The sequence below is a fragment of the Cydia pomonella genome, chromosome 4 (genome assembly GCF_033807575.1).
Source record: "Cydia pomonella isolate Wapato2018A chromosome 4, ilCydPomo1, whole genome shotgun sequence".
Classification (NCBI taxonomy): domain Eukaryota; kingdom Metazoa; phylum Arthropoda; class Insecta; order Lepidoptera; family Tortricidae; genus Cydia; species Cydia pomonella.
In genome coordinates, this window is record NC_084706.1 from 27195480 (window position 1) to 27267568 (window position 72089).

At 37.4% G+C, this 72089-nt stretch overlaps 1 protein-coding gene and 2 long non-coding RNA genes across 3 annotated transcripts in view; 1 reads left to right on the forward strand and 2 right to left on the reverse strand.

Annotated features, from left to right (window-relative positions):
- LOC133517374 (uncharacterized) overlaps positions 1–6416 on the reverse strand; it is a 23553-nt gene extending 17137 nt beyond the window's left edge. The window contains exon 1 of the long non-coding RNA XR_009799366.1: positions 4860–6416. This is a non-coding gene — a long non-coding RNA (uncharacterized LOC133517374). The remainder of the gene's footprint in view (positions 1–4859) is intronic.
- A 24785-nt stretch (positions 6417–31201) lies between these two features.
- Positions 31202–37969, reverse strand: LOC133517417 (receptor-type tyrosine-protein phosphatase epsilon-like). The gene is made up of 3 exons (XM_061850732.1): positions 37005–37969; positions 35698–35773; positions 31202–32185 (listed from the first exon to the last, which is right to left on the reverse strand). The coding sequence occupies exons 1-3, from the start codon at positions 37967–37969 to the stop codon at positions 31202–31204; spliced, it is 2025 nt and encodes a 674-aa protein (XP_061706716.1).
- An 8385-nt stretch (positions 37970–46354) lies between these two features.
- Positions 46355–49838, forward strand: LOC133517375 (uncharacterized). The gene is made up of 2 exons (XR_009799367.1): positions 46355–47588; positions 49640–49838. It is a non-coding gene; the product is annotated as an uncharacterized LOC133517375 (long non-coding RNA).
- Positions 49839–72089: the final 22251 nt, after the last annotated feature.

Genomic DNA, 72089 nt, shown 5'->3' on the forward strand with positions numbered 1-72089 from the left:
CCGGACGTTGACTGCTCAATTCAATACTCATCTCAGCAGCGTTGGTGCAACCTAGACTAGTAAGAGAAGAAGCAAAACAATGACTATATTTCTTCAGTAAGTCTAACAATTTACCTCTATCATCGGCAGACACTCCTTCACCTATCCGGACCTGCTTGACATCAAACTCTGTCTCGACACCTGCATCTTTAGGGACCTGGGCAACTCGCTTAATCATATGAACGCGTTCTACACGACAAAATACAACACTTGGTAGAATCTGACAAAACTTGGCGCACGGCATCACCAATACATATATGTTACCTTTCACAGAACGATGAAGACCGCCGCTTATAATGTATTGTTCATTTGGTCTACCGGCGATAGTCTGCTTCACTAGGACATCGCCATCGAATGCTGTTTCCGTCCTGACCCTAACCGAAGCTGCACCATGAAGCTGAACAACGCTGAAAGTATGATACCGCAACAATGATGCCTCGTCCTCGACTGCATCAACGCAGGTGAATTCATTCGTAATATTGAAGAACTGCAGTTTGTTGGCATCTTTGTATACTGTTATATGAGCCTGCTCGGTGTAAGACTGCCCTACCAGAATGGGCCTCTCCAATAATTCGTCACTGACAGCTCTGAAGCTTACCGTTGCTCCTACCCCATCAACCGAGAGATCAAGTGACAGGCTACCCAGTGACATAGTTAGGCCATTACCGAAACCCTTCATGAGCGTTGGAGTTTTGTCGTGCGATACACCTAACTCATTAACCGTAGACTCCCTAATCAAGGTAAGCTGGCTACCAAAATCTATGAATGCCTCAATAGTCCTGCCCTGCACCACTACGTCCTTGAAGTACTTAGAACTGGGTTTAGAGGTAATATCTGAGTCTAAACGATTAATTTTCATGACCTTCGGTATAGTAGTGTTGGAGCTAGTCGATTTATCGCCAGGGACGCTGTTCTTAGTAAAACACTTATCCGCTGTATGTCCTATCCTGTTGCACTTTGTGCATTTAATGATGGGTCTAGTACAATAAAGGTAACTATGACCAGGTTCCTTGCAATTATAGCAACCAGATTGCTGCGCCAGCTTGTAACCAGGTTTAGATTGAGTTGTAGTATTCCCCCCAACAAAAGAATTACCCGTGGCTCTATTTCTGACGTGGTAACGGTCTGAACTAATTTGACTGGATTCTTTGTAACTCATCAGAAAAGGCAATAATTGATCCGGGCGAGTACAGCGCAACGCTAAAGCACCCGACCTAAGCGTTCGATCAGTAATTCCATGTATTATACAATCCGCGGCGCGTTTCCCTACTATGTCACACTGGTTAACCAGACTCAGTTTTTCGTAATAATATACTTCTATGGGTTCGCTAAACTTGCTTTTCCTTTTGAGCATGTCCTCCAAGATCTGGCCATAGTTTTGGTCACAAGGAAATGCGTCTAACAATTTTGTTTGCCACTCTTGCCAAGTAAAAAGAATCGTATTTAGGCTTTCGTACCATGTCTTGGCCAGACCTTGCAATTTCTGCATGGCGAAATGCGTGGTAGTCCTCTCATCCCAACCATACACAGCAGCGCATTCATTAACCTTCTTCAACCAAATATCAATGCGTTGATTTTTGGTGGAAGGGTCAAAGCCAGGTAGGATGTTTTTGTGGTCTATTTTCTGTAAAGGCAGTTGTGCGGGCTGTGCAGGTGGTTGAGATGTAAGACCACCCCTTAATTGTATAAGAATATCAACTAAATCTCTTTTAGAAAAAGAAGGGCTACGTGACCTTTCATATTGTCCAGCGTCGTCACGATGCTCTGCTTGACGGTTGGCCTGTGTCTCAGACCGATGATCAGCATGCTGTTCCACCTGCTGCTCGGCGTGGCTTGTGACCCGTTGCTCAGCGTGGGCCGAGGTGTGGTGCCGACCAGGTGGAGACCGGCTGCGGTGCATCCGGCTCGTCGATCTTCTGTCGCAGTTACGTCTTAAAGAACGACGCCGGCCTTCAGCTTCCCGAAGTCTTGCTCTTTCTATCTTCAGCTCCCTTTCCAACATGTGACATCGCGCGCTGCCAGATTCTCGACTAGGATTAAGCGTAGGGCTGGGACTCCGTTCCTTGTCACTAGGGGCCCTTCGCTTTCGTGTAGAACCCCGATCAGGAGGTTCCGGTGAAGACATGGCGTCTGAAACTCAAAACGAAGGCATTAGAATAAATTTGTAGTGAACACCACCACTAATAGCGTTCATGTCAACTGTTTATTTATTTATTTATTTTGTTACATACAACTATAGGAATATAGAATATAGCAATAAGAACTACATAATAAACCATAGGAATGTACTTAAAGGGGAAATGATGCATTGTGGTTTTCACTACCAGGCAACTAAAGGACTAAACAGAGACCGGTAAATACGGTACAGGGAAAAACAAGTAGCAATGTTCAAATTCGAGGTGTGAGGAACGTGTATAATAATAGTAGGTAATTTAACCTATACAAGCATAAAATATCACAAGTTTATTAACCTTGTATTGTATTTCCTATTAATTGAATAGTAATGATGAGTGGCAAAATTGTATAACATAAGGCACCAGATTAATTAAATACCCACGTTCCTCGCAGTGTCAAATTAAATAATAAAATTTGATTAACACGGATTGGGAAAACAGCCAAATTAATGTATTCTATACGTAGTGAAAGTAGTGGGATAAATCCGTTCCCTATAAAATACTTATAGTCAACGTCACGTTTTTATTCAAAACCGATTGCACCCACTCTTGAAAAAACAGAAATGTAGGTAAGCATATTTATTTCTATTAAATGCTATTTAACGGACAAGAAAACACGACCAGTACCGTGGATCTTCCAGAAATATGTTTCCTAGTTAACGCATGTTGTGATGTCTACCCGAAAACTAACAACAATTAGGATGGTAAATAATAAAACCACTTTTATAATAAATGTTCATGAAAACTATGGATTACGGCACAAAATGTTTTGCTAACTCGACTGACTCACAGGTAGGTAGTCGTATATAACTATTCTTAACACTGCTTTTAACGGCTGTACGTATTCAATAATACATTACGTTATTTTATGAAGGTAGACGTCTAAGCGATGAATTTAATATCTCGAAAAGCTACAGCACTATTTATATGGGTAGCACCAATCCGAGTTTGGACCCTAACTTCATTACTAGACCTAACGAACGTAACGAAATTTAATTAACTATGTTTAAAACGAAAATTGGTTCGAAATTACACCGTGCTATAATTAAAAATAAATTGTGGGTGTGTACTTACGTTTTGGTTGCGTTTTCCAACTTCTGAAATATAAACACAACTCACTCGAACTATTGGTAACTCGGGTTTGGTAGATGTGGAGGTTACTTGAAACTCAAACTTGAGACAAATACTTTTATTATCTAGTAAAACTAGGTAGGTGTTTTACACGACTGTCTTTCTTCACGACCGACACTAGCATGTCGCAACTGGCCCGGTTCCCAATCGTCGACCCTCGTCATCCCCTCCAATCGATAATCACCTCACAGATTTCAACCAATCACCGATCAATAATATCGCGCCATTTTACTATAGACCGATATTGTTATTATCCATATATACCATTATTATTATTTTTTTTAATTAAAAATAAAGCAATCAGATACACGAACCCTAACAGTAGTCACGATGCGACAAGGATGGTTTCAAGGCACAAAAGAAAAAAAAAAAATTATTTCAATTATCTTCTCCGAAAATACCTATTATCCAGTTTACATGCATGTAAGAATTATAATTATAATAATGTATTATGATTTGGTCATATATGTATTGTGTATGTGTATTTATTGTAAAGTACGTGTTAGATATAAGTACTAAATTGCTTTGCCCTATCCCGGTTCATGTACCTTAAGTAAGTACTATAATATATTTCTATTAGTATTCTTCTAATTTCGTATCTTCATTGTTGTAAGTTAATAGTTTCCCAAAGGTTGTCTGGAAGAGATCGCTTTTGAGCGATAAGACCGCCTGTTAATACTGTTAAGACGACCGGTCTGGCCTCGTGGGTAGCGACCCTGCCTATGAAGCCGATGGTCCCGGGTTCAAATCCTGGTAAGGGCATTTATTCGTGTGATGAGCATGGATATTTGTTCCTGAGTCATGGGTGTTTTCTATGTATTTAAGTATTTATAAATATTTAAATATTATATATATCGTTGTCTAAGTACCCTCAACACAAGCATTATTGAGCTTACTGTGGGACTTAGTCAATTTGTGTAATAATGTCCTATAATATTTATTTTTTATTATTTATTTATTATACTACCTAATGTAATGTGTGTTCTTTTTCCCTTCCCTTTTCATTATGTGGTGGACAATAAAGAATATATTATTAATATGCAAAAAAAACGAAAAAAAATTTGCACGTCAGATCACTCGGCAAAATTACTAGCTATTTTATACTCAAATTATAGGTACGGTATGCAGGATAACGATATACCATTGGCAATGAAAATTAGACACATTTTTGTGATTCGGTTTTGATTGGAGACTGCCTTTGCAAATACAGTTTAGTTAAATATTTCATTGTAAAAATTCAATGTAAAACTACACTTGCGTACTCTTAAACGGAGTTTATTGATGGTAATCCATGGTCTGACTCAAACATGTCATTGAAACCAATGTTTTAGATAAATGGGTATTAGGCGTGTCGATTCGTTGCAGTGGATTTGTGTGACATTAACGTGTTAATATTGGTGTTGTCAAGACAAATCCGTGAATGAGTCAATGTAGATTACATTTAGATTTCTTTATGATAATAAATACATTATAAATTTGCATCACGTCAAATAATTTTGTTTCTCGTGAGACTACTTAAGAGGAATTCCTAGTTGCGATTTTTCCATACAAACGCTCTCGACTGTTTCCTCCCTGGATTTTGAACCTAGAGCAATCATTTTTTCAAATTAGATCAGTATCATTAATATCTGTGCCGCTATGTTTTGCTTTTTTGGATTATTTTATTTTGAAGAAACTTACAGGGCCTCGAAAGCGCAATAACGGCTCAATTGAATTGGGTGAAAATAAAGGCGCAGTATACAAATATGACAACAAATATCCAAAAAATCAAAACATAGCGGCATAGATTATTTCTTCCTCTTGCAGTTTCCAAAAGTTCATAATGATTGGTTGCGTTTTGGAGGAGGAAACAGTAGAGAGCGAAACCTCGATTTTAGAGTTTTTTGCGTAGGAATTTTAGTCCGAGCTGCAGTTGTCCTTGTCGCATGCACGCACTCCCGCCCACCGCAGCGCGACAGAAAGATAGCTTCAAAAATTCGAAATTTGGCAAGTTGCTCAGCTAGGAATTGCTCTTAAACCACAAATCAAAATATTTAATAAAAGAATTTGATTTGTTGCCTAAGTTGTAGGAAAGACAATGTCAATTTAACGCATTTCTAGCTCGATTCAAAAACACAATGACTCTAATCTACGGCCACGCACGCTCCGGAGCTCCGGGGTTACTTCACACACTTCATTGTCCAGAACAATACCCGGGGCGAATAGAGGCGGGGGCGAAATGATTTACACCTTATTTTGGAGGACAATACGGAAACCGAATTTACGAAATACTGATTAAAATTGTGTGAAATAAAGGGAAGTGTAGGAGGTTCATAATGAACTGTGGGCGTTACAAATTATATTTGGGTTCATTGTGACCGTGGGAAGAACAAATTATATTTGTAATTTATAATTTCAACATCAGGCCGCACGGCCCATTAATATAATATTCTGGTTCTGACAAATACAGGATAAGAAAACAGGGATTTTTAATTGTTAAATGGTAGTACAGGATATCAGCTAACAGTTGATATTAAAATGATAGCCCTCGTTAAAACACTTCACAAGTCACGAGTCCAAACAAGACCTTATGTAATGAGCGTTAACTTAGTTCCAAAGAAACATTGAATAGAATAGAATAGAATCCCGCCCGAATTATCTTTTGGAACTAAAGCAACTTTAGTTCGATGCACATCACAGAAGATCGTGTTTGGACTCGCGCAACTTGGGAAATATTTTAACTAGGGCTATAATTTAGATGTCAACTTTTAGCTGATATCCTGTACTATCATTTAACAATAAAAAAAGTACAGGTCAACAACCTCGTTTTGGGAAAAAAAAGATAAAATGTAAAGAAAATGTACATTTTTTAAGACAATTTTTATCTTTGTTATCAATTCTCGAGTAATTGTGGAAAATTTTCTGTATAATTAATGCTTGAAATTAATGCCTTAATTCATAAGCTATGGAATGATTTATATTTTTTTAATATGCGATAGGTAAATGGACAGATAATGGTACATTAACCAAGTGCAGTCGTGTTTGCCAGCATGAAACTTTGAAGCGGTGCAGTTTTAAAATTGTTGAGACAAAACATAGGTGTGGGGGGTGATAGGTCGATAAAATTCATCGTACTATACGTGGTGAACGGCTCGACTATATGTGGACAAACACCTTGTATATTATTACCTATTAATTCAGCCTTTATACGTCCGACTTCTGAGCAAATAAGTCTCATCACTCTCATGCGCGGGAGGGCTTGGTTTACACTCCCTACGCTGGCCCAATGCGGGTTGGGGACTCCACGCACCTTAATATGAATACACCTTTGTCTTTCTTCAAAATTTAAAAATTCAATATTCTAAAATTTATTTTGTAAGCAGGCCTCTGGCTCTTTCACAAGTCAATACAACATTACATTAACATTTTTCATGTCACTATATGATGTCATTACATCATATAGTGACATGAAAAATACATAGCAATATTTATTAATACAACAGCCAATACCTACAACACACTACATTATACAATAATAATAATTAAATACAAGATAACAGATTTACATAGTTAATAAAATATTAAATTTGGAGACGTAAAACGTCTCTAATGTTAAAGTAAATTACTGATACCTTTAGAGATATATATATAGAAAACTGGGCAATTAATTGGCTATATGCAACCTCTACCCGATACTAATAAGATTTGGAGGTGTAAAGGATCTCCAAGCGCCAAAATGAATTTATAGAAAATAAATAAATATTTTACGGACATTCTTACACAAATTGATTAAGTCCCACGGTAAGCCAAGAAGGCTTGTGTTATGGGTACTCAGACAACGACATATATAACAAATATACAAATACTTAAATACATATAAAACATCCATGACTCAGGAACAAACATCTGTGAACATCACACAAATAAATGACCTTACCGGAATTCGAACCCAGGACCATCAGCTTCATAGGCAGGGTCACTACCCATTAGGCCAGACTGGTCACCGAATATCGAATTAGGGATTGTTTTTTCAAATCTCACTTTATTCTATTCTGTAAGTTAGGACATGACACTTAAGGCCCTAGGGTTATGAATATTTAGATTGTCTAGGAAGGACCTACTACCGTCCTAGATAAACAATTCCCTTTCACAGCATCACACTTAGATCCCGAGACGTGATGCCTTTGTTTACAAATGGAGTTATTCATAAACGCATTACAAGCGTGAATTCGCTATGAATCGTTTGTCTTTATCTGTTAACTGTTGTATTTGTAAAAAAGGGATAAAACATAATTTAACTAAGGAGTTCCTAAAGGGCATGTTTGCTCGCCCTTGGAGTTGATCTAAGACGCCTAGTTTTACTTGGTTTTACTAAGTTGGCATATAGTCGAGAAATTGGGACTGGTTCAGCCGTGACGGGGTGGCCTAGGGGTTCATGGCGTTAGCCCAGTAAGATAAAAGTCGCCGGTTCGTATCCGGCCTTCGCCACTGGAGGACTTCGTTACTTTTTTCTTTAATATATGAAATCTATTTCAGTTTATAATAATTTAATTAATTCAGGCTTGGAGAGATTTATGAATAAGGGGGTAAGACTATAAAGCCGGCCAATATGTTAGCTCCGAGGTAGTTGCTACAAGCAGCTTACACAGTCATATTGCAATAACACGCGTATATGCCAAATTAGATTTTTTCGAAAAAAATATTTCTAGCAAGCTGGAGATCGTTTTAATACCTTCATTTGGTCTTAAATGCGTGAAAATTTGAATAAATATTTGCTCTCTTTTCAAGTTTCTTTAGTGTAGCTCGAAAATGCCGGACGGAAAATGACATTCTGTACCCCTAGTGTAACTAATTCCGACAGCGAAACGTGACGTACGCGTTTGCGTTAAGTGTCATTTTGTAGGAGATTTTTGACTTTCCAAAACGTCCCGCTTGGCGCGCTGTTCTAAAACCCATACAAAATGAGACTCAACGCAAACGCGTACGTCACGTTTCAAAATCGAATTTATTTACACTAGGGGTACTGTTCAATTAAGGAGAATAGAATTCTGAAACGTACGAGTATAAAGCTTCAAATACGGTTTAGTAGTACAGTCGAAATCAAAAGTAAGAAACTTAAATTTATATGTTATTAAGAAAACCGCCTTTTCAACAGTGTCTGATCCACGAAACGTCGCCGGTATTGCCATTGTAATTGATGTTGGTTTCCTTCCTCGATTCATTAAAACAATATCATATTATCCATCCTCCTCTCTCCAATGCCAGATGAAAAAGAAGGAACTTTAAAACATGGCGACAGCTCGGAATTTAATTGCTCTCCTTAACGGAAATAATAAATTCCAGTGCTGGATTTAAATGCCATCAAGATAGCCAATTTCGGCTACTTTCATTCAGAATATCAATATGGCAATTACTCATATGTGTGTTGTATGATATTTAAAGATAGAAGAATTAGGAACAGTGTGATAAGGGAAAAGTGTGGACTGAACGATGTAGTAACAAATATTGAGAAAGGTATGTTGAGATGGTTTGGACACGAGAAAAGCATGAGTGAAAGAAGGCTAACAGAGTGTATAAGGGAGAAGTAGAAGAGGAAGCTAGAAGGGGTAGACCTCGGGGACTTTCTCTAATCAAATCAGGGAAATCTTGCAGAAAGGCCAGGTCAAGAGCACCCTAAACCGGCGAGCGTGTATGAGGAATGTTATGAATCTGAAGGAAGCGAAAGAGGTATGTCAGGGTCGTAGCAAGTGGAAATCCGTGGTCTCTGCCTACACCTCTGGGAAATAGGCGTGATTATATGTATGTATGTATTTATAAAAAAAAAAAAAATTATTTATTTATTTCAGAACTATCAGAATTCCATAAAAAAATGTTAGTACCATCGTTGTAGCTAGGGGTTAGTAAGTACATTAAAATCAAATTATATCCAAACATAATAAGAATAATAATAAAATTATATACGCTCCTAAAGTGTGATATTTATTTATTTATTTTGATATAAAAACAAACAGAAATGCGAGTTTTAATGACAAAGCTTGTGTTTCTGTATGTATGTATAAGCATATAATGTACAATTTTATTAACAAACAGCACTTTTGATATGCGAAAAAAGGAAATCGACGAATAAATTTAATGCATAATAGTTGAAAGAGGATTTTTTTTCGATTTTTTTGTACTCATATATTTTTACATAAAATGTAAACGCTATTCGTAAAACTGTAAATCAAAAAGAATTTAAACTTTTTTTTTTTGTAACTCCTATTTTTTGCAAGTGTTACTTGTCACTTTATGACATCTTTTAATAAGGATATTTGGACTAGGTCCCACAGTGGCAACATCGCCATCAAAAAGGCTTTTTGCACTAAGTAACAATAAAAAGATGTTTTTTGTAAGTAGCTTTAACTCTGAAAGTAGGCGAATTCAAAATATTATAGGACATTTTAGTATTTAAATACATATGATCAGGAATATACTGTTAAAATCTTTCGCAATGCTCACGGGCACCGTGTAGATAAATACATACTTATATGTATACATAGAAAACACCCATGACTCAGGAACAGACAGCTATGTTTATCTCAAAAATAAATCCCCTTACCGGGATTTGAACCCGGGACCATCAGCTTCATAGGCAGGGTCACTAACTCACTAGCCTAGACCGGTTGTCAAAGTTATATTAGTAAGTAATTATTCTAACCCTCCATTTGAAAATGTTCAAAGGACTGGACAATAACTCATTTTGTTTTGGAAGAAAAATTGCGATTTTGTGTTGAATTAAGGATACCCTTAATTTTCCCCTGTTACAAGTCACACTGTATAAGTGTATATTATTAAATATTAGGGGTTTTTTAGACCTTTGAGTATCACGTCGACCAAGCAGTGATATATCGTGTTAAACCTTTAAAGTTCTACTAATGCCCGTTGAATCCAGGAAATTCTCGTAATGTTCTGTACCTCATTGGGTTGCAATACGTACCGCCCTAAGTAAGTACTTCTTTTGACATTAGTGGTCCACATTTACAGAGTATAATTCTATAATCCATGTAACCAATAAAAACCACACAACATTAGTGAACCTCCGTACATTAGCTGAGACAATATGTCGTCTCCATATTTCATATTTTCTGTATATAGTGAATATCTGTCCTCATTTATGTCATATATCAGAGTGCTTCCTGACGCTTACAGAGTATGAGTGAACTGGAGATAATGAAGAAATTGAATATTTATTTGTAAAAAATGTTTGTGCATCATCATGCAGAATATTGCAAACTCGGGTCTTTAATTCCCTCCAGCCTGTCGGGAATAACCACCCTCGTATCCAAAATTTCACTTACCCCCCTCGTTGCACAATGTACTATAATTTGTTGTAATTTAAAAATAAGAAAAGTAATCGCCGAGGGAACTCGTCAAATTGCACTGCACTGAGCAGACTTATTTTGGATCTGAGTTTTCGATTCACCCACACCGTGTAAGCAATTAGAATAAGGGTGAGGCTGACAGCGAAATATCGTTGGCCCTCAACTAATGACCCTTTGTAAGTTCTTAATAGAAATAAAACCTTATCCAGTCATATATAAAGCTGAATTTAGATTGAAGAAATCTGAAGGACAAAATGGGCTTTTTTAGTGTTAGATCCGAGATTCCTATACTCGTTATTGACTGTTATTATGTTGATTTGATTTATTGGTGTTTGTCTAATGTGTAGGTAATAAAGGTTAGATTAGACATGGATTTTGGATAAAATATTGACACAGATACGAGTATAAGCATTTTTATGTTGGTAACCAGTGCCGCTAAGATGGTCGGCTTTGTCACCATGCCTGGATAAAATATTGACACAGATACGAGTATAAGCAATTTTATGTTGGTAACCAGTGCCGCTAAGATGGTCGGCTTTGTCACCATGCCTTAATTTGTCACCATGCCTGGATAAAATATTGACACAGATACGAGTATAAGCACTTTTATGTTGGTAACCAGTGCCGCTAAGATGGTCGGCTTTATCACCATGCCTTAATTTGTCACCATGCCTGGATAAAATATTGACACAGATACGAGTATAAGCATTTTATGTTGGTAACCAGTGCCGCTAAGATGGTCGGCTTTGTCACCATGCCTTAATTTGTCACCATGCCTGGATAAAATATTGACACAGATACGGGTATAAGCATTTTTATGTTGGTAACCAGTGCGGCTAAGATGGCCGGCTTTATATCATTTCTCACCATGCCTGTCACGTTCAAACAAGTATGTAAGTGCGCAAGTGACGTATGACATGATAAATGAAAAAAAATGCGACCATGATACCGCTGCAGATCAAGTTCTTCTACTTCTTCTTGCCACCCCTTCTTATGCTATACTTAGTTTGCTGTGTCACTTTAAATGCCTTCTTTAAAGCATTCTAATCACAAAATTACAAGCACTTAAATAAATTAGGATATATCTCCGTTGGTTGGGCCACCTTGAGAGAATGGACGAAGATCGGAACGTAAAAAGAGCGTACCTGGGTCGCCTAGCAGGAGGACGTCCTATCGGACGCCCTAGGTATCGCTGGAGCGACATGGTGGAGGCGGATCTGCGCGAGCTTCGAGTCGACAATTAGCAAGAGGTCGCACAGGACCGAGAAAATTGGTGCTGTCTTGTGTCGGAGGCCAAGTCTCATTTTGGGTCGCTGAGCCAACGGAGTAAGTAAGTGTGTATATCTACTAATATAAGTCGTAGAATATGTTAGGAAAGTAGAAAAAAAAGTTGGACCCGGGTACGTCCTTAAACTGCGTCCAATAGAGAGGTATGGGCATTGTGAATGTCATCTCGCTTTGTGTGGTAGGGCACAGCCAGTGGATGTCATTCCAGATCTAGAGCAGAGCCCAACTGGGGAAGTACCTCCACCTTACAGAAAACAGCAGCCAAATAACACTAGACCCTACTCATAGTGTTGTGTTCCTGCCGGTGAGTAAGGTTGCCAGAGCTCAACGAGGGGGGGCGGGTTTAGGGTCGGCAACGCGCATGTAACTCCTCTGGAGTTGCAGGCTTACATAGGCTACGGAGACTGCTTACCATCAGGCGGGCCGTATGCTTGTTTGCCACCGACGTAGTATAAAAAAAAAAGGTAAAAAAAAATGTATTTTTTTGCTAAAAGTAACTCAGACTTAATAATTCACTGTTTAGGTCTCAGACGAAAATAAGTCTTAGAAATCGCTTCCGATTTAAAATACCATTTATTTCCATCCAGGCAGAAGTTGTAAAAAATCTAACGAATTTCCCGCGAAAATACTGAAGCAAAAATAGCACACATTTTCCATTTTCATATTTGCGGAGTCCGATGAAGTATGAGCCGGCGTCCCCAAACTTAATTGGCATATTGGTATTCTGAATGAACGTAGCCGAAATAGGCAATTTTGATGGCATTTCAATTAAGCTTGCTACTTGACTGTATGTCACACAGGCCAAAAGTATGTGTAATTTAACATACATATTCTCATTTATAGATTTTTATTATGGTGTGTTTTTAGTTTTGATATATAAAGTGACGATCATTAGAAGAATACAGACTCGTACTTAGATAAATTTAAAAGTGGAAAAATAATGTCTTGGGTGAGACTTGAACTCACGGACTCTGGATCGATACTCCAGCGCTCTGCCATCTGAGCCACCAAGACCTCACCCATAGGCAGCAAAAATTTTCCACCATATGGGTCTAGGAGACCCTAGCGACAGCTACCGTAAGAACGTTACACTTCTTAGACGGCTACCGGAGTTCCAAGTCGTATTGGAAATTCACCAGTAACGATGTGATACCCATACTAAATTAATTAATTTTTTTAAGCTTTATAGCATCGTTCGCTGACGTTTCTGCTTGTTCAAAATTAATTTCGTACTTAGATATTCCCGCATTTTCGTTTCGTTATGACATGAATGGATACATAATTGTTGATATAAGTAAGTAAAATAAATACATATTTACACTTTTATAAATAGTATTTTTGTGTTTAATAAAATATAAAATAAAATTGACGACCATAATATGAATTCGTGTCGATTAGTTTAGGATAATTTATATTATGCGAATAAAAATCTAAAACGGAGATAAGCTTATATGACAAAATAATAAACGGACAGACAGATGGACATGACGAATCTATAAGGGTTCCATTTTTTGCCATTTGGCTACGGAACCCTAAAAACGTGATTTTCATGGGCTGTATTTACGAGTATATGCTACTCATTGACAATAGGGGGTATTAATAACTGCAATGTTCTGCCACCAGAGTGCAGTACAAGTTTTCAACTTTGATGCATCAAGGCGGTCTGTTTACAGAGGGCCTACCGGGAAACGCGAAAATCGAAACGTCGTTATCTGCATCTTTATCGCTCAAACATGCAGGAGTGATAGAGACGTAGATAACGAAACGATTCGATTTTCGTCTTTCGCGTTTGCGGTAGACCGCAATATGTGCTAGAGGCGCCCCCTATGCAGAGTTTATATTCCCTTCAAGAAATCTGCATAGTAAAAATTATATTAAAACGTTCAGTAATAACCTAAATCTTGGTTACGAGATCAATGAAATATGGGCCTACGTCCCCAAACATTATTGCCGTATTGGTATTCTGAATGAAAATAGCCGAAGTAGGAAATTTTGATGCCATTGAAATGAAGGTATCTAAAATTTTTATTAAATTATCAAATCAATTTCAATCGCTTTTTTTGTAAGAATTAACGGCATTCTAGACTAGTTAGTGGTAACCCTGTCTACAAAGCAAGAGCTTCCGGGTTCGAATCCTGGTAGGGTCTTTTGTGTGTTTCAATGTTGTTGTTGAGATACAGTCCGAACCCAGTTACAATTTCTATATTTGGAGATTATCTTAACTAGGTTTAGCCTTAACTATATAATTAGTTTTGTTGGCAGTTAGTGTTTACATTTTATTTTTATAGTAGTTGTAACAAAATTAATTCATTTTAATCAGTGCTTTCTTAAGTGTACTTTTTATTTTATCAGGATGTTTTTCTAGAGTTTCTACTACTTGTTTGGGTAAGCTGTTCAGGATATTAGTCAGGTATGTAATATATCTATCTTTCTCTCTCTCTCTCTCTTCACTGGCTCAGTGACCCAAACAGGATCTTGGCCTCTGACACAAGAGAGCGCCACTCTGCCCTATCCTGCGCCACTTCACGCCAGTTGGGTATTCCGAGGGCGAACAGGTCTTTTAGGATTTCGTCAAAATATCTATAATATATTTTAATTCTTATTTCAACAGTCTGTAAATAAATCACGCATAAAGCATTTTAAATACCTAAATATGTAAATGTAAAAAATAACATTAGGTTACAGGTCGAGTTTACATAAAATTTAAAATATAAATGCATTGCCTATATATAAGTATATTATACATTAAATTTGTATGTCATAATTATTTTAATTTATTATAGTTAATTCCCTACTTTACCGTTAAGCGCTGGTGGCCTAGCGGTAAGAGCGTGCGACTTGCAATCCGGAGGTCGCGGGTTCAAACCCTGCCTCGTACCAATGAGTTTTTCGGAACTTACGTACGAAATATCATTTGATATTTACTAGTCGCTTTTCGGTGAAGGAAAACATCGTCAGGAAACCGGACTAATCCCAACAAGGCCTAGTTTACCCCTCTGGGTTGGAAGGTCAGATGGCAGTCGCTTTCGTAAAAACTAGTGCCTACGCCAAATCTTGGGATTAGTTGTCAAGCGGACCCCAGGCTCCTATGAGCCGTGGCAAAATGCCGGGACAACGCGACGAAGAAGTTAATTTCCTACTTGTTGTACCTAGCCAACTTAGCCACTTTTGTGAATACCTTATAAATAATATACATTTAACTAATATAACTAAGATAAGACCCTAAAAGAAACTTCTATCACACATGTTTGCAGTTAAATGTAATTTCTAAATACATTTTAATTAGTTGTCGTTTGATCTCTTCGAAGAAAAAGAGTGCTTTAAATCCAACTTTGCACACTTTGTGAGGGTCTCGCAATTGCAGATTACACAACTATAACATAATTCTCGACTCTTATGCTAAAATTAATGTTTGCATGATACTAACAACATATTTTTCTCAAACTTACAATTAAATGTTGTCATGACTTAGTTCAAATTAGGACCGGAATGCTACGTATCCGGCGCGATGAGTGAAGATGACATGTAAAGGAATTTCATACAGCCTTACACACCTAGGCCTGTAAAGCAACCTTCTTTTGTTCAAACGTCAAATTGTGACACGTCTTGGCATTCAACCATCAAATAGTAGTAAATTCGTAACTTGTTTTTAGCTATGTACATAAACCTACAAATAAAAGAAACTGTCAACTTTTCTTGTTTTCTTTTCATTGCTAGTTAGAGAAAAGCACTATACAAATCTCGCCGAGAAACGGGGTTGCTGGCTGCGTATCCCTATCCGGCCGAACTTACTTAGCCTGCAACCCTTCGTTTCCCGGCCTCTATAGTAATGTACTATTGTTAATAGGTACTAACACAAAAATTGCTCCTTGTATACTATGTAGTACACAGGAGAAGGATGAGGAGGGAGTCAATAAGTCGATTTATAACAACAAAATCGTTTTTTGTTTCCTTATTACTCAAATTTAGTAAGTAATTCAGTTATTATTTCAATTACTCAATGACATCGGTTAATAATTTATCATGCAATCAATTACAATATTTTTGCTTAAGTATTTTTTTTTTGATTGCGAAGTAAGCTAAGCCTTATATTATTTGGAATAAACAGATTTATTAAATATAATAAAATTTACCTATACTATGTATCTGTTTTATTTTTCCTATATACGAGTGTTTTTTCTCTAAAATTTTGCTTAGTGTTTAATCTTTTAGGAATGTCCCGAACACACCGTACATGATTTTTTTTCTAAATATAGATAACTTTACAAGTGGAGTATCTCTTCCAGTTTAGCAAAGTGTAATCTGTGGCAGTTCCCTGGATTCGCAATTTCCTCGTCACGTGATTGTGCAATTTATTTCTTTGCAAACTTTTATTTATCTTACCTTATCTTTTTCTACTAATTAGTTTTCAAGGATATTGTGGAGTTTCCTAATTATGCATTTAAATTGAACTAGCGTTTAAAATGACAAAGTTTAATTGGGTGTTTGGAAGTTTAGATGTCCGTTACTGAATTGCGCAAAAACAGGATAAACAGATTTAGGTGGAATATTTCATATAAAACCGTGTAACCTGAATTAATATAAATAATACGTTTAATATCGGAGCTCATAAGCGCTGGTGGCCTAGCGGTAAGAGCGTGCGACTTGCAATCCGGAGGTCGCGGGTTCAAATCCCGGCTCGTACCAATGACTTTTTCGGAACTTATGTACGAAATATCATTTGATATTTACCTACCATTGGTTTTTCGGTGAAGGAAAACATCATGAGGAAACCGGAATAATCCCAACAAGGCCTAGTTTACCCTCTTAGTTAGAAGGTCAGATCACAGTCGCTTTCGTAAAAACTAGTGCCTACGCCAAATCATGGGATTAGTTGTCAAGCGGACCCCAGGCTCCGATGAGCCGTGGCGAAATGCTGGGACAATGCAAGGAAGAAGAATACGTTTAATATCGGAATTCATCAACTCAGGAAGCTCAGTCAACGAATTTCTCATTTTATAACTACGTGTTGGATTGTAATGTAACATTTCACATACAATGCCTTAAGCTTACATATTTATATATAATTTTACGTAATCTTACTCAAGTTACTGATAACTTTGTTCTTTACTGCTAACATTTTGTTTTCCGCTTTCTGCTCCTAATATACTAGCTACTTTAGATTGTAACAGAGGTAATATTATTAAGGTAGCATCACTCAAGGGCTGTTAACACATTTCTTATTATTACATTATTTGTATGACTGTTTGTTGCCTAAAAATAAATATAAAAAAGAAAATTACAGACAAAAGGCGTCTCCAGTTGATAAATTCTCCAAACACAGGAACGACATGTCGATACGTGTGGCGCCACGCCATTTCGACTGCAGGAGTCTGCTGCTTATTCAGGACTTGCCTTTCTACACCTGATGGAGACCCTACTCCAGGCTAATGGAATACAAGAAAAAAGATAGGGTAGACGTAGGATCCTGTTGCGTTTGTAAATGGAGAGCATAGCAACAGCAGCTGTGCATTCCTCCAGAAACATCCTGCCTCGCACAGCTAAACTGTGGAATAAACTGTCGCCTGCGGTATTTCCGAACCGATACGACTTTCAAACCGTCAAGAAAAGAGCGTACTCCCATCTTAAAGCCAGCAATGCACTTACGACCTCTTTGGTGTTGCGGGTGTCTATAGGCGGCGGTAATCGCTCACCAGCAGCTCGGGATGCCGGGTTCGCGTACCCGTGTAGCTTTCAGTATTCGCCAGCACCAGCCAAGTGTTTGCAGAAGGTACCCCTGACGTATCATAATAATAGGTGAACAATGTCCCACTTTCAGAGCCCCTTTAGATCAGGCATGGAACGTCCACAGTGCCGCCATCTTGGTATTTACGCTTGATTTCGCTCAACTTCTCCCGAATAGGTACCTATTTCTGCCATTTTTGCATTTGTACCGATTCACCGTCAGGTCAGTACCCCTAGTGTAAATATTTTCGACAGCGAAACGTGACGTACGCGTTTGCGTTAAGTGTCATTTTGTATGAGATTTTTGACTTTCCTAAACGTCCCGCTTGGCGCGCTGTTTAAAAACCCATACAAAATGAGACTTAACGCGAACGCGTACGTCACGTTTCGCTATCGACTAAATTTACACAAGGGGTACTGAGTCGGACGGCCAATTTTACGGTTTTCTTGGAGTCACCACTCCAACTTAAAGCTTAGAAACCAATTTAAAGTATAATAAGTAAAGTAAGTATGTATAATTGTTGTATAATTTGTTGGTGCAATAAAGAATATTAAATAAGTAGCTTTTACTTACTTACTTACTTAAAGTCCGCAGTAAGCTCGGTTCTCCATACAAACGTAGTTATGCTCTCATTTTAAAACGACTAGCTAGATTGCTCTGAAACTTTGTACTTGCTATAAGATAAGGTATATCTATGCCTGTTATTAGGTTATGTGCTTCAGATACCTTTAGATTGACCTGAGATTATCTTAAGATTACCTTTAGATTGAGAGATTAACCTTTAGATAGTTTAAAAAAATACAGCTGTTAAGTACTGGACATACGCACGGGAGGAGACGCGCGGGCGGCGGACAGAGCGCGACGTCATCGCGGCAAGCCGCAAGCGGCGCGCGGCACACACTCGGCTTCACATACTCCACCGGCAACGGACGAATACCGTAATAGTTTTTTATAATTGTTTAATAATAAACCAGCCTATTTTTATACAGTCCGCATTATCATTTCTACGTCCAGTAGGACCCTAACAACAGCGAATTTAAGTTTATTAAAGAAAACTTTTTGTTTTTGCTCTTTTTCGTTTTTTTTGTAAGCTGGAGCTATAAACTAATTACTTAATTATATTTCCAACATCAAGGTGACATCGGTTACCCAAATCGAGCTTTCTGTCAATTTTACGGCATACAAACGATATCCAAATGAGAACTTATCTAAACCAGAACTTATCGTACTTATATCACTTTTCCCCATCGCTCGGCAAACTAAACTACAGAGACCTCACTCAAGGACAGCGAAGTCGGTAGCACAGTTTTTTTTTATTGATATTTAGGACAACAACAGCCGTAAATAAAAGTTTTACATATGAGTGATTACATAACAGATGGCCAATGACAGTTATCCACTAATTGCAGACATTTCTGCTGAATACAAAATAAATCACGCAATATAGTAGTTTTTATTTAAGACGGTGTACTTAAGAGGGAAGCTTCATTACCTAAACACGGTACTCGGCTGCAGAGCTCTCTATTATTTTATTTTATTTAATTTTTTTTCCACACATACAATTATCATTATATCACGATTGTATACAATACTATAACCACAGATTAGATATATATAAGATATGGCCACCCCATACATTAAAATGCGACCGCCTAAAAGCGCGTCGATACTAGATGGCGTCACTGAAAATGCGCTGTTGCCTAATATGGAGACTAGATGGCGTTAAGTGTCACATCCAGATCATAAAACTTTTTAGGAAATATCATCAATACCATATAATATTATTACTCCTAGCGACATCTATACATCTTCATTGAAAGTTATTTAGACATGTCGTTGTCAACGATTACGAATAATCAACAGGTGTCACTTTATTGAGTAAATTGAATAGATTTATTTTCTTGCGATAACTTATTAAGAAAATATTTAAAATAATTTAAAAATGAGTTTGTTGTGTCAAACTATTAGTGAAGTGAAGTTAAATATGATCCATGATTCCAGCGGGGTTCGAACCAGCATCTCCAGAAACTGTTTCCCTATACCACGAATATCGAAATAAGGAAATTGTCTATCTGGGCATCTGCCACTGGAATTGCGCAAGAGCGATAGAGACGGACTTACACGTTCGATTTAGCGACAGCCGTCGGCCTATTTATATTGCTGGCATTTTTAAAACCGACCACGACTTCGTGTGAGGTGAATCCACCGGGATCCTTGTATAGGTTAATTATTTGCCGAAGATAGCTGTTTGATAAATAGTTATCACATATACAATTTTTTAGATTTTTCTGGTGAGAGGGACAGAGAAAAATATATTAACATTTCTCTGATGCTAAGAATCTACGCAACAAGCTAGTAGAAAGTGTCACGCTGAAGATTAAATGTAATAACCTCTAAAGGCCTCTCGCCCTATGGCAAATCACAAGCGGTTTTAGATACATTGCCGGCTAAGTGTGGTCAACCAATGCAGTTGGCAACAAACATAGGTAGCATAGGTTTTGTCTATTTAATAATATGAACGGGTTTACCGCGAAATAATAATGAAATTATGTCGCGGTAGCCTAATTCTAGTTTTGTTCTATTAGATTTGGCTTAAAGGATATCCAGGCGGTAAAATTTCAATAGAAAAAAGAAAACCGGCCAAGTGCAAGTCAGACTCGTACTGGAAGGGTTCCGTACCATTATCTATAAAAAACGGTCACCCATCCAAGTATTGACCCCGCCCGACGTTGCTTAACTTCGGTGATTGGAAAGAGATATTTATTTTATTCTGTTTTTAGTATTTGTTGTTATAGCGGCAACAGAAATACATAATCTGTAGAAATTTCAACTGGCTAACTATCACGATTCATGAGATACAGCCTGGTTACAGACGGACGGACGGACGGACAGCGGAGTCTCGGTAATAGGGTCCCTTTTGACCCTTTGGGTACGGAACCCTAAAAACAAGAATTTGACACTATTCGTAGGACTGGCCGGTAAAACCTATGGGCCAGCCAACCCCATTCAATGGATTCGATAAAAAAATATCTTAGTTGTTCCCAGTGGTAACAGATGAAAAACTAATTCCCATGTTACCGATAGCAACAACTTGGTGGTAGTAATGCATACTTACGATATTAGTCCGCATGTAATTAATTACTTACAACATTCCATTGGTTGGACCACTGTCACGTTACTTGAATGACGTTAGGACAGGGATGGCGGATCTTTAGTACCTATATGTATAATTTATGAACTATTTTTCGTATAGGGCGGTGTACTGAATTAGGGCACTTATATTAGGCAATACAGGTGTGGAGAAGAGGCAGGGTACAGAGAAATAGCGTAGTCAAAAACGGGTTCTAATATACTTTCTGAAAATTAAACTCTGCTGGTAATATTATACCTACGCTACATAGTCAAGTCTTACCTAAGTGATTTGACCTGCTGAAAATAAAAATGTCATAATAATTTTGCGCCTGCTACCACCCACCACGGCCACACGGCCACGGTAAAAGAATTAGACATGGTGTATTCTCATCTGTTCCCACAATACATGTCCCCACCGGGCACAAATGGGAAGAATCCATTCACATTGTTGCTGGCGGGGACAAATGAGAATGAATCCTTCTCACCTGTGACCGCCCCGGTTTCTTCCTGTCCTTATTATTATACAAATGTCGATTAACTGTTCAAATAGCAACTGTCAAAACAATGACAGGAAAAAACCGAGGCGGTCACAGATGGGAATGGATCCTTCCCACAAATGGGAATACACTTTAGACATTGCCTACTGGCGTAAGAAAGTGCATGTACCACTGGTATCATCAGCACTGTACCTGCTTCATACATTATATGTATTACGTATGATTATTCATATATAGTACATACTAGGTATTTCAAATGCCTAGGGAAATAAAACAACAAGCATGACAACTACTTATTTTATTTATTTTGTAACAACCTAAGCTTTTGTTGATTTTGAATCATGTTTCTTTTTTGTGATTTGCAGTAATAATTGATTTTTGTTTCAATTAATTTTTCTACACTGTATTTCAAATGCTCTGTACAGTATATATTATATGCGGTAGCGTGATCTATTTTCAAAATACATATTAAATGATTAGTCATGTTTTTTAATACATTTAATTTATGTTTTATAATATTAAATTGGTCCTCATAATTTGTTAGACAAACGTCAATGACTTGGTAAAAATTGACACTTGGGCATTTTAATGTTGTGTTTTCAGCGAGCCCATAGGTTTTCTCTAGTATAAATAATTGTTTTTTATCACTTAAATCGACATTTTTAGTCATCGACTTCAAGCATTTGTTACACTTAAAGTTGTCGAAACATTTTTTTGCTATATATCCTGCGAAATAAGTGACAGAGCATTGTTCGAGAGTCGGAGTCCCTGTGCTATCGGCGCGGGCGGCTGCGCGAGATGTGCAGGGCGTCGGAGCCGTCTCCACTTGCTGCAGGGCCGCGCTGCGGGGCACTACACTTGCTGTAGGCTCGGGCGTCTCCTCGGAATCCGAATACCGAGGCTCGGGCTCCGGCTCCTTGGTGAGGTTCTGTCTATTGTCAGATAGGTCACAATTTGATACATCTGTCTGCTCGCAATTTTGATGACCCGGTAGCCGTACTAGCATTTCAGTTAAATAGCTACGAAAGACTGACCTTAACATTCGAGCGCTTGGATTTTTATTGTTCCCGCCCTTTAGTCTATATGTTGAAAATAAATTTTCTAACACATCCTGATTTAACCTGTTTGTTAACAAGTACTGTACACCTTCGGTGTTTTCTTCTGTGTACAATAGTATTATGCCATTAATGCTTTGCTGTAAGCCCTCGAAACAAGGAGGCGTAGTGTTCTTTTTTAGATTTCCTTTAACAACAATTTTTTTTAAGTCTTGTAGAATTCTGAGACCATTTTCTAACGCTTGCCTCGCAGCGTTATCTTTTGTTAATCCACATTTCTTTGGATTCTTGTCAAATTTAGTTTTGCTGTTGAGAGCGTCAAACAAGTCGTTTATCTGAACAATAAACTGGGCTGTGTTCGCAGCAGTAGGGCTTGACAGTTCTCCTGTTTGTATTGCTGTGTTGATCGCTGCGCCAACTGAATGGGAAAATATTTGTGTAGCTAATTTTACCTTCATTTTTTGGAATGAGTTAGGGCTTAAATGGCTCGGCGTAATTTTTAGTAGCGTCCGGCTTTTATTTTTTTTATCGATATCATATGCTGCAATTACGTCCTTGAATGAAACTTCCTTATTTCCATATATATAATTGTTACACAGCCAGTTGTTCCTTAAGTTTTTAATGCAATGTGGTGCATCAAAAATTGCAAACAGTTTGCGACCGCTAACATAGAAAAATGGAATGTTCTTTGATACACCAAGGCCTTTTAAAGCACTTTGGTTGGTGCTGACTTGATCGCAGACTGTTGCTTTTGGTAACAATCCTGCTTCAAAAAGCTTGTTAATTACCACTTTAATCAAAGTTTGCAACTTCTGAGACTTCACGTTGGAATGAGACAAGAAGTAGCATAGTGGTATTTTCCAGTTAGAATATATACCTCTTGCCAGAAACACTAGTGCGTATTTCGCCACATTTTGGGATCTCTCTCCTCTGCCAAAGTCCTCAAATCCCTCAATAAAATCAAATTTTTTGTTATATTCTAAACATGTCATAATAGACATTTCATCAAAAGTCAATACACAGGCTTTTTCCATGAGAGTGGCATCTTCAAATTTTTTCTGTATTTGCGAAAAAGTATCTTTTGCTACTCCCGGTAAACAATCGGACTCCGACAACCACCGCTTGATGCTTGACACAGCAGGTAGCACAACTCCTTGATCCCTTAAAAATATATAGGCGGCAGGCGATTTATAAAATAGCGCCAAAGAAAACCGCCTCTCCTCCTTCGTCCACTTACGATTGTTTTTTCGTATTTGCATCGTGGCGATGAGCTTGGAAGAAGTGTTCGGGAACATCTTTTTTTTTAATATGTTTTCAGGTGCCAGTTTCGCTTTAAGTCTCTTAATTTGGGCCTTGTTATTTTTTAATGCGATTTGAGCAGCGTGAAGTAATCTTTTTCTCTTACGGCACTCCTCCTCCATGCAAGATTTTTCACGCTTAATTTTTTTCGGGCTTGGCATGTTCATCTCTTGTTCAAATTGTGACGAAGTTGATGAGCTTCCCGCTTCTTGATCGTGTAATACTTGCAACGCTCGTTTTCCATACACATTTCTTGGGGTCAACACCTTTAATTTTTGTGGTGATGTATCAGGTGTCACTTCAACTGCAGTTTCTGAAATTAGATTTGGAATTGAGAAATAATATTTCGATACAAATATAAAAAACGAAAAAGTTCCTTTAAATAAAAATCGGCCAAGAGCATGTCGGGCCATGCTCAGTGTAGGTAGGGTTCATGTATCATGTTACATTACAAGCATAAGGGAGTACCTTCGCAGCGCTTTCTACGTCTTTTTACTAAGATGAGAAAACTTTTGCAATAACTCAAAAATGGCTGGACCCATCATGTTCGCTGTAGTTTTCATTTAAAGTATTTAATAACCTTTAATTTTACAATTTATTCATATTTTTGACCTATGCAACAAAAGCTACCGTTGGTGCTAGTTGCATATGCAGTTGTAATGTACAGCCAAGGTATGGTTGGATCGGACCGATACAGTGTTATGTAGGTACATAATGCTTGATTTATATAAAATATAATCCTTCTTTAATTTAGTCGTTAGGAAAGTATGTTCTTGTTGTGTAACTTTTTCCTATTTAACCATTTGTTCACTCTATATTATTTGACTTTCTTCTGCTTGTCTGTTACCTTTATGTAGGGGCTCCATACATGAAAAGTACCCAATTATAGTTTGGTATACGCAATCTTAATTCAATAATTACAGTCTACGAATAGAAAAAAGTTACATTGAGAAAACAATTTTTGTTTTTATTTTATTTTTTCGTTTATATCCATAAAATAAAAATAAAATAAAAATAAATAAATCTTTTATTGTGGTAAAAAAAACCCTGATTTTACAATTTTATTTTCTTCTGCTGAACTGAACTGATAGGTGTCGGGCATCGTTGGATAGGTCTTTTAAAACAAATAAGGGTCTTCAACAACCAAAATATGTGCCCCTCTAACTTTTAGAATAAAATAGAATAGAATTACTTAAACACAAACAAGACATTACATAATATAACAATAACAGAAAGTATAAAGTGCCACGAAATGACCTCATCTCAGCATGTTGCTGGAGGCTTCCATCGCTGATCTTCCGATGAGACCATTAAGTGAGAAGAATCATGGGAGGTAACAGACAAGAAGAAGAAAGTCAAATAACATAGAGTGAACAAATGGTTAAATAGGAAAAAGTTACACAGCAAGAACATACTTTCCTAACAACTAAATTAAATAAGGATTATATTTTATATAAATCAAGCATTATGTACTAACACTGTATCGGTCCGATCCAACCATACCTTGGCTGAACATATTTCCACCCTGCTTTAAACCCTCTTATGAGACGATTTTCGGAATAAATCTATCCTATATCCTTCCCCATGACTCAAACTATCTCTATACCAAATTTTAACCAAATCCGTGCAGTCGTTTTAGCATGAAGAGGTAACAAATACACAAACTGACACAATTTCGCATTTATAATATTAATTATGAATTAGTATGCATGTACATGTTTTACCTTTCAATTGTTGATCGCGTATGGATACTGAGCTCACAATCTCAATGGCATCATCTTCAGAGTTGTGACGTCTTGGAATTGCTGTACCAACCAATCTTCTTTGTTGATCATTTTGATTTTTGTAGCATGGATCAAAATGCACTTCACAAAGATATCGGTTCTTTAATTCGTCGGGTGTCAATGTTGTGAGTTTTATGTTGCCTGAAAACAATAATTGTTTGAATTTATTTATGATATTCATACATCAAAGCTGAAATTGAATCTTCTATCTTCTTTTTCATTTTCCATGCCCTAACGGACGTCGGAGACTACCTTTGCCATCTCTCTCCTGCTCTTAGCCATTTTGTTCCGTTGTTTACGTCCGTGAAATTGTATACCAGTTAAAATTAATATGAATATACAGTGTTTTTTTAATACATAGGGAACTGAGAGCTGCTACCAGATCCTGTGCTGCTATACAGCGTTTTTTTAATACATAGGGAACTGAGAGCTGCTACCAGATCCTGTGCTGCTATACAGCGTTTTTTTAATACATAGCGAACTAAGAGCTGCTACCAGATCCTGTGCTGCTATACAGTGTTATTTTTTAATACATAGCGAACTGAGAGCTTAGCAGCTCATCCCCTAGCTAGTGATAGCTCAGATCCTGAGCTGCAAAGCCAAAATGAACTTAAAAGACCTTATTTTTGTTTCTCGGTTTTTGACCACTAAGCTCGTTTTCTACATATAATGCAAATGGGTTATTCCCACTAGTTACCAGTGATAACTACTGGGTTTTTTTAAACGATTTCTTTAATTAACAATAGCACCTGAACTATCATCTGACAAAGTATTAACTTAATTGGCTCCCTATTCGAGAGCATAGGTCCCTTCATATTCTATTGTACTCTCTACTCAATCTTGTTTAGACCCGTCTGCCCCAGATTATCTCTGTTCGAAATTTAAATTTGTTACCCCATGTCCAGGCACAGATCTTCACTCTTCCCGTAGTCTTAAGCTCATTGTCCCCCAACACCGAACGGGTTTCATGTCCAATTCTTTCACTGTCCAGGCAATCACACTTTGGAACATTCTCCCACTCTCTATCAGACAAGCGCAGACCAAATTCACATTCAAGCGCATGTTGCACGAGTATTTCCTTGACAAACTTTCACACTTGGTATAATTATGTATGTATTAATATATGTATGTTTATTTGTATTAAGTATATGTGTAAGTTTATCAAATTATAGTTTATATTCATATATAGTCTCGGTCATTTAATTTAAAAGACACTGCACCTACTTAATCTTTCTGGTTTAGCCCATTGGTTGACTGGTAGAGAATGCCTTAAGGCATTAAGTCCGCCATTTGTACCTTCATGTATTGTGCAATAAAGATTAAATAAATAAAGTATCAAAAGTGAGGCGATGACAATATTTTTTTACGTGTTTCGGTGGCTGCCATTCCTCAACCACCAATGGAGCGGCAGCTGACGTGCACAAGGGTTATTATACATAGCCATTAACCACTATAGGAGTTTTCGCCCGGGAGGCAATTGGTCATGGAAATCTATGTAATGTGTATGTATATATGTTGGAAGTGTATGTAGGCCCCATCATACTAAAGAAAACCCAAACTGATTTAAGTCATAGGTACTCCAATCACATACCTAGGTTATCCAATATTTACCATTACTACCCTAAATATAACATCTCATTAATAGTAGGTAGTTACAGACTGGCCTTACCTTAGTGCCCAAGAATGGTGCTAGTTCAGTGGTATTATTTATGTCTGTAGGTAGTGCCAAGTCATATTTTCAGAACAAAAACCCAGACAAGCCATAAAATAATGTTGGTATTGATACTCAGTTATGTATTGGACTTGTGGACTATGTATATTTGAACTATTGGCCTAGAGTTGGGTAGTTTTACGGTAGTTTGTACCTACGCATTTTGTCAATTTAGTACTAGGTTATTCACATGAATCAATGTAATTTTTAGTAAAAACGATATCTTGGGTGGATGCATTAACAAAAAACAAAATCAATCCCCTACAACAAGAACATTTTAACCAGTTAAAATAAAAAAAAACTTGGAACATGAAATTGATGACTTGTATACAGTTATAGAAATATTTTTGTACTTAATTAAGTAAATAAAACAAAACATACCTGAATTGTTTATCCATGTTCGTAGACGATTTGTATCCTTTACAGGAAAACGGAATAATGAATGAGTTCCGCTTGTATTTAGGCAATTTATGTATTGACAGCGCCGGGTAGGAGCCATGTTTTTTGTGTTTCTTTGTCCGTTCAGTGTGCCTTGTTGTCGTTATCCCTTGTAAAACAAATCCGTTTCGTGGAGCAATCGTAAGTCCGTAGAGAATGCCGAAGTCAAATAACAAAAAACAAAACAATGAATAAAAAGTAACGAATAACAAAGAGCGCATACGCAGGAGTCGCATACCGAAACCACAGACACTACAGTACTGTTCCGTTCCGAAACAGAGGAGAGGACCTACCGCGAACCACGTTTGACGTGTTGCCTCTCTATCGCACTTGTAACTTCGCACGTAAATGTGACAGAGAGGTAACACGTTGAATGTGGTTCGCGGTAGGCCCTTTGCAGTGCAGGTCAACGATATAGTATTGCCAGTTTAATTTCTATCAATCCTCACAAATTCCAAAGTGTCTTTTTTTCGTTTAAATTTGAATTGAATTTAAACACGGGACTTAGAAATATATTTTAAATTTATTTCGTCATTTTAATATTATTAAAAATAAAAATTATAATATTTATTATTATTTTACCTATTTACGTGATGTACAATATGTAGGCAGGCATATGTATAATTGTAGGTAATGACGTAATCAGGTTGGTATTGGTTGATACTTATAAATAAATACATAATTAACGTTATACATAGATTTTATTTGACTAATATTAACATAATTTCATTTGGAGTTTAGATAATGGGAACAAAATATTTAACGTTTTTAAAAGACAATACATATTAGTGAAAATTTTCAAGGCCTCTACAAACCTCACCGATAAATTGCGTGCGATTTGTGCGGAATTTGACCGATCGGTTGAATTAGTTGCACTTAAAGCTGCAAATTACACTTTGTTGTTCACCTAATGCGGTCGCCGAATTCATTTTAAACTACTTAGGCCAACAAACGTATGGGTACGGGTGTTTTCTATGTATTTAAGTATTTATAAATATTTATATAATATATATATATCGTTGTCTAAGTAACCTCAACACAAGCCTTATTGAGCTTAAGTACTGCTTACTGTGGGACTTAGTCAATTTGTGTAAAATGATGTCCTATAATATTTATTTCTTATTTATTTACTTATACGTAGTACGTGTAATCCGCGACGTCCCACTCGCCCAAAGCGATGTGCAAATCATCTGCCGCAATGCAAACATGTTACGCAAATCGCATTTAATTATTAATGAAGTTTGTAGAGGCCCGGCCCATACCAGTAAACCGCTCAAAGTCGAAATTTAGAGACTTTGCTTTTACCGATATATTTATTCATATATTGTATAAATAAATATATAAATATATATTATTTGTATATTTATTTATTATTTGAATTTATATCGCGGCCTTATCATCAACAATAACGATATCGATAAAAGATTAATGATGAATTAAATTCAAATTATATAGCTTTTTGAGAAATGAATTATAATTATGAACTTATACTAGTCAGTATACTATTGCCATCCCATAAGAATAGTTTTACTTGAGATCGCGGTTTCTACTTTGAACTTCCCCCATTTGTCCTCCAATTACGTCATCAGAAAGTATCAAAGTATGCTGAAGATTGAGGACTTCCTTGAGGATGTTATGAATGAATAATTTATTCACCACGTGTGTTACTTCATTCTGATACAATTGACACTAACATTTATGCCCTGTAAGGATTATATAATTGTTTTTCAGAATAATGACGTGCAAAAATATAAGGCCTAGTATTTTTCCTCTAATACCACCGGCTGGTTTATTATTTTGGAGAACTAGCTATGAATAAGTGCGAAGATGAGGTCAGAGTGTTTCCCTAAACATTTATGCAGACTCTATAAACATCGAGTTGGACGAGCTTGACTTCATTTCAAATCAAACAGCCGTAAGATCAAGTCTTCAATCTTCGATCCTTTGAGATGGGAAACACCTGCTTCAAAAACCTCAGCGCTAGTGAGCTGCTGGAGATGACAAGTCACCGTAATTTCTGCAAGCTCGTCCGCCGAGAACACAACCAAGTGATGGGAGTTCCTCTTCGAGGCACAACCGCTAATTTTTCAAGAGAAGAAAACTCGGAAAAAAATAGGTACATTGACATTCCGTGTTGGGATCATTCGCGAGTGATCGTAAACAACCGTGAAAGTTTAGTTTTTGATGAGGACGATTGGGACTCTTCGCGAATAGTGATAACATCTGAGAGGAACGCGTCGACGTACATCCACGCCAACTACGTCGACGGATTCGAGGCCATCAACAAGTACATCTGCACCCAAACCCCGATGGAAAACACGTGGGAAACTTTTATAAAGCTAATTTGGGAACAAAATTCCCGTGTTGTTGTGTCGCTGACGGACTTGAACAAAGATAACCAGAAAACCTATGACCTTTGGGTGAAACCCCAGGGTTCTGAGACTATCATCGGAAGATACGTCGTGAAAACCCTTGAAATATCTGAAGAACAGAGTTTTACCAAAACCCGACTGCTGATCACCAACAGAACCACCGAAACCTCAAAAGAGATAACCAATTTTTGGTTCACCGACTGGCCGGACAACACCATTCCTACCGGTCTGGAAGAGTTCCTGGATCTCCGGAGCGAAGTGAACCGAGAACAGTTCAGACTGATGATGGAAACGGAGAGTAATTCCCGAACTCCAGGACCTATAGTGATCCATTGCTCTACAGGAGCAGGTTTGACGGGAACCTATTGTGCCATAGATAACGCCTTAGCACAGCTTGATAAGGAGAGCAGGGTTTCGATACCTCAAATTGTGGTAAAGATCAGGAGCCAAAGACATTCCAGTGTTTTTCGCCCGGAACAGTATGCGTTTTGTTATAAAGTTTTGGAACATGTTTTGCTGGCGGAAGCCAAAAAACAGCCGAAGGGATACTCTTAATACATTTGTGGAAGATATTCAAACCTTGAAGGAAACAGTTGGGAATAATTAAAGCCCGCGGTAATGGATATGTAAGTTAATTCCAAAAGTAGGCAGCTAATGATAATGAACTGTTGCTGTGTGATGTGTTTGAATATTCCATATTTACACGAGCGTGATAAGGAAAATGGGACTCGGACGGGAATTCCAAAATAGTTTTCCTTGTTGATAAATGACACACTTGTACGAGTTAAATGTAATTTAATTTAAAATACGATTACTTATAATATAATTGTACAATTCAAGCGTATGTGCTTCCCAGCTACTTAATTTTAAGATTATAAATACCCTACTTCTATGCTTAACTTCTGAGTCGAAAAAATGAACTCACAATGGTTTTTACTTAACACGGAAAAAACAAAATCATACTTTTTAGAGTTTGAAATAATATTACTACTTATTAGAAAGTAAAATGTTAAATTTTAACGTTTGAAATATTACTTTTTTTGCATTTAAAATTTAAACTTTAACTTTTGAATAATAATTATTATGAATTTATTTTTTAAAACAACAATATTATTATTTATAACTACTAATTCGTGATTACATTATTACTTATTATATATCAAACTTTATTTAATAACATTCAGTTTTTTGCGTGTATAAACAACTTCATTTTTTGACTAGGGACTACTGTACGTACTGAAAAAATTTGAACAAGCCCATTTTTTGAATAAAGGCATAGAAAATATAACAGTTAGTTTCTGTAATTTATCCACTGGTTGCCCAAACACCTTAACATAGTATGCCATAACGCGATAACAGAAAAGGTAATAAGTAAAATTAGAAACCGCACCGTACCTTTGATTCCTAATTTGGGACACTGTGGATGCTAAAGAAATGATCCCCGTTTTGTTAAACCGGGATATCTCAATGTCCAGAGCACAGAAAGCACCTGTCCTACCATTACCTCTTTCAGAATGCACCACTATTGGAGGGTCAGAGAACTTTACGTTATCCAGGGTTAATTTCGCCTTGATTTCTTCGTGATGACGTCTTACAGTCAGAATGAAGTCCAAAAAGTCCTGCGCGCTAGCCGGCAAATCCGAGTTAGGCCACGTTGTGAACATAAAGTGCGATACTTCTTGCTTTGCCTCGGTCCCGTCAGTCACTTCTAGGGTTGTTTTGACGTAATTGGGCCGAACTTCAATGTTTTTTGTTTGTACTGTAAACTTTTCAATTTTTAGGAATCCCTCCAAGTGAGGCCAGTACGCATTGTCCTTTTCTTGGTTAAAGATTGTCCTTTCGCAAAGCATGACGATTGTCCGGGAGTGGTGCATCCAGACGGTGCGCCACAGATCATACATGGTGTGATGCATTGGAGCCTCCATGCAGATAAATTTCTTCGCCTGGTCATAGCCGTCCACATAGTTAGCGTTGATATAATTTCCCCGCTTTTTTTCCACTGGCAGGATCACTCTTGAATGGTCAAAACAGGTTGGATTTATATATCTGTTCAGAGTCAAGTTGTTTAACCTTCGAGCTTCTGTGAAGGCCCCATTTACTGGCGAGCTGAGAATTTGGTCGTGCTCTTGTTTGATGGTTTTTTCAAAGTCACTTTCATCGGCAAGTTTTATAAAGTCCTCGTAGTTGAGAATATGAGACACCTTTGAACACATATTACTCTAATGATGTTTACTTCGGACTTGCTCAGCAGAGAATGACCAAAATTTTCTAATTTTCCTTGTTTTTATAACAAACATATTTGCTCCCAATTACGTCATTTGTGTTTGAAAACAATACTGTGCACACCATGACGTTTAATGAAGGGCTTGGACGTCGATGAGTGATTATCAGTTCAGCACGTGCCTAATAAATACTTTAATAGGCCGTAAAACTATTTGGTTTGGTTTTATGACCGATTGATAAGATAAATTGATTATTAAATAGCAATTATACAACGATAAAGTTATCAACATAGGCATCAGCTTGTAAGATAAACATATTTTATGTTCTTTCCAAGTATTATTGCTTAATTATGCACGGTGAACATTTGATCAACTTTAGATAAAGCCTTTTATTAATTTATGAAGAATTAGTTAGCATATTAATGAGTGCGCTACTGAATTACTTAGTGGCGCTTCTCGTTTTATACATTTTTAGTTTTTGTACGTGAATTGTTTGTTTCTAAGTACTAAACCAAAAACAACTTCTTGTTTCAATAAAGACATAGTCCAAAATGATTTTTACTAAAAAACTAAACGATAGTAAGCGGAATATTTACAATTTTGAAGATCATGCTGTGAAAGCTGATGTCGCTTAAACTATTTAGAGTACAAAAAAGAAAAGTTACAGTATTGATAACCTGATATTACGTGACTAAATATTACTGTATTCATAACCTGACATAATGACGTTTTTGAACGTATCTATATACGTATGTTTGCCCGCAAAAACGTTGAGTCAGGCATTTAGACACACATTCGTCATTCGACTATTACAGTGATGCTTACTAATCATTATTACTAATTATGGTTAACATATCCACGGTCTTATGCCCGCACTTTACTGCATAATACACGTAAAATAGAATAGCTCTATAGCAAAAGAAGTACTGTTCTAAACTGTTAAGAGTGTTATGTCTTTGTTGGCGAAGTTGGAAAAGAGCAGAACCCAGAGAAATTGTACCTGTCATATTAAATCTTGAGATAGAGATATCTGCAACACAGAAGGCTCCAGTTCGGCCAAGTCCTGCGCTACAGTGCACGACAATTGGAGAAAAATAGTGATAGCCGTTATTCTTCCAGACCAAGCGTTGCACTATTTTTTCGTGGGCCAATCTGACGGCCATTAGGAATCTAACGAAGGCTTGTGTATCAGCAGGAACTCCGTAATCAGGCCACTGGGTGAAGCGAAAGTGTTGGACTTCTAGGGTGGAGGCTCCAGTAAGAAGAAGGGTCGTCTTTACATACCCAGGATGGTGTTGGATTTTAGTGGTAGTGATGATTAAGTGATTGCATTTTATCGAAGCTCCTTCAATTTCACTCCAATAAGCGTCGCACTTGTTTTTACCGTCTTCTTCTTTTGAGCACAACATCACAATTATTTGGGTCTGATGGAGATAGACCATGCGCCAGAAATTGTAACTGGTGGAGAGAAGCGGGCCCTCAGTACAGATGTACTTTCTCCTGGACTCGAAACCATCCACATAGTTTGCGTTGATGAAATTTCCTTCGTTCATTCCGTTCGGCAGAATTACGCGGCTGTGATCAAAGCAAGCTTTATCTGAGTACCTGCGGTATTTAGAATTGGAGGTCTCTGACGCTTCTTCGAAAGTCCCAATAATGTTTTGCTGAAGAATTTCTTGATGCTCCCGCTGGATGACGCCCAGGTTTTTTCCTCCCATCAGCTCGATAAAGTCCGCACGATGGTAAGTTTTGAACACTGGCACCATGATTTGAGTCTGACTTTTAGATTTGTAAAGTGGACTAACGATCAGAACACCTCTGATGACAAATGACGACTGACTCAGCCTAGATGAGACTTTTATAGAAAAATTTGTCTACACTCAATACTCACGATTATGGAATTTACGATCAGACCGATAAAATGACGGGAGATTAATTAATTATTCAGTTGATTTTAACTGATTAGTCAGTATTTGGGTCCCTTTTTGGTAAGGTTGCAGTAATAGGGGTTCCGTGATGGCCATGAGTTGTAATACGGGTTGTTATATATATATATATATTTTATTTATATGGCAATTATGAAGAGCCTCTAATAGATCGCGTTGCTGATGCTGAAAAGGCATGTAATGTATTTTTATAAATATAAGAACAAGATACTGGAAAGTTCTGTGCTTCTTTCTTTCTTTCTTTCTTTCTTTCGATCCTATCGGAGTATCTTTTGTTTATTTCAATAGTATATTACACACCTAAGGCAGTAAAGTAATAAATGTCTCAGATCGCATGTAATCGTCGGCCGAAGCGAAGCCAATTAGCGGAACGGGCCGGAAGTTGACGCTTTTCGACCGGATAGAAAAATATAGTGTGTGACACGGGATGAAACATGATTTTAGACAACGGATGATGCAAGTCCTCATTTCGCCCAGGTAGGTAACTTCACCCTTGTCCGAAATCGTTTTGTTTCATCCCCAGTCATACAATATACTATTATTTCCGAGTTATATTTTTGTCACAACAGTTCTAAGAAATAATTAAAAAACTATACAAGTTTTACGACTGCATACACCGAAAACATCATGCTGAGATCTCATCGGATAATCAATTCATGCATGTTTAGAATGATTCTCGAGTTGGGTATATTTTTAGAGTATTTCGCTCCAAGTATTATAAACTCAAAAATGTTATAAAACCTCAGGTTAACATTCTTAGACGAATTAGCATGATTCAGCAAATCAAAAAACGGCGCCACACCGTCTGGAGTGAGAAACCGCTAAATTACTTCCGGAATCACGAACCTAACGCTGATTCACGCACGTAGGCGTTGATAAGCTTATAGAGTCGAATGTTTAATCGGCGATATATATTATTTAGTTTATCATATATTGTTTTAATCCTTTAACTGTCTAGACTAAGGCTATGTAGCATGCTAGAGATGCTCAACGTGACGTTGTTTGATTGCCTACTAAAGATTATCACTAATTATCATAATTAATACTGTTCGGCTCGTAATCCTTTCATCAAAATTTGCAAACGTCAAAACTCTAACATATCTCTATTAAAATCGATATTTATGATACTCGTGTTTACTTAATAAAAAGCGCCATCTAAACAAATATTTTATTATTGTCTCTGCTGCAAGAGCGCTGACAGTAGGTCCCTATTATTAAACTGTGAACAAGTAACCTACTTTCCTTGCAATGGAAAACGAAGGCTTCAAAGTGCTGAAGGTCGACGAATTCTTAGAGTTGACCAACCGGAAGGACTTCTGGGACATCATCAAGCAAGAATACGAAAAAATAGTTGCGGTTCTTCCACAAGGTACAGCGATTGCTTTCTCTAGGAGTGGAAATCTCCCAAAGAATCGGTTCCCTTATATCCCGTGCTGGGACCATTCCCGTGTGGTCATCAGCTCGCATGGGAATATCACACATGATTATGGAGATTGGAAGGCATCTCGCATAATTATTACGCCAAGGGACAGCTCTTCAACTTACATTCACGCAAATTTCGTTGACGGCTTCGAGGAAGAGAAGAAATTCATCGCGGCCCAGGGACCCATGCAGCGAACGGCTGGAGATTGGTGGAAGATGATATTTGAACAAAACTCTCAGATAATTGTCATGTTAACTGACACCCATGATGGATTTCGGGAAATTTGCTACGGATACTGGGTCTATGATGAGGCATACGAGGTAGCCTTCGGAAGGTATGTTATACGAACCCTTCAGATTGAAGAACAGCTCAATTTCATTAAAACGCGGTTGCAGCTAATAGACATAACTACCGGTACAGCGCGAGAAATATTTCACTTTTGGTACACCGGCTGGTCTGATATGAACAACACTAACCAGATCACAGAGTTTTTGGCCCTAATATCCGAGGTGAATTTGAAACAAGCAGAGTTGAAGAAGAAAGCTGTGGATGAAAACACGCTTCAGCCGGGACCTATCATTGTACATTGTTCTACAGGAATCGAGAGGACGGGAACCTTCTGTGCTATAGACAATGCCTTGGCTCAGTTTAACAATGAAAAAACAGTTTCGCTTCCGCAAACTGTACTGAAAATCAGAAGCCAGCGACACTCAAGTGTTTGCTCCTTTGAGCAATACGCATTTTGTTACCAAGTGTTGAAGTATGTTATCATGATGGAGGGAGATTAGAAATGGGAATGTTTAGCTAACCATTACGATTAAGTTATATATATATTTCAGTGATTAAGTATATTTGTGCTATTTTCAGTTTCCAAAAAAACTATTAGTGAGTTTTTTACTTCTAGTCGTTCTAACAAAATGGACTGTCGCCTTATAATCGATCCAATGAGATTCTCAAAGCTGATTCTAAAAGAATAAAGTTCTTAGAAGTTGTAACTAATTTGTAGATAAAACAAACAATTGACTTAGTTCAGTGATATGTTAATTAAGGTCATGACACCTCTTATTGATAAAAAGTAATATTATGTTGAAATTGGCAGCGATAAGAGCGTTAATCTTAGTCCAATTATTTGCGTTAGTTGTTATGCAAAATGTCTAACATGGTCTTCTATCTAAGTCCTGATAGGTAGGTAAAAATTACATTAAGTTAGTAATGTTCTGAACTTCCCGTTATGACATATCGAGCCATAAATAAATTTTTGCCTTATTGGAATGAAACAAGTACTTCGGTAATACATTTGAAATACAACTTTATTTATCATATAACTAAACTAAGTATTATAACATAATATTTTGAACAAAGAGATCATGACACAGCAGTTTTATGGACAACTTAACTAATCTTAATGACAGCTTAACTGACTATTTACCTGACTAAATTACTCAATTGTCTAAAAAACGAAACGGCCTTTTGAATAGGAGATGTTCTAGGGGATTTTTTCACTTCTACTGAATCAACGTACAATTTAAGGGCTTCGTAACAAAACAGATATTGAGAAACGTTAAATAAACTATGGTGTCTTTGCTTACGTATGTAATAAACTATTGATCCTATGGAAACTTTTTGTTCGACTTCAAATTTAGCAATGCTTATGTCCACCACACAGAAGCAAGGGGTTCTTCCCAGTCCCGCGTTGCAGTGGATGACCATTGGAGGTGCCTGGGAATGACGATGTCCATCAATTAGCGACTCCACGTAAAGCTCTTCTTGAGATCGTCTCACTTCCAACACGAAACGTAAAAACTCTGCTGTATCTGAGGGCACACCGTGATCTGGCCAAGCAATAAAATTGAAGTGCGTCACTTTCTGGGTGGCTTCTGTTCCGTCTGTGATATGCAGCGTAGTTTTCAAGTAGGTGGAGAACCGCTCAACTTTGGTCGTAGTTACTTCGAATTTTTGGAACTTGACTGATTGCTGCTCCACCTCACTCCAGTAAGGATAACATTTATTCTTTCCGTCTTCTCTTTTTTTGCAGAGCATGACAACTATCTGGACCTGCTCCATCCATAATAATCTATACCAATCGTAACACGTCTGCTGTTTAGGGGCTTCCGCAAGGACGTATCTTTTTGGAGATTCGAAGCCATCTACATAGTTTGCGTTTATGTAGTTACCCCGCTTTCTCTCTGTAGGCAGGATCACTCGAGAGTGATCGAAGCAAACACTGTGAGGAAATCGGTTCAAACCTGGGTTACTTTCGCTGGCTTCAAAAGATCCTTCAATTTCTTTTTTCAGTATTTGCCGATGCTCTTCCGCAATTATTTCTTCGCGATCGCTGCGTGCCATCAACGCAACAAAATCGGAGTGTTTCAGGTCCTTAAACTCGGTACCCATAGTGGTTGTCAAAAATAATTTGAATAAATAAAATATATAGTTGTTATAGTCTTCAGTCGTTAAATATTGAACGACGACTAATGGTTTAGTCACACAAAGGCGCCTTAAATAGGGATATTCTGAAATTAGTATGAATTTCCATGGGCTGATATCAACTCTTATTATGGCATTCATATATAGGGTTATCCTCCATAAACCGCAACATTTTAATATCGGGTGTATGTGGTTTAATGACGTATATATGTTTTAATTAAATAATTCCCACTGTTACTAACTGTACTGATAACATTAAATTCCATTGTTGTATGGGCCACCTTATACCGTATGACCAATTCTCTTTATACGTGTTACGTGAAAAATGTAACGTCAACGCCATACATTATATATAGGTATATTAACTGGAATATTGCAAAGATTCGTTTAGTACTTTCGTGGAATGAATCTCTTATCGTTGAAACCTACTGTGATATCTTCATATTTTTCTTCGGTAAAACGATTCTGGGAATTCCGATTGTTTTATGAACTAATGATACACTCTGAACTCATGGCAATATCACCAACACCAGTCCTCTTTGTTAAGGCGAAGCTGTCTCCTGTAGGATTGCAGCTCAAATTTTTATGAAATTTCGTATGTTAGTTTGCGCACGATAATGACCTCACTGAATTTTTGAAACGCTGCGATAAGCCAGTAAAGAGATATTGAACTTTGTTTCTATGCGAATCTTGTAACAAGTGACTGTTTTTATTTTATTTTACAAAAAATACCGTTCAGGTGTTAATAATAAAAACTCTGAAAATAAAATGAACAGATTTGGGATGTAGAATAATATTAGTTAATAAATACTTATATATCAAAATAAGATTGTGTATTTAACATTTGACTCTTGTGTTATCGATAGTACTACCCCTTAACTTATATTCGCTTTAGTTAGTATTTTAGTATTCAGTCGCGTGCCTACCGACAGCCAAATTCATTATAGATAATGAACTTTTCGTGGAAGTGAACCAAAATTATTCGATTTGGCGAGCTATAAAGGCTTGCGGAATGGGGATGGTTTCACTTCCAATTTCGCTCTTGTGATAACTATTCTTGTGTTCTTTAAACAGTTAATTAACAAGTTAAAAATTAAACCAAGCGTGACCACAATGGCTACTACCACAAACTACTGCTTCGAGACACTAACTATCAACGCATTTTTGAAGAAAGTTAACCAGCCAAATTTCAAGGACCTCGTCTTCCAGGAGTTCAAACAATTGGCAACCATCTCTCTCAAAGGTACCACTGACAACTTTTCTAAGAAAGAAAATTCACATAAGAATCGTTGGTACGACATCCCATGTTGGGATCATTCCCGCGTAATATTGACTTCGCATGGAAGTCAAATCCACAATCATTCAAACAGCGACCCTTCGGCTATCATAGTAACAAATCGCGACAGTGATTCAACTTACATCCACGCAAATTTCGTGGATGGATACGAAGAACCGAGTAAATTTATCTGCTCTCAGGCTCCCAAAGAGATCACGGCTGGCGATTTCTGGAAACTCATCTGGCAGGAGGATGTTCATACAATCGTGTCATTGACCGAAACAGATGAAGGTGACATTTGCTTCGAATATTGGGTCCAAGAGGAGGGTTTCAAACTTATTTTTGGGCGCTACGTCATAGAGACAATTGAAATCAAAGAGGAGTTCGGTTTCGTAACAACCCGACTTCGGCTTACTGATATCACATGTCAGGATTCGAGAATTATAACGCACTTTTGGTACGTCAATTGGCCTAACTACGGTGTTCCAACTCACCTGGAAGAGTTTGTTACGCTTCTGACCGAGGTAAATGAGCATCAAAGAAAGTTAGTAGAGGAAGCAGAGCTTTATGATCATCGCAAACCCGGACCGATTGTTGTCCACTGCTCGGCGGGGGTTGGCCGGACCGGAAGTTTTTGTTCTATAGATTACGCAATAGATCAACTTAATAAAGAGAATACAATTTCACTCCAGAACACGGTACTAAAAATTCGCGAGATGAGGCACTCAAGTGTCGTAACGCCAGAACAGTATATGTTTCTCTACAACATCATAGAATATCTTTTGCCGAAGACAAAACAAGACGGGGAAGGTATGTGTGCACACACACTCTAACAATTTAAAGAATAAAAGGGAACACTACATCGGATATGTATATGTGCCGACAAACTCCCGAAATTCCCGATTATAAAGTAGATATGTTAAATTCAAGGTTGTTTCAATTATCATACGATAAACAATCGACAGACAGGAAAACATTATTGGGGAAATACGTCGTGTAATAACGGGTTGACCTAAGGGGTTGACCTAATGTTAATGTTCCTGATAAGTGGCTCGTATAAAGACTCCCCTTCCTTACTCATTGCATTATTCGTGTCGCCGATTTTTCTGGGATAGTACAAGATAGCTGCTCGAGAAAATCAAGATGGAATCCAACAAACTGTGTGAAATGTTAAGCGTCAGGAATCATTTGGGAGAAACTTACTTTCACGAGGTATGTCGAACCGCCTTGCCAAGTCTTCTTGATAGAGTCGCAAGATGCCTGGATGATGAAATTCCAACGATTTTAGCAATTAAAAACTACAACGGTGAGCAGTGTACTCACACAATCGTTAAGTACGAAGAAAAGTATGCGAAAGAAATGATGGAAACTGTTGTGGATTTGGGAGCCGACATCAACGGCCAAGAAGGATGCGGCGGTTTTACTCCACTGCACTTGTGTGTCTGGCAGAAAAATTATAAGCTTGCAAGATGGATATGTGGACAACGAAAAACCAACTTAGAAGCCAAGACCTACGCAAAAAAGACAGCGTATCAGTTAGCTTACGAGAAAAAAGACGATGAAATGATGAAGATTTTGAAAAAGGCTGGAGCCAAGTGTGATCCTCCTAAGGATGATGATGAGTGAATAAGTTCTCAAGTGATTTCGAAAAGTTAAATTTTCGGAGATTAAGGCCAAGTTTTTGTTTAGAAGTAAGTTATTCTAAGCTTCTAGATTTAAGTTTAAGATACATGTTAACTATTTTCGTCATTTTTCCCGCTGTTATTGTTTTTTTTTCTATTTGTTGAAGTTTAATGTTGTAGATAATTGGGAACAGAATAAGTGAAAGTAAACATAAGTAGTTTAAGCAATTTTTTATTGTACTGAAAAGCAATTCCATGACATAACGCTTTCAGATTTTTCCTAGATAATAACTCGAATATTTTTAATGCGTGGGTTTAAAAATAAATTTTTATTTGTTCACTTATTTTTAAATTTGATTCACTAAGCCCTCGTTAACTTTAAGAAAGATTAGAATTAAATAACAAGCCTATTTCTAAAGTCTCATCTTGGTTAGCCATGTTTGCCAACCTATTTGTTGTCCTTTCCAAGTGCTGATCCCGTGCGTTAGCCAGAATACTGTTGGTACACCTGGGGCAATGCTTTATCGCTACCAAAAAGTCTTCCTCATCCATAGTCAGGAAAAACTACAATGGAAAATTAAAATCAGTGGAGAAGAATACAAAGGCTAGATTTAAAGATAGCTAGGTTAGTATAAAACAAATCATACCTCTAAAATAGAAATAGGTTCCCCGTCTAAATTTGTCGGTGCGGTAGATGGTAACGTCCTTATTAGCCAGATCATTTTATCCAGACATTTTTTGGGAACCATAGCAAAGAACGGGTCATTGGATTTGATCCATTCAGGGTATTTATTACAAGGAGACGCCATGTTTGAGACTTTCACTACTTGATCCTGAAATAATTGGTAACGATTTAGGTAGCGCATAACTAGGATTACCAACAGAATCTAACACTCAAAACTCACTTTTCAAAAACACTTTCACTCGACGAGCCTCCGCGATAATATGAGCATTGCTTCCCATTAAAAACACTGTTAGTATTTTTATAACTGATTTATCTAAAACAATTATGTTAGACTGATAATAAACGTGGTCCAGCTACAAATTAATTGATTAGTGTGACGCACATTTCAATTGGTTTTTTCAATCAAATGTGAACTCTAAAACGAAGCAATAAGGTTTGTTTTGTACAAAAGATTTCTCCAGTGTTATGGATATTATCATAAGACCTTGTTAATTCAATTCGATTCTCATAACCGATAACCGCGTTCATCTAAATTTAGATTCTTAGAGAGCATTTTTTTTTCTATTTTGGTCTATTATCACGTGCTCAATGGGTCGTTAAACTTGAGAAAAATAAGCCCCTCATAAAGAGTGCATTTCGGTTGCAAAAAGATCAACAATGAAGCGCCTAAATGGAAACCGATTTCATAATTTTTTACGGGCAGTTTTGTCCGCTAAACTTTTTTATCTTTGGTTATAAAAAATTTTTTTTTATTCAAACCACGAAATTTGGAAAATAATTTAAAGTTTCGACTTGGAGAGGTTTCCTGGATAGTCTCCAGAAAATAATGTAGAAGACTGCTCGCAGTGCTCGCGTTGTTGCCAGCTCAATAGAATGCCTTCAAAGCTGAGCAAGCTGACAACGTCGCGAGGCAAGTTTCGTAATGTCTCATATCTTTGTCTATATAATTATGTATCAGTAGACACCATAACTATGTTATTAAGTGCATGCCGGGGTCTATAACTACATAGAGTACCTAAAGCGCTTCACACGCCTTACTTAATCTAGTATAAGTTTGTTGGACGTTGGAACGACTTTTTGCAACGAAGTTCCTTATCGGACGGTTGGCGGATGGGATTACATTACATGGACACTTATTATAGGTGATACAAACTTCAAGAGGTACGGTTAGATAACCCGGTAAGGTCCAGTAGGTAAACAAATCAAGCCGAAATAATTACTGATCGGTAAAAGTCTAGTTAAAGAATAGCACAGCCACAAATAGTAGCGGGATAAGTATTGAATCAAAATAAACGTGTGGCGAGTCAAGAAGTTAGAATCATATCATGAGAATGAGCACGAGCTATATTGCGGTGAGGCGAAGCGACGCAACGGCGCGAGCGCGCGTCGGGTATCTGTGTGCGTGACCAGTGACCACACACACATGGGAACGCTCGGCCGCACGTGGCTTTGTCCGCGCCCTGCCAGATAGCAACTTTGATTTAAATTTCTTAAATCTGAAAAGGGCCTCAACTAACAGGGGACTTTAGTCTGAATTACTTAATTTTTTATTTAAGCACTGCTAGCCCGTGAACAGGGGGGGTAGGGGTGCAAGTTGACCTCAACGGAGGCCGGGGGGGAGGGGGGGGCAGACGCCGTAGGGGGCATACATTATATGTAGAATTTGACATGGACGCAGCAATATGTAGAAGTGTCTAAATATTGCTACTATAATGGGTGCAGCTGCTTCCCTCCCTCTGCCACTCCCTGGTGAGGAATGCTTGTCCACTGAAGAGGAGCAGAGCGAAGATGTGGGGAATCAACCAATGCTATTCTGCTCTTATCTCCGCTCCGCCATATTATTTATTATTATCGGAATTATAATTAATTATTTGTATGCGAATACAAAAAAAACATGTTATTTATAATATTCATTAAAGTTTGAAACCACTCCAATTAAAAAGGTTTCACCATACATGCAGTATCTTCACCGTCCATAAAAGAGTCATTACCGTCGCATGACTCGCATGATTGTCATCACCTTCTTATATCTATGGTCATCACCAATCACCATCTTACGTTCTTATTTTCCGAAAGCGATATGTTCCAATTTAAGCCACTAATGATTGAATAAATACCATAAATATACGCAACATACAGCCATCACTTTAGATAACTTGAATCGTGTTAAGACGATAGTCGGCCCAATGCCCTTGAGCGTCGGGGCTTTGGAGCAGAGCTAAGAGCTCTGTCCAAGTGCTACCCCTCTACTGAGTACTGACGATCGCACGCAACGATGTTCAAGGAATAAGAAGCAGCTCAAAAGAGGCGCGCGGGTGGCGCTATACGCCTATTTGTGTGTACACTCGTTACGGAAATATGAAGTATGTAAAAAACTCACAAATAATTCCATAATAGTAATATAACCATCTGCGAGGATATTACTGTATTTTTTTGTAGTTCTTGAATCATATAATTTTTTTGTTTTTGCAAAATTGTCCCAAATTTAAACGTTATCATAACAATGCTAGGCAAAATCTATTTCAATAAAATAAAATTGAAAATAACAACTTTGTATCTATATCAATGGTAGCCAAATTTCAGCCTACAATGTGGGGGCGCGCGCGGCCGTTTATTTGTTCGAAACACCATGTTGCGCGCGCGAGTCACAATGATATTCGAAACTTTCAAGTATTCGAATATTCGATTTTTACTGACGAGATATTCGAATAAAATTCGAATATTTTTATTAAATAACAAAATGAACGGGAAATCGGTTATTGTATCGTTTTATTCAAAAACTATTTGCATATATTGCAAAAAATAATGATATTTTGCAGAAATCCACTTAATTGACTAGATTTTATCATCCTACTGAGAGGCCCACATTTATAAAAACGATTCGAAACACAAAAATTAGAGGTATTCAACATTTATAGCTAAAACTTAGTATAAATGCATCGTTGCGTGATTTAATATTATTGTATAACTTTAGATGTTTAAAGTTACACATAAGAGAAATAAATAAATGAGTAGGTAATTATTTTCCGATTTAATATTTATTTTTAGTCACTCAGTTGCCTATAAAAAAGCCTTTCAGTCCATTGTATTTTGAACCGCTCTATTTCAGTGGTTGTGTGAGAGTAAACGGACAGTGGAGTGGTTTAGCATAAAAAAAGAGTTTTAGGCAAGGATGTGAAGCGGCACCGTGGCTGTTTAATCTACTCATGGACAGTAGTTTGCATTGCATCATATAACACATTCGCTACCAACGTTTTTGTAACGCTACGCTCGTAGCTCGACCAACATCTAGAGAGACTCGCTGGCTGGCTGGATCAAGGGTCAGATTCAGAAGGCGGTAATCTTGGAGTTCTTGGACACGTATTGTACGTCGGTTCCTTTCTCTGTGGCAGCTTAGGGTGCACCGCTATTGGAGGCACCCTAGGTTAGGTTTTTTTAATAATATGTTTATAAAAAGCCGTGGTTTTTCGTGGGTGGTTTTTTTATAGTATGTTGTATTATTTTTGTATAGCTTTTTTATTTTACTTTTATATTCATATTATAAAAACCTAGCCTAAGATGAAAGATAAATAAAGATGTAGCCGCCGTGCAGGTCAGGATCTCGACGACTTAACTAAAACTTCGATTTATAATGAAGTGAAGTATAATCTTCCAAAAGGTACTGGTTTACAAGGGTTCTTGCCAAAACGGTTAAATGTAGAAAGTGGATGTTGATAGTATGGAGGATGATGAAAGAGTTATTTGCACTATATGATCAGTACAAAAAGTGGTTTAAATTTAGATGCTTCTAATTAGCCGCGTTAGAAAATATGTGGAGCGCTCCTATTGGTGCGTTTGAAAAGCCTCCGAATACTAGCCGAGCCCGACGGCTGCGTTTAGCTACTGCATTGATATTATACAATAATAAGTTGCATTCGCAACAAAAGATAATAATAATTCATACGTCCTATATACGTCCCACTTCTGAGCACATGCCTCCTCTCATGCGCGAGAGGCTATAGTCCTCACAATCTTCACATACATCTTTGAAATTCTTCACGGATGCATGCAGGTTTCCTCACGATGTTTTCCTTCACCGAAAAGCTCGTGGTAAATATCAAATAATATTCCGTACCACATTGCATTGTTTGTTCCGAAAACACATTGGCACGAGCCAGGATTTGAACCCTCGTTTGCAACCTCGTGATTGAATGTCAGATGTCAGATCCACTCGGCCACCACCGCTTTACACTACTAAATATTTACTAAATTTATTTATTTAATCGTATGGCTTATACAAAAAATAGGTAGTTACATAAATATCACAGAATAAAAATTACATTACAATTAAAATTAAATGTCAATATCCAGAGCGTTCAGCCACGCAATTGCGTCGGGTGTTAGGCGCAGCAGGTCCTCTGGTGGTCCCGAGTATGAGTGCAGAGGGCATCGCTGAATTATATGCTCCATAGTCTGGACTTCTTCGTCACACTCGCACATTGCAGAGTCCTTCCACCCCCATTTATGCAGAAAGTAATTGCAGCGACCGTGACCCGTTCTCAGTCTATTAAAGCGGCACCACAATCTCCGGGGGAGGTTGAATCCTAATGGTTTAGAAGTCGGGTCTATGGTTTCTACGTGAGAGCCAGCAGAAGCAGTGGTCCATTCAGTTTTCCAGGCTTCAGTCACATTGAAACCATTTAGAGTTTGAGCAGCAGCATACGCAGGACTTCGGGACTTTAGGCGTTGGGGTGGTGGGTAGAAAAACTCATTGTGGATAGGCAATTTACTAAATGTTATAAGAGGTACTACATACAACGTAATAGGTATACATACAACGTATACATACAACGTAATAGGTAGCTTATGTTAAATCAATTATTTTTTGTTTAGAAAAGGAACATTATTATGAAAGGATGGAAGTACGTAAAACTTCTAAACTAAAAAATATCTCAAACATACGTGGGGTACTTACATTACATTACTTTCGTTATAACTTATAATAGACCTCAAAACACCGTGTTGCGCGCGCTAAAGCGCATCACTATCAGTCATGTTGTACATAAAATGATCATTCATATATACTTTTTTTCATAATTTTTTGTTGACCCATTTAGAAGAAATGGGCTCCAGAAGTTAACAGTTTTTCGACAACAAACGGCGCGTAGCGCCTTAAATTACTAAAATTGGTGAAAATTTTAGCGATGTAATCCACCCCCGTGTACATTGATGTCAAAGTTGAGTAAAGTAGATTTTAACTTCAAGTCCTAAATATTTCTGGAATAAGCCACTTAAAGATGAATAATAGTTGTTTGAGGTACAACTTTTTGTTGTGATTTTTGCCCGAGGAAGCATTCAACTCGTATGTAGGTACTCACGTTGTGAATAATTTGACAAACTTAAAAACATAAGTACGTACGATTCGAACTTTAGGATGCGATGTTGTCAGGTCATTAGCTTCACGGTCACCGTCGTTGCGATTTGGCAGGCTGGCAACGTCGCCTGCTTTCATTGAAGTACGAAATTATTGTTACCCAAATTGTACTTTCATAACGTTCCTCTCTACGGCACAAGACATTTTAAAACACTCCCCTACTTCAGGGTAAAGTTGTCAAGTTGTTTCTTAAAAAAATATATTTAAAATTGAAGCATATTATATTTTATTGTATTTTTATACAATATATTATGCTTTATTTTATTCTAACTGAACACACATGCACTAGACAAGCACAATCGTGAAGTTATTTTTAGGGAGACAAAGAAATTTAAATGGCAACACTCAAAATAAGTTGTCACTGTTCCAATCCAATTTGTAATGTAATGTTTTTGAATAAATCTTTCTTTGATTTTTGATTTGATTCTAAATGTAGAAATTTGATTAGATACATACTGAACGTCACTTGCGACTTTGTCTTGCAGGCACAAAATAGTGAATTCAACTAAAGTAAAGCTAAAGCTATTGAAATGAAGTTCCGGTTTGGGAATCAGTGATGAAAATTGCATGCGAATGGATTATCACTTAAGGTAAGTCGTTAATTTGTGTAACTAGGTACTGAAACAATTCAATACCTACTCTTAATAACTTTATTTTTACTTCCTGTCAATCTGAACTGAAAACGATCATGCGCACGAATATGTAAGTATGTTGTATATGTTAAAACCAGAGTGATACTCTTAAGTATTTTTTGTCAAACTTGATTTGGGCGTTTCAGAAAAGTAAATGGAATTCCTGTTGTTTAGATTCAGATTTATTTATTACACAACATACGATTGCATTACAAATAACATTCATGTCAATATATATGAATCTATATTGTGATCTCCTTCCTCGCGTTGTTCCGGCATTTATGCCACGGCTCATGGGAGCCTGGGGTCCGCTTGACAAATAATCCCCAGAATTGGCGTAGGCACTGGTTTTTACGAAAGCGACTGGTATCTGACCTTTCAACCCAGAGGGTAAACTAGGCCTTATTGGGATTAGTCCGGTTTCCTCACGATGTTTTTCTTCACCGAAATGAATCTATGAACGTCAAAATAAATCTAGCTATTCGTATACAAAAAACCAATAGATAATAGTATTTAGAATTTATTTTGTATGTATAAAAAAAGAGTCAAGTATTTCATTTTAAAAGATAGACTTTTTTTATTGTATTATTCAAATCTAATTTTACTATCTATGGTTTAAAATGAAAAACACAAGTCGTTATTTTAGAAGTTTTGAAATTTAAAATTGCAGTGAATTCAACATTTGACATAATTCAAAATGATTCAATTGACACATTAGACAAACCAAATTACTAAATTTAAACACACTTATTTTGAAAATATTAATAGTGCGAAAGCGTCATTTTTCGGCATGCTGCGCTAAACTAAGCTACCGCTTTCCAGCTCCATCAAACAGATAATAATATACACACCTCGAGAAGTCAATAAGAAAGCCTCAGATCACATGTTTCCATTATATTTATATTTATAGCCTCATATCAGAAATACATTTTTTTATACTGTATCTATAGTTTTTCCTTAATCTACGATAACCGATTCTGTGTGCCTTTGGGCAAAGGCCTCCCCCAATCTTCTCCACTCTTCCTTATTTTGCACTAATCTGGTCCATATTTTAGTCCTTCCAGCCATGTCTTCTATTTCATCGGACCATCTTTTAAATTGCCTACCTCTGTTTCTTTTATGTCCTCTAGGATGCCATAGTGTTACAATTTTGCTCCATTTATCTCCTCCTCTAATAGTATGTCCAGCCCACTTCCATTTCAGTTGTTTTGTTTTGTATGTCACATCAGTAAATCCTGTTTTGTCTCTTAAATCCTTGTTACTTATTTTGTCAATTCTTCTTCTCTTTAAGATGCTTCTTTCCATGGCTCTCTGAGTTATACTCAACCTTTTACATTGTGCTTTGGTGAGTGCCCATGTCTGGCAGCCGTATGTGAAAATTGGTAGAATGCATGTATTGAAGAGTTTTCTTTTGATGTGCATACTTGTTTGACTATTTTTCATGACCTCTTTAAGAGACCAGTATCTCTTCCACGCGTTTCCAATTCTTCTGTCTATTTCCTTTGTTGTTGAGTCATGGTTGGATATTAGTTGACCTAAATATATATATTCTGTTACATACTCAATGGTGTTGTCATCTATTTTTATCTCTGTGGCCTCCATACTATTTACTACATGTTTCCATTACATCACTTCAATTACATCTGATCTGAGACAATTCTTACTTTACTGCCCTAGGTACAGTCGACGCAAAAAAATACAGTCTTGCATCCTTCTCTTTAAAAAGGTGACGCACATATTTGTCAAATCTAACCTTTAATAACATGACAATACGAGTCAAGGCACGCATTGTTGTGAATAACATAATCTATATGAGAATGCTTCCAATTTTATAAAGAAGGACATTCAAGAATGTTTTCGAATGGTCTGTTCAGTGTTGATGTTGGTTGCCCAAGTTCTATGACTGTCTGTTGTAGACTTATTCTTGTCAAGTCAACATGCAGGTTAGGAAAACTGTATCTATAAGGATTGTTATAGAACTTTTTAACAAATATATTTTCTTATTTCAGGAACCAGTCTCTAGCTACTAGAAGTAACAGTATAGTATGGGGCAAGACAATGAGATGAGATATGGTCAATGCATCTCATTACCCAATTAAAATATTTTGAGGTAAAAATGGTAACAATTTTTATACCTGCCTCAATGGATACAGACACAAGCTACGAAAATCTTTTTAATAGTAATAAATCCTCATAAAAAAGAAACACTTGTCAATTATTTTATTTTTGTTTACCCCCTCAATGATGTCTACTCAATTGCTACAACCAATATTATCTCCATCCAACTCTAAAACCACTGAACTGATTTAGGTAAAATTTGCTATGGAGATAGTTATTTAGAGGATTATCTATTACTTACATCTACTTACGAAGGAAGACAAATTTCATAGTAAAGTTGTTCATTAGTAGAGTGTGTGTATAGACTTCAATCTTAGCAAACATATCCCTTAGTAGTCTACCAGTTTCAATAATAAATGTATCTCACAATAGTACACATTTTTTACCGAATATTCGGCGCTTCGGTCTACGGTGTGGCCGAACATTCGGTATTCGGCCTAAACCACTATTCGTGACATCTCTAGTTATGAGCCTTTTCCATAATAGGACATCTACTTAGCATATTAGTAGTGTTCTACACGTCTACACATAGTATAAGAATAAAAAAAGTGTATCTTCGCATATCGCAGTCGGATTGTTTAATCCGCCGTATTACACTACGGCTAGCTGTTATCAAAAACAGGGTCGTTTTGAATTGCGGCGGTTCAACGATTAGCCAGATTGTCATTGTGATACGTTCGTCAATAAGGCGGCCCACGTTTAGCCGCATCGCATCGTACTCATTGACATATATATCTAAGGACGGGCACTAAGAATGGCGCTAGTTCAGTGGTGTCACTCTCGAATTCGAGCCAATCGTGCAGTCTAACGCAACTAGTTGCGCCCAGTCGCGCGCGTGATGCGAACTCATCAACCAATCGCGTTGCGGCGTTAGACTGCACGATTGGCTGGAATTCGTGTGCGTGACACCGCTGTACTGGCCCCATTCTTATTGTACGTAAGGCCCGTCCTTAGATATATATGTCAATGATCGTACTACTATTTAGATTGTAGGGTGACCAATGACCATACAAAATAAAACGGCATTCAAAACGGTTAATTGTTGAACCGCCGTATTTCAAAACGGCCCTGTTTTTGATAACGGCTAGCCATAATGTAATATGGCGGATTATACGATCCGACTCAAAATAATATATTATTTCAACGGCTAACTAGTCGGTAGTGACTCTGCCTACGAAGCAGAAGGTTCCTGGTTCGAATCCTGATAAGGACATTTATTTGCGTGTTCATCACAAATATTTGTTCCCGAGTCATGGATATTTTCTATGTATATAAATATTTATATATAGCGATATAAATAATTATTGTAACTTTTCTAAGAATAAAATATTTTTAGTTTATATTTTATATGTAGGATAACTACAGTGACATCTTTTGATACTTATCCTTAAACAATCTAGCTATCTCGTACACTGGTAAGAAGTTAAACTGCCAAATGGCGCGTTAGATGGCGCTTATAATAAATCTCGCGATATTACATCGATTTTTTTCCGCATCGATTAATTATGTTTAAATGGCCTTTTTAAAAGTTTTTTTGTTGTAATATGCCAATCAATTGGAATTATACACGTTTGGTTGATAGTTGGAGAGATTTGAAATAAAATAAATACCGATGTAGGCCAAATGGTGCTCTGAGTGACATCTCTTGATTTTCTCTGGAACTAATCGAGACTACTATGGGTTTGTTACTCTATATATATTTACTTTATGGTATATAGCACTTCTCGGAACTCCGTAGCTGATTACGATCGCAACGAATGCCTGACAATCGAGCACAGGTCCGTCCTCTAAGCGCGCTCCGCGCGGACTGAGAGCGGGGCGTCGCTGCTGCGTGATTTATACGTGTTTTAAAAAAATATAAATTTACGGCAATGTAGGTCCCATAGTTACGATTTTTTTTTTATAGGTTAACATAAAGTTACAGTTTGCTATAATATTATTTTTAAAGCAAAATATGCGTACAATTTGCGGAAATAAAATATAATAAAACCCTGTTTTCGCCAAAAAAATGAAGAAAACTCGGAAGGTATTTTATCATTTTTTTCAAATGAATCTTCGATTGTTAATCATTCCAGCCCCTCGTACGAGATATGTTGAATCAAATTGTAGTCATTCATGTACCAAATGATTCTTGTTTATAGCAAAATTGAGAACCGAAACCCCACATCTCACTGCAAAATTTGGAAAAGACTCCCAAAAAACCTCATTAAAAAAGAGGTTTAAAAGAGAAAATGAAAATTTGAACTGTTGGAGCCCCTAGTTTAGGAAACGATTATTTAAGTACGTTATCAGTTTTTGAATAAATACTAATAGTTACGTCGTAATCTTGAATGAAAAAGGAAGCATTTTACAAAATACGCTCGTCTGTAGGAATAAGGACTCTTAAAGCCGCCAATAATTAAACTCGTCAAAACGAATCATATTATATGATATAGAAGGCAAACGAGCTGGCGAAATGATGGGCAATTGTAAGTATGTATGTTTGTATGTCACTTTATTGCACATAAACAGCAATTAATTGGGCAATTGTCGGCTTCTAACTATGGTCACCCGCCACAGCAGAGGAGTTGCAAGTACCTACATTGTTAAGATTAAAATTGGGAGTACCTACGCTCTTTTTAGGGTTCCGTAGCCAAATGGCAAAAAACGGAACCCTTATAGATTCGTCATGTCCGTCTGTCTGTCCGATTCTGTCACAGCCACTTTTTTCCGAAACTATAAAAGCTATACTGTTCAAACTTGGTAAGTAGATGTATTCTATGAACCGCATTATGATGTTTACACAAAAATAGAAAAAAAACAATAAATTTTGGGGGTTCCCCATACTTAGAACTAAAACTCAAAAAATCTTTTTTCATCAAACCCATACGTGTGGGGTATCTATGGATAGGTCTTTAAAAATGATATTGAGGTTTCTAATATCATTTTTTTCTAAACTGAATAGTTTGCGCGAGAGACACTTCCAAAGTGGTAAAAAGTGTGTCCCCCCCCCCCCCCCCGTAACTTCTAAAATAACAGAATGAAAAATCTAAAAAAAATATATGATATACATTACCATGCAAACTTCCAACGAAAATTGTTTTGAACCAGATCTAGTGAGTAGTTTTTTTAAATACGTCATAAATGGTACGGAACCCTTCATGGGCGAGTCCGACTCGCACTTGGCCGCTTTTTTTTTTAAATATGAGCCCACTCTCCCCTAGATTATTTTATACCTCCCCAAGTAGTATTTTGTCACCTATTTAACGAAAATCAAAGAAAATGACAGATACAGTGAAGGCATCAAGACTACAGCACGTAGCGAATGCAAAAAACGGCCAAATTCGATAACCGGTTTCGATTACGGTTATGCCCGAAAAATAACCGATAATCGGTTATAATCAATTAAGGTTATTTTCGACTAAAGGTACAGTATTAGCCTAAATTTATGCTGTGCCTCACTGTTAGAACCAAGATGATAGTATACCAGACTTGCGTTCTAAGTATACTCTTGTACGGAGCAGAAACCTGGACGACGTATGCAAAACAGGAGCGACGGCTCAACACTTTTCACATGCGCTGTCTACGCAACATTTTAGGCATAACTTGGCAGGACAAAGTGACAAATGTATGTATGTATGTATATACTTTATTGTACATAGAAATAAAAACACGAAAAACACAGTTACAGAGTAAATTAAATACAACAAAGGCGAACTTATCCCTGTATGGGATCTCTTCCAGTTAACCTTTGAGGAAATCAGAGGGTTCTTGAAAAAGCGCAGCTGCCCAGTCTTGCCGCTCTTCTCAAACAGAGACGCTTGCGGTGGCTGGGGCATGTGCACCGGATGGAATCCTCTAGAATACCTCGACGTGTCTTGCTTGGTGCAGTTGCGTATGCTAAAAGGAACGTTGGAAGACCGATGCTGCGCTTTAAAGACTGTGTTAAGCGAGACATGTCAGCATTTGAAATCGACCACCATGCCTGGGAAACTTTAGCTGAGGACCGTGATGGAAGGCGCAAGCGTGTTGTGGAGGGGAGAAAGCTATGCGACCAAGCCTGGTTTACTACGTTAGATAGCAGAAGGTGTCGCAGAAAGCAAATCGGGACTGGAACCTCAGGTGGCATGAGCTTTCTCTGCCAAAAATTTCTCTGCTCACGCATCGGCCTCCACAGTCACCAAACCCGTTTTCTAAACAGCAATGCTTAAATCGTCTGTAATAGACGTAAAGGCCTGTGATGACAGTATTAGGAAATGTTACTATAAGTCTTCGTTTTTTAATAAAACACACAAAATAGGTACAGTAAAAGTGTAATGCTTCTTCTTTCTTATTCTTGAATGTTGCCATTAATAAGGAGCGCCGGCCGCTTCTCTAGACACGGCGCGCTTAACGATATTCTCCGCCGGTCTCTTGCCAGCGTGAACGTGCCAGCTCTTCTCGAGCCTGCTGGTATTGTAAGAGACGATGGTAAGAGACCGGACGGAATGTAACTAATTCCGTGGAAGATGGAACGGGTGCTGGTGTGGGACGCCACATGTGTACACACCCTAGCCCCGTCTCATCTCCACGGCACAACTGCAAAAGCCGGCGCGGCGGCAGAGGCGGCCGAAAAATTAAAAAAGATCAAATATAGGGGTCTCGGCCCCGAATACGATTTCGTACCTTTTGGCGTCGAGACCCTTGGCCCGTGGGGTCCGAATGCGTCTACACTATTCAAGGATTTAGCCAAAAAAATAGCAGACGCTACCGGTGATCGTAGAGGGAGGGAGGGTGGGTGCGATACAACGAGGAAATGCTGCCAGCATCTACGGCACCATGCCGCAGGGGGATAGTTTTTAATTCTTTATTTCAAGATTCGTTTTATTTATTTCTAGATATAGATTTTAAGTTTTATATGTATTATGTTGTTGTATTATATGGTTAATGCCATTAATTAACTTGTTCATAAATTTTGTCACTAAATATATAATCTTCATTTTAGCTTATAATTGCCTATTGGTAATTGTTTAATACGTGAATGTTATTTCTCTTAGAGCAATAATTGTGTTACCTATAATTGAAAACTGTTCTGGCTGCTGTATTAATTTAATTTGTTAAACTGTATGTGTAAAATATATGCTGGTTGTTTCCTTTTGCAATAAAAAAAGTATGACCTTGGACGTGGTAATCATATAAATTATAGTCGTAGGCGTCACAGCAAAATCTGGATTTTGTAGTTATAAGAAGTAACATTCATAGAATTTAAGTCATAAATAAATAACCGAAAATAACCGTAACCGGTAACCTGATTATTTCGGTTACGGTTATCAGGGATCGGAAACCGGTATTTTTTGTATGAGAACGAAAACGGTATTTTTTCGTTCTTTGTTAATTATTCCCTTTCTAATTGGGCAATCTAATAATATGAAGTCGTTATCTAAAAACCGAGTCCTAAATTTAGAGTATAAAATAAACCGAAATATATGTTTATTTCAAAGTTTTTCCAAAAAACCGGTTCCGATCCCAGACGGTTATAACCGATTTGCATTCCCTAGGCAGCAGTAATGTCGCAACAGTAATGCAGCTGAATCGTCATCCGAATTTCACTTTGAAGCAAACATTCGCCTGTAATCGGTAAGCGGTATCAATAATATTAATCTTACAATAAAAATACCTATAGGGATCGAATGACTGACTCGTGAACCTTATCACAACGTCGTAAGCTCCATTATCGCTAGTTATTGCTGGTATTTATTACCTTTCTCTTCTTGATGGTTCAGATTTTGGAATGATCGGAATGACACGATCACTGAATCTTCGAGAATTTCGACATTAATTAAAATTAAGAATTCGTCTTTTCTTCGGTATAGATAGTAGGTAGACATAGTGATGATTTAAACTTGTGTTGTAAGATTATGGATTATTGGGAGGACAGGCAGTAAAGAGGATAGTGGGCGACCAACGTTCTCATTTCCCGTCTTAAATTTTGTCATTATGGAAAATATTTTTCGACGACCGGTCTGGCTTAGTGGGTAGTGACCCTACCTATGAAGCCGATGGTCCCGGGTTCAAATCCTGGTAAGGGCATTTATTCGTGTGATGAGCACGGATATTTGTTCCTGAGGGGTGTTTTCTATGTATTTAAGTATTTATCAATATTTATATATTATATATATCGTTGTCTAGGTACCCTCAACACAAGCTTTATGAGCTTACTGTGAGACTTAGTCAATTTGTGTAATAATGTCCTATAATATTTATTATTTATTTATTTATTATATTATATATATCGTTGTCTAGGTACCCTCAACACAAGCTTTATGAGCTTACTGTGAGACCTAGTCAATTTGTGTAACAATGTCCTTATTATTTATTTATTTTTACAGCGAAGCAGCCGAGCGCCACGAACATAGGGGTGTTTACTATACGAGTACGTACTCATTCTTAATCCGATCCTTTCTCGTCACTCCGCACATCATTCTCATTCCACCACAACATTCTTATATCTGCTGCGTGCACTCTTCTTTCATTCGTCATTTTACGAATACGTACGTAGGTAGTCTATTATAAATGCGACCGCTGCAGGGGACCATCGAATGCGCCGACTTCTGGCCGAAGTTCGTGTTTCGGAGGTTCCGGGGCAAACTGCCGGATCCGACACAAGAGCAGCCGATTCAACGGAGCCACGCCGTTTTGTCGCCTAAATAGTGTTTAGTATAATTTTATAAAATGTATATGTATGTTAGTCTGTAAGGTATTTGTAATATCGGCCTTGTTGCCTGAATCAAATTTTAAATAAAATTATAAATAAAAAAAAATAAAAATAATCGTATCCCGTTTAAGCATTTCAAATATCAAATATCAAACATTTATTCAGCAAATAGGCCACAGGGGCACTTTTACATGTCCATTTTTACAAACAATAAATTAAAAAAAAAAACAATTACAAATATCGAATCTATGAAATAATAAATACTTTATTAGAGATGTATACTGTCTCTAAATGTCAAATTACACAAAAAAAAACTATGATAAAAAAATAAAACCATAAAATACTAAAATTCTTTAGAGATGTATAAGTCTCTAAGTGTCAGAGATAAAATATAAAAAATATATTAAATTATCCTTAGAGATGTAGAGGGTCGCCAAGGCTTGAATTCTTATATAAATAATTAAAACGTTTTACTTGTTTGTTTGACGTGAATAAACGTGATATAATTTACTTTGGTACAAAATATACAGTAACAAAATGCGCCATATACAGAAGTGTAACATTTTTCGTTTCCGAAACTTGTTTTTTAAATAAAACACCGACCAACTAACTGTTAACAGGGCAAACGAGATTGCATCGAATTTTTGCATAGATTTAGTTTTTCACACTCAGAAAATGTTTCCTCTCTGTGCAATAAAAACGGTTGGCTACCTCTGCATCGATTTTTTTTATTGGATCCTGTATTTTTTGTTGTAGTACTTACAATTTTTTTTTATACTACGTCGGTGTCAAACAAGCATACGGCCCGCCCGATGGTAAGCAGTATCCGTAGCCTATGTACGCCTGCAACTCCAGAGGAGTTACATGCGCGTTGCCGACCCTAACCCTACTCATAGTGTTGTGTGTTCCTGCCGGTGAGTAAGGTTGCTAGAGTTCAACAAGGGTGCAGAGTGTTAGGATCGGTAACGCGCATGTAGCTTTTCTTGAGCTGCAGGCGTACATAGGCTACGGAGACTGCTTACCGTCAGGCGGGCCGTATGCTTGTTTGCAACCGACGTAGTATAAAAAAATAAGTACGTAAAACTTGCCCACACTGCCACTAACGTCTTGCTATGTTATATAAATGCATTAGAAATCTTGTTTTTCATTAAACCTATTATTAAACAGTATTATTGTCAGACCCCGACTACAATAAACATTTCATTACAAGTTTAGGAAGCAATATGTCGCTCCCTGAATTCATAGCGGCGTTTGTCGTGCGATTAATCGCATCCGCAGCATAATGAAACCGCATTAATCGTGCTGCTGTTATCTCATAGAGCGACTATACTATATAATAATGATAAAGTAAGGATCCTAAGCACGATGTCGTATATTGAATGAATGAATGATGCTTGTATTCGAACATCAAAGCAAATACAAAATCTATATAAGCTAAGTATCAGTAACATCTAAAACGTTTCTAAAAAAGAAATAAGCAGTTATTTTTTTATATAAACCTATTTGACTCTACGGAACTTGTGTGTGAATTTGTTTCATAATTTAAAACCATAATGCTATATTTAAACTGCAATGAAAATAATGTCAACATTTTCATTTCCAATTACCAAAATTTTCAGTGAAATTATTTCAAGCAGACACCCGCTGAATATTATACACAGCCAAATTAATATCGGGCTTTACCTATTCAAATTTTAAAATATATTATGTTTTTGATATCGATATGATACGCTTATTTGTACCTAACGAGATGTAACGCGAATTGTGTCAAGACAGAATCTAAGGTCATAACTACTGTTGGCGTTTGTTGTGTATGCAGCTGTAATGTTCAGCCAAGGTATGGTTCGACCCGACCGATTGATTTATTTAATAATCCTTATTTAATTTATTCGTTAGGTTCTATCTTCTTGCTGTGTAACTTTTTCCACTTTAACTATTTGTTTACTCTGTTATTTTATGTCTTCCTTCTTCTTGTCTGTTACCTTCCGTGATTCTCCTCACTTGATGGTCTCATCGGAAGATCAGCGCTGGAAGCCACCAGCCACATGCTGAGATGAGGCCATTTACTGGCCCTTTATTCTTTCTATGTTTTTGTTATAATTATGTTGTTTGTATTTACGAATAAAAATAATTATATTCTATAACAAAATCAATTGAAAAAACAATTAAATTGGCCTCCTATCCAGTGAATTGAAAGCAAATATTTAATATTGAATCAAAGTAATTTATTTTGAAATAGCACAGAAAGCACATCTATATCAAATGAAAAATATTTAGATTTAAATATATTTAACTTCATCGATTCAGATTTTTAATTATTTTGCCATTACTACTGTAAGCCTCAAATATTACGTCGGTGGCAAACAATAATACGGCCCGCTTGCTTTTATGAGAACCCAATACTGTAGACCATCAGGAAAACCTCGGCAGGGAGCTCATTCCACAGCCGGAGCGTCCGCGGGAGAAATTTCCTCTTAAACCGCACAGTGCGCGACCATTAAGGCTCTAGGGTATGATAATGAATACCCTGCCGCCGGCGAGCGGTGCGGTGATAGGAAGCGGCAGTTGGCATCATGTCAAACAATTCTTCAGAGCACAGCCCATTGTACACACACACGCGGTAGAACACACACAAGGAGGCAAAGTCTCTCCTTATACTTACGAGTAAATGTTTAATGCCGCTTGTGAGTTTGGGATCGTCGACGATTCGTACAGCGCGCCATTAGACTGAGTCTAAGGGTCCAAGCTGGCATCCAATCCCTCAACAAATATAACACAAATGTTATATTAAGCGTGGGAGAAATATTATAAATAATTATTTATCCTTTTAAATTCCCTTATAAACCGAATCAAATGCAAATAATAGGAAAATATATTAGGTCAGTACGTAAATATTGTATGCGTTGTTGTTCTATTTATTTTTAAGCATTTTTCGAACACGGTTTTAGCGAATTTGAAATGTACAAGTACAATATGAATTCAAAATATAGGTTTTCCGGTGAAAAATAAATTGAGCTAAGTTTTATTTCATGACAACTCGTTTTGGCATGATGATAACGAACAATGGACATTTTTATCAAAAAACTAGAATGCGATGGCTAGAATCTGTCATATATAATATATGTCAGTTATTTCAGTCATATGGAACGTTTTTAAAAGCATAATTGTGTTGAGAGCTCGGTTTTTATTTATTACGTCGCTGTTTATTACATATTAGTACCTGGGCGACTAACGAACTATTTATTGTAATATGGTGGTGTATAGGTGATAATCTTAACTACATTTTTTTACTAAATTAAACTTGTCTAAAACAATAAAAATTAAAAAAAAATATATAAACTTGAACATATAAAAAAAAAACAAAAGTTAGTCACCGGGCGAGATTCGAACCCGTAACACTCGTTTAGCAGTCCGCGTCTTAACCCGCTGGACCAGACGGACAGTGGCCGGGAACACAAAATTAGCGACCATATTCTGCGTCGAAAGAAAAACGCATGAAAACTCGAAAACACGCGTTTTCCCAAACATAAGACTAATCTAGATCGATTGTTTACCCCCAAAAACCCCCATATACCAAATTTCCGTTTCCGAGATCCCGGAAATATATATATATATATATATATATATATACAAGAATTGCTCGTTTAAAGGTATAAGATTATACATATTTTTACAGTACATTTCACCTCTTTTAAGCCCAATTATTAGCAGCAATTTACTTGTTCCAAACGATTCATGAGAACAAAGAATTGAGAAACATTACCGCCATGACTCCGCTTGATGAGCCTTGTAAATACATTAACAAATATTATTTTAACAAACTCTTATTCAATTCAATGTGATCATGCAAAATAAACCATATGGTATGTGAAATAACGTGTAAAATAAAATGTGTTCTTTGAGAGATATGATGGTAACAGCGTTAGCGCTCTATACGCGTTTGTACTTTGTAACAGATTTGTATACAAAAGGAATGTATATTTTCCTGTTATTTTTGTTAAATATAAAGACCCACAACTTTGTCTCCATCAAATAATGATGATGATTTATAAAAACTATCCTTTTTCCTTTCCGGGATTTCAAACTAAATTTCATCTTAACCGGTTCAGTGGTTTAAATTTAAACGTGAAGAGATAACATTACAGACAGAGAGACAGAGTTACTTTTGCATTTATACTAAGTGGCTCTGTGAGGCTGTAGTTCTTGCGAACCTCTATCGAACAGCCATTTTGAAAAAATAGAGAGCTTTTCAGTCGAGTAGCGTTTTTGGCAACCAAGCTTGCTGAGCTGCCTAAGCAAGACACGAGATTGAAAAGCTAGATTATATCACTATTGTATTCAATACTTTTTCTACGAGTCATCTGAAATAATACTTTTTTTACTATAAAATCTAAATAATTAATGAAAATTGGTAAGTATCTCAGTAAACATAAATGTAGTACCAAAGACATAAACACGCGAAAGTCCCCACCCGCCTGTCCCTTGTTTAGTATTTTCGTTAGTTTTTTTTAGTTGACTACAGCGTAGGTATCGAAATTACTATTATAATTGAATTAGGAGCCCGTACATACATAAGTACTTTTCACGCAATTACAGTTTGGTATACGAAATCTTAATTCAACCATTACAGTTGCCGAGTAGAAAGAAAATATTCTAGAATCTGCTCACAAAATTTCACGAGAATTGGTTGAGAAATACGTCTTGTAGAGGAGAACAGACATGTAGATGTAGTGCAGGGACACCCGGCCGGAAACAGGCGGGCTGTCGATCGAGTGCTGCGTTCATTCAGCACAATTCCCTAAAGTAATTATGGGATCACATCACATCACAAAATTCCGATATTTTTTGGAGGCTTAATGATTTCCAGTTATCATAACAGTAATTTAAGAGGCTGTCAACACCCAATGTCCTTGAAATTGATGTTACTTAAACAGTTTTTTAAGGAAGACTATTTGTTTTAGTCAAGTAAGAAAAATATATATTCATATTAATTATATTTCAAAGACCGTGGTTGTACTCGATACATGATTGAACGAAATCGGCTCGATAGAAAATAATTGCAAAGATTGGTCTTAAAATCACAATTAAACGGTTCTATGTCTTTATTGTTTTGACTTATGGGTCTGCAATTAAAATCACAATTTCAAAACATTTATATCTAAACCGCTGTTGAGTAAAATATTACACTAATAATCCACTTTTTTCATTTAAATATTTTTCTTATTATTCCCTTGCCCAGGCCCAGTAACATGCGACAGTGCTATCTCATTTAATCCGATACAAATAGACAGTGTGCGCGCTTTAGGTATTGACAGTCTCTTAAGGGAAAAGCAAATTTACTTTGAATATGTATTTGGTCTGTTACTCAACAAATAACACGTGGCTTAAAAGGGGGATAGCAACATTGCTGTTTTATATCGAATTTTCACTCGTTTTAAACAAGGGCAAATACCATGAAAAAAATCACTCGTACACTAAACTTTATTTGCGAGGGCAGACCCTTAGCAAATCCGTAATATGTTACTACGTACGTAAGTACTCATTTTTACAATAATAATATACACAAAGGATATATATAGATGATTACTAAATCTAGGCCCTCGTGGTATCACAATACCGATACGTTGTGCGAGGAAGCCGCCAGCTATTCGGTCACCAGTTACGTCAACCAGACGCTCCAAAAAACTTGTGCGCGCTGGGATTCCGTGGACCTAGAGTTTCAACGCCAAATGGTACGAAATGGTTCTCTCTGCCGAGGCTCTTATTTACAACATTTAAAAATTTCGGCGCTGCGCCCGCTTTTGCAATAGTGTGTTGGAGGTTGGACTGTGTTACTAAAGCACTAATTACAACTTATATTATTACAGCTTGACTATCATCTCCTTTGGTTCTGAGTGTGTGTTAAAAAGTCTGATATAAATAATTATTTTCAATTATTTGTACATCGATATTCTGCATACTAAATAAATAAAAATAGTATAATATACGACCTGTTTCACAATGTCCAAGTATTGGATAGCTAATTATAAAATAAATTAACTGTCCCATAAAACGTCCTGCAAAACTTAGCACGTTATTTACAAGTTAAGCTCATTTGAAGATTGTGAAACGTCTACTATGCATGACTTTATTCGTCAGATAAGTAGCTAGTAGCTTATTCAGGACTTTACTAACATTAGCATAGCATAGCATTGTGCAACAGGCCCTTTAATTATATAGCCAAGGAGTTTAAAATTTTAACCAAAAGTATACTTTCAGACATATTGAGGTAAAACATTAAAACCCGCGCGATTACCAAATCTTTATATCTTCTGTTCCTTTCTTATTTTCCTGGATTTGCGAAACCTTTTAATAATAAAAGTTATTTTGTAACATGTTTTACCGAGTTCCTAATAATACCTAATTTTTTTGATTATGCAACAGATTCCCAAGTAAAACATTTTCAATATTATACCTGAATTAGACATCAACTTATTTCTCAATACAAAATAGACTTAGTACTAAGAAATTCTTGTCTCAAATAATAAAAAACTCTGCGAAGAACAATTAACGTCCATCGTCATTATAACAGAACTGAAGATCCCACTTCTGAAGTTCTCAATAAAGGACAAGGACAGGGGAAAGGGATGGCAGGTTGAAATTATTTCTCATTTTTACCTCGTTTAGGGATTTAGCTCTGAAATGGCGTTCTGAATGTTATAGTTCACAGTAGTTACTTATAAAAGATATTTTCCTGAGATTGTATGAAGGCTTTATCAGAAACACCTAACAAATACATACTAAATGCTCCAAGAGTTGAAAATAGCATTCATCGAAATAATAGCATCACTCCTTCCATTTTGTTACACGCTTTAGGGTGGCGTATAGTCTTCCTTTTTAGTTTAAAAATCAACAAGCTATTATACTGAGACTTCACTGAGCCATGGCTAATAATTGCTCCAAAAGTTGATAAATGGCGTCCGTCGAAATGAAGAACATTTTTCACAGCAAAGCTCAGAAACAGTGGGGCAACAAAGCGCTTTGTTTTTGGTCATTGACATTATGTATACATTTAGCTTTAAACATATCCAACACCACCATGCAATTGACCAGGCAATTCGTCTGCTCGTTAGCCTCCTATATCAAAAAAAGGACTGAACGAACCGCCTTATGGTAAGCGACTATCGTCGCCGATGGACACCAGAGGGGTTGTAAGTGCGTTGTCAGCCTTTAAGATGGGAAAACGCTTTTTTCTTTCCGTCTCGATCCGTAAATACCGCAGCCGACAGTACATTCCACAGTTAAGCTGTGCGAAGCAGGAAGTTATCATAAAATAAATCATTTTAGCTCAAACAGAAACATTCGCTCGCTCGCTCAACAAAATGAAAATCAGACAACTTTAAACAACGGCCTCAAACTATAAATCTCCATCCAAAATTGCTGTTCAATCCATGCATTCAATTACAATGCACAACCCACGCCAAGCGATTTTTTACTTTACTCCATCGTTTTAAAGTCCACTGTATTTGACATGTAAAGGCGTGAACACATCAAAGCGTATTTGCAGAGGCCCGTATTTGGGCTGAGTTAACAATGTTGTGTAACCACGGTGTTTGCTGGATGTGTGTACTAGCTTTAATTGATTTGATTGAGAGAAGGGCTGATCATATGAACCGTGTAACTGAACAAATTCGTACAAGCGGTTGCGTCATTCTAATCTTTTTTGTGATCTTAAGACGAAAGGATACGAAGTCACGTGACCTATTCTTCATACACATTTAGTCCCTATTTGTCTCTTTGGATATTAAATAAATAAATATTGGACATTCTTATACAAATCGAGTAAGACCTAGAGTACGCTTAAGAGGGCCTGTGTTGTGTGATTAACATTATATAACATATTTATTTTTATAGCTATGCTCCTTCGTTTGTTTGTTTTGATTTTTTAATGATTATAAAACGTAGGATCGGTTTCGCAAAGTCTAAGTAAAGTGTTGGATAGCTAATTAACAAATGAATTAACTGCCAGATAAAACTTCCTGCAATATCCACTTAAGCATATTTGAAGATTGTAAAACGTCAAAGCTGACTTCATTCGGCAGATAAGTGGCAAGTAGCTTATTCAGGACTTATTGTAAAACAGATCCTAAGGAGCTCTTAAAAAAATATATGAAATTTGTTTTTTTCTCTTAAATCTTAAATCATAAAAAAAGTTCGATAAAATTCAAACGAAAGGGCATAACAGTTATGGTTAGTATAAATCAAATTGTGGGAAAATATTGTGGTAACGATTAATGCCTTGAGCGGTTACCGCAGCCTTTAAGAGCTTGTAGTAGTTGACAACCTATATAACACGAGCTTACATGTGTTGTCGACTCGTATTGGACCATATTTTTACCTTATTTTTTGGAAGTCGGTCAAAAATAACGGGCTAAACCTCTGAATATAAATTCATCACACCGCGGTTCCTTGGAGGATAAATCATCTCGCTACATTTCGGTGATTTAAGGAGGTAGATCTAAGAATGAAGAACAAAAAGAAGAAGAACAATGAACAAAAGAAGAAATTTGACATAAACGACGATATCATGCAGAATTAGCTTGAATTCAAGATGGTTCTAGAGTTGGCTAGAACCATCTTGAATTCATAATAAATGATGATGATGATGATTTTTTTTTATTTTATTAAAAACTGATCGGCGATTGGCTCTAGTCACACCTGATGGAAAGTGAAGACAGGGCCTAAGATGGAGCTCACCGGTTCAGTAGTAGCCTATTCACTCTTGCTTTAAAGAGACCGAGGTCATATTTATCAGGGAATACAGATGGCGGGAGCGCATTCCATTCTTTAGCCGTCCGTAACAAAAAAGAGGAGGCAAACCGTTTAGTGCGAACAAATGGAATGTGTACCACGAGCGGGTGCATTCGCTCCCCACGCCTGGACGTGCGATGATGGAAAGGGGAAGGTGGGATCAGATCGTGCAGTTCCTGTGCACACTCCCCGAAATGTATCCGATAGAACACCGATAGGCTAGCGACTCGACGGCGATGCTCAAGGCTCTGTAATTTTGTGATGGTGCCCTGTTATCCCTCATCAGGGACATACGACTCTCAGAAGGGATTCCCATTTTTCACGGTCCAGCGCGGCCTTCCAGCCCCGCCCAGCCGAGGCCAACAACTGATGCAGCAGCCTTTTCCACTGTGCGCCTCCAGGTGGTACGTGTCGTTGGTGACCTTGTCTTCTTTTTCCGGGAATTTTCCAAATCTGCTCTTGCTTGGTTAGGTGGTCATTTGGCCTTCGTAAAACATGTCCTATCCAGCGCCATTTCCGCAGAAGTATCTCCTTAGCTAAAGGGTTTTGTCCGGTCAATAAATAATAATAATAAATATTACAGGGACATTTTTACACAAATTGACTAAGTCCCACAGCAAGCTCAAGAAGGCTTGTGTTGTGGGTACTCAGACAACGATATTTATAATATACAAATACTTAAATAAATAGAAAACCTCCATAACCCAGGAACAAATATCTGTGCTCATCACAAAAATACATGCCCTTACCGGGATTTAAACCCAGGACCGTCGGCTTCATAGGCAGGGTCACTACCCACTAGGCCAGACCGGTCGTTAATTCTGTTCCGATACCGCCATTTTATCATAGCTACATATAAATGTCCAGCTATAGATATTGCTGGATATGCAGGAGCATAAAATAATACTATTTCCGTCCACTCTTGAAGCCAACTCAAACGTACATTTTGATATCTAAATAGTGTCATTTTGTTACCATTGTTGCGTGTATTTCACTCGTACTTGTTTGCACGTGTGTTGGCACGAGCGCGACGCACAGGCTAATAATAACAAATGGATCTTAAAATCAAAATGTGAGTGCGAATTTGGCCTCCCAGTCTAAGTACGTCGTAAATAATGCTGGCTTTACACTGCATATATCGCAGCCATTCCTGTCCCTTGCAGGAGTGTAAACCGACATTTACGTCCGTCCGCATATTGTGACCGATTCAGATTTCCAAACTTGTTACGGTTTTGATCATATCTTTATACGTCTTTGAAAATACCTCACGCTGATTGGTGCATGAGAAATAAAGGAGTGTCAACGTCTTGTCAAAAATCAGTACAAAACCATAAGGGCCAGTACAGACGGCAACTCGACTGCAACTTGTATTTTTAACACTTTCATCCTATCCTGCCTCACATATGTATTTCAAACAGGGCTCGGAACCGGTTTATTTTTAAATCAATAGGCTGTCTTATTGATTAATGGAGATAAAAAGATGTGTTATTTCCGAATGGGCTGTTTTATGAATTTGTACAATATAAATAGGATGGTAAAAATGGTTTATAAACGGAATTGTTCCCGTTTACTAACGGCGTAGTGGCACCAGTCACCGACAGGAACCTATAACCGACACTTGTTTTTTAGTCAAGAAAATAAATGGAATGCCGATTTCTTGATATGGCAACACTGTGCTGTGGATTATTTTGATAATAATAATAGTGTCGGTTATAGGTTTCTGTCGGTCACTGGTGGTGCCATTACGTTACGTGACAGCTACTCTATGTGAAAATAAACTGGCATTTTCCCATGATTTGACGCGAGAGCTAGCTGGAAGTCTGAATCGGGCTTACGTTACCGGCCGCTACATTGTCTGCACCTGCAGGACATTTCCTGCCGGTCATGCAGACTGTATCCAACACTGTTCATTTGTACTTTGTCTGTACCTCAAAGGTACAAACAAGTGTCAAAAGCAGGATTGAATGAATGAATGAATAAATGAATGAAAGTTTATTCACAAGAACAAATGGTACAGTAGTACAGTAGATGTTCGGTTTAAAGATTCTTTATTCTCATAAGAATTTATACAATTCACTTAAAATGAGAACTTAAAATATATTCATTTTATTTACATATTTCATGTCACAAAAGGAGCGACAGACACTGATTGCAATTTACAATAAGCACTTGTTATTATTTTGCCGGTAAGTATGTTTAAGTAAGTATTTGTATTGGGGGGTAGGTAAGTGACAAACAGTGCGCGAAGATCGCTGACGAGGAAACATAGAATGGGCGCGACTAGATGGGGCCTCGATATGTGTTATTATATATTATTTCAATCATTTTTAATTTTAACATAAGATAGTGTAAAATATAATTTATTATTTAATTTACATTTTAATTCGGTTCATTGTTATTACTTTTATGACTAGTTGTATGTATTACACGTGTTGACATATTTATATTTGTATTCACTAGTATATTTTCATGTATTTATAAATATTACTTAAAATAGTGAAAAATAATAATTTTAAAATAAAATATCTGTTATAAATATTTACATCGTTGACCCCTAATATTGGTTTGGTGATTTAGTGACTCAAGTCGAGGATTGGATTGACGATGAAGTTGGCTATACTTTGTATCTTAAGGTATTCAAATAAAAGAAACCAAATAATTTGTCATTTTCGGGTAGATATAACATTTATTGGTCAACCAACCAAAAACAAACCTACCTACCTGGATCTGTCACTGAACGAACTGACATTAAGCTATATTATTTGATTATGTAATGTTTTCATCTGCACTCAACTCTAAGTGTGATCAGTACCCCTAGTGTAAATTCAATCGACATCGAAATTATTTACACTAGGGGTACTGTACCCCTAGTGTAAATATTTTCGACAGCGAAACGTGACGTACGCGTTTGGGTTAAGTGTCATTTTGTATGAGATTTTTGACTTTCCAAAACGTCCCGCTTGGCGCGCTGTTCAAGAACCCATACAAAATGAGACTTAACGCAAACGCGTACATCACGTTTCGCTATCGACTAAATTTACACTAGGGGTACAGGAATACACTGTTAAAATCTCACTCATGTTACACCGTGTATTCATTATTTTATGTATTGTTTCTGTCGAGTGCATTAAAAATAAATATAAGTAAGTAAATTATAGAGATAATTCATTTATTTGCGTCCGGCTTTAGGTTCCCGACTTCCGTATGTTTATTAAATTTCAACCTAATCGGTAATGTAGGTTTGGAGCAAATTGACTGATGGAGTGATCCTATAAGGGTTTCGTGTTTTTCTTTTTTGAGGTACGGATTCAGAATCAGAATCAGAATCAGAATCAGAATAGCCATTTATTAAATTAATACTTGCGTAGGTACATTGTTTACAGTATTTACATTCTTCTTCTTCCTCGCGTTGTCCCGGCATTTTGCCACGGCTCATGGGAGCCTGGGGTCCGCTTGACAACTAATCCCAAGATTTGGCGTAGGCACTAATTTTTACGAAAGCGACTGCCATCTGCCCTTCCAACCCAGAGGGTAAACTAGGCCTTGTTGGGATTAGTCCGGTTTCCTCACGATGTTTTCCTTCGCCGAAAAGCGACTGGTAAATATCAAATGATATTTCGTACATAAGTTCCGAAAAACTCATTGGTACGAGCCGGGGTTTGAACCCGCGACCTCCGGATTGCAAGTCGCACGCTCTTACCGCTAGGCCACCAGCGCTATATATTATATTTAACGAAATAATTATTTTATTAAAATGGCCTCTCCTTCAGGGAGTACGAAGGAGGCGTAGTAATAAAACTCCACGGGTTAGCCCTGCTAGGAGTTTTTTTTTTGTGACTTACAATGGAATTTACATTTATTTATTTTACGTTTTTCTTTTCTTTTCTTTTGTTTTTATTATTTATTTTAGGTAAACGCGTTTTTCCAAAACGAGCTCGTTCCATGCTTCCCGATCCCGGGCCGCGCGCTGCCACAGCGGAAATCGTGCGCGCAGTTCGTCGTCCCAGCGCGCGCGTGGATGGCCCGATCCGGACCGGATCGGAGGTACGGATTACGGAACCTTAAATATCATCCTTCATAATTTCCCGCTCTGGACTGTCAGAGCAATTTGAACGCGTCTGACATCAAATTGATATTAGGATCATATAAGTTAGCTGCCGCGCGTTCATTTCACTCTGACTTCTTCTCATATGTATTAGTATAAGCGAGACGCCTACACTGATATGATTCCAATAGGATTCAAATATCAGTTCCACTTCAGATACACGTTCGAATTGGCCTGTGTATGCCTCACACGAGTATAAATAAAATAACCGTCACGTCCGCTAGACGGCGTCGTCTCTGCATCTGACATTTCCTTCCGGTTTCGAGTCTTTGTCCAATGCCTTGTTTGCGTATACTATTAAGGCAGGCACACACTGAACAATCTTAGCGCAAAATACTAAAATAACATCTTAATCGCTGTAGCTAGGCTTACTCTAGCGACTTATCTCGCGCTGATCAGCTAAAAATGTTAACATCTATTTTATTTATAAACCCTCTTTACCCGACTGCGTCCGAAGGAGGATAATGTTTTACGAACGTATGTATGTTTGTCCATTTCTTTGGCATGCTCTATTACAGACCAAACGACTGGACAGTTTTTAACCAGGGACTGAAAAACCGCAAAAGACCGGTAACCTAAAATAAAGGTATCAATTGAATAGGTATCCAAAGCTAAGGGTACCCGAATAAAATCGCAAAAGACCGATACCTAAGATAAGGGTATCAATTGAATAGGTATCCAAAGCTAACGGTACCCGAATAAAATCGCACAAGACCGATACCTAAACTAAGGGTATCAATTGAAAAGCTATACAACTGTAACGGTACCCGAATAAAATCGCAAACGACCGATACCTACACAAAGGGTATCAATTGAATAGGTATCCAAAGCTAACGGTACCCGAATAAAATCGCACAAGACCGATACCTAAACTAAGGGTATCAAATGAATAACTATATAACTATAACGGTACCCGAATAAATAAAATGTAATAGGTACATTTTTCAAACGGTACCGATACAGTTGAAAGGGTACCGTACGGTACCGTTTCAAGTAGACTTCTACTTTGGAATCCAAGATGGCGGCCGTGCACTCGTCATAAAAGTCGTCATGGATATCGTTTTATAGGTTTTAGGGAGTGCAGATTTCGAAAATGATGACCATTTTGGAATCCAAGATGGCGGCCGTGCACTCTGTCATAAAAGTCGTCATGGATATCGTTTTATAGGTTTTAGGGAGTGCAGATTTCGAAAATGATGACCATTTTGGAATCCAAGATGGCGGCCGTGCACTCTGTCATAAAAGTCGTCATGGATATCGTTTTATAGGTTTTAGGGAGTGCAGATTTCGAAAATGATGACCATTTTGGAATCCAAGATGGCGGCCGTGCACTCTGTCATAAAAATCGTCATGGATATCGTTTTATAGGTTTTAGGGAGTGCAGATTTCAAAAATGATGACCATTTTGGAATCCAAGATGGCGGCCGTGCACTCTGTCATAAAGTCGTCATGGATATCGTTTTATAGGTTATAGGGAGTGCAGATTTCGAAAATGATGACCATTTTGGAATCCAAGATGGCGGCCGTGCACTCTGTCATAAAAGTCGTCATGGATATCGTTTTATAGGTTATAGGGAGTGCAGATTTCGAAAATGATGACCATTTTGGAATCCAAGATGGCGGCCGTGCACTCTGTCATAAAAGTCGTCATGGATATCGTTTTATAGGTTATAGGGAGTGCAGATTTCGAAAATGATGACCATTTTGGAATCCAAGATGGCGGCCGTGCACTCTGTCATAAAAGTCGTCATGGATATCGTTTTATAGGTTTTAGGGAGTGCAGATTTCAAAAATGATGACCATTTTGGAATCCAAGATGGCGGCCGTGCACTCTGTCATAAAAGTCGTCATGGATATCGTTTTATAGGTTTTAGGGAGTGCAGATTTCAAAAATGATGACCATTTTGGAATCCAAGATGGCGGCCGTGCACTCTGTCATAAAAGTCGTCATGGATATCGTTTTATAGGTTTTAGGGAGTGCAGATTTCGAAAATGATGACCATTTTGGAATCCAAGATGGCGGCCGTGCACTCTGTCATAAAAGTCGTCATGGATATCGTTTTATAGGTTTTAGGGAGTGCAGATTTCGAAAATGATGACCATTTTGGAATCCAAGATGGCGGCCGTGCACTCTGTCATAAAAGTCGTCATGGATATCGTTTTATAGGTTTTAGGGAGTGCAGATTTCGAAAATGATGACCATTTTGGAATCCAAGATGGCGGCCGTGCACTCTGTCATAAAAGTCGTCATGGATATCGTTTTATAGGTTTTAGGGAGTGCAGATTTCGAAAATGATGACCATTTTGGAATCCAAGATGGCGGCCGTGCACTCTGTCATAAAAGTCGTCATGGATATCGTTTTATAGGTTTTAGGGCGTGCAGATTTAGAAAATGATGACCATTTTGGAATCCGAGATGGCGGCCGTGCACTCTGTCATAAAAGTCGTCATGGATATCGTTTTATAGGTTTTAGGGAGTGCAAATTTCGAAAATGATGACCATTTTGGAATCCAAGATGGCGGCCGTGCATTCTGTCATAAAAGTCGTCATGGATATCGTTTTATAGGTTTTAGGGAGTGCAGATTTCGAAAATGATGACCATTTTGGAATCCAAGATGGCGGCCGTGCATTCTGTCATAAAAGTCGTCATGGATATCGTTTTCTAGGGTTTAGGGAGTGCAGATTTCGAAACTGATGACCATTTTGCAATCCAAGATGGCGGCCGTGCACTCTGTCATAAAAGTCGTCATGGATATCATTTTATAGGTTTTA

Coding starts and splice junctions, on each gene's coding strand:
- LOC133517417 (XM_061850732.1), bottom strand. CDS start 37,969: ATGGGTACCGAGTTTAAGGACCTGAAACACTCCGATTTTGTTGCGTTG. Junction 35,774..37,004: donor CAATTGAGTAATTTAGTCAG/GTAAATAGTCAG, acceptor ACCAATCTCCAG/CCGTTCGCTGCATGGGTCCC. Junction 32,186..35,697: donor TCAACGAAATTTGCGTGAAT/GTAAGTTGAAGA, acceptor ATGTGTTCAAAG/GTGTCTCATATTCTCAACTA.